Source organism: Phragmites australis, chromosome 22, assembly GCF_958298935.1.
Source record: "Phragmites australis chromosome 22, lpPhrAust1.1, whole genome shotgun sequence".
Classification (NCBI taxonomy): domain Eukaryota; kingdom Viridiplantae; phylum Streptophyta; class Magnoliopsida; order Poales; family Poaceae; genus Phragmites; species Phragmites australis.
Genome location: NC_084942.1, coordinates 3,226,345 through 3,297,399, shown reverse-complemented (window position 1 = coordinate 3,297,399; position 71,055 = coordinate 3,226,345). Strand labels below are relative to the sequence as shown.

General features: G+C 49.0%; 3 protein-coding genes, 1 long non-coding RNA gene and 1 other non-coding gene across 5 annotated transcripts; all 5 read right to left on the bottom strand.

Moving 5' to 3' along the window:
- Positions 1-17,937: 17,937 nt before the first annotated feature.
- LOC133905171 (G-box-binding factor 1-like) lies at positions 17,938-19,430 on the bottom strand. Its single transcript, XM_062346898.1, has 4 exons — positions 18,924-19,430; positions 18,729-18,806; positions 18,505-18,570; positions 17,938-18,424 (listed from the first exon to the last, which is right to left on the bottom strand). Exons 1-4 carry the CDS (start codon positions 19,260-19,262, stop codon positions 18,323-18,325), a joined length of 585 nt encoding a protein of 194 aa, XP_062202882.1. The 5' UTR covers positions 19,263-19,430; the 3' UTR covers positions 17,938-18,322.
- A 5,306-nt stretch (positions 19,431-24,736) lies between these two features.
- On the bottom strand, positions 24,737-25,628 carry LOC133904270 (protein S40-7-like). Its single transcript, XM_062345729.1, has one exon. It carries the CDS (start codon positions 25,462-25,464, stop codon positions 24,961-24,963), a length of 504 nt encoding a protein of 167 aa, XP_062201713.1. The 5' UTR covers positions 25,465-25,628; the 3' UTR covers positions 24,737-24,960.
- A 23,210-nt stretch (positions 25,629-48,838) lies between these two features.
- LOC133905129 (uncharacterized) lies at positions 48,839-50,193 on the bottom strand. Its single transcript, XR_009907569.1, has 2 exons — positions 49,956-50,193; positions 48,839-49,864 (listed from the first exon to the last, which is right to left on the bottom strand). It is a non-coding gene; the product is annotated as an uncharacterized LOC133905129 (long non-coding RNA).
- A 627-nt stretch (positions 50,194-50,820) lies between these two features.
- On the bottom strand, positions 50,821-50,894 carry TRNAE-UUC (transfer RNA glutamic acid (anticodon UUC)). Its single transcript has one exon. It is a non-coding gene; the product is annotated as a tRNA-Glu (tRNA).
- A 1,229-nt stretch (positions 50,895-52,123) lies between these two features.
- LOC133905570 (ribonuclease H2 subunit A) lies at positions 52,124-54,817 on the bottom strand. Its single transcript, XM_062347395.1, has 9 exons — positions 54,684-54,817; positions 54,511-54,600; positions 54,176-54,247; positions 53,494-53,617; positions 53,330-53,417; positions 53,091-53,228; positions 52,877-52,964; positions 52,672-52,792; positions 52,124-52,557 (listed from the first exon to the last, which is right to left on the bottom strand). Exons 2-9 carry the CDS (start codon positions 54,593-54,595, stop codon positions 52,377-52,379), a joined length of 897 nt encoding a protein of 298 aa, XP_062203379.1. The 5' UTR covers positions 54,596-54,600; positions 54,684-54,817; the 3' UTR covers positions 52,124-52,376.
- Positions 54,818-71,055: the final 16,238 nt, after the last annotated feature.

Here is a 71,055-nt window from a genome sequence, read left to right as displayed (position 1 = left end):
AAGGCTTTGAGTGGGGTTCTAACAGCTATTTTCTGATGTTGTACTCACCGGATAATCCGGTGTTAGTACTACTATTGTCACTGGATCATCCGGTGTTAACATCTTTTCTGAGCCATTGGGAAAATTGTTAGTTGGTGGGTTTGAAGCTATAAATACCCCTCCACTCAGTCATTTAAAGGTGTTAGAGTCTAGAGAAATACAAAGACACTTGAGAAGACATCCAAGCCACCAAAGTGCTTAAAGTGATCATCCAAGCCAATTAAGATTTGTGAGTGATTAGTGCTTATAGGCCTAGAGAGAGTGTTGCTAGGTGATTACTGACTAGAGAGTGGATCAAGGGATTATCCTAGTGTCTATCGGGTGGTACGTCGGCACCTTGGAGTCTTAGTGACTTGCCAACACCTTAAGACAAAGTTGCTAAAGATTGTTGACCCTCCGACTTGGTGTAGATTAGTGGCAAGACACATGTATGGAGACAGGGAGACACTTACTGTAACACCCTGTGTTTAGCTTAAGGTATAATTGCAGAATTAGCTCCAAAATAAAAATTTTTAAGGACAACTAAGTATGTGGGAACAGGTGCAGGGATGTGTATGTATACCCGTACATACACACTCATACATGTTGAAGGTGCTAAGTTTAGTAGATGTTCCAAGATTTATCAATGCTAGTTAAAAACATGAGCACTGCATTAGGTTGCTTGGCATGCATCAATGGTTTTACAGTTCTTTGGGTGGGGGTTTGAATTGAATGTCTTTGAATCCAAACTCACTCTTAGATTCTAATCAGCTCCAATTCAAATCCAAGTTCAGGGATTCCAACTATTACCAAAAGCTAGAGGACCAAATTAAGTCAACCTCAATTAAATTGAAGTTGATCTTAATCCAAAGCCATATTGCAAATTCAAGTTCTCCAATTGAAGTTATTCCAATTCAATCCAACCCAATTCGTTTGAATCATACAATTCCAATTCTCAATTCAAATACAATTTGAATTCAAATACAATTGCATTAATACACATCAAAGTTCACAATTCAAAATACATCAGTTCCACAGATCACACCGATCTCTCTCTCATCAAATCTCACCTCTCTCTCTCTCCCCTATGGTCACCGACCAGCCCATCCCGAGCATCAGTCATCCGTGCCCGATCACCTCAATCAACTCACCGGCCACCACCTACTCCCTCTCTCCCCGTTCTCTCATGGCCGGCACCGTCCAACCCAGCCACCCATGCCCCTCCCTGTTTCGCCATGCCGGCCTGTCGGGGTCCCTCCGCCTACAAATGACCCAGCACCCTCGCCGGTGCCCCCCTCTGCTCTCCATCCCCCCCCCCTGCACGACCCCAGCACAAACACCACACACACCAGCATCACAGCCCTCCCCACGCCACGCAGAACCCACACCAACCAAACAACAGCCGGAGCCACCGACCCGCCGTCGCCGTCCTTCACCGGTGAGCCCCTCTTCCATCACCCTCTGCCTCCCGGCGTGATGTCCGTCGCAGAGCTCTCGGCGTGCTGCCCATCGCCGGGCTCCCGGCCGTCGCCCCGTCGCGGAGCTTCCGGGCGCCGGACCGCCGCCGCGCCTCGGGACATGCCGCCTAGCCGCAGGCCCGCCGCCCAGTGGCGTGCCGCTGTGGCCGCCGTCGCCGAGAACCCCGGGCGCCCTTTCTCCTTGCGCTGGCACGACGCCGTGGCTGCCCTGGCCGCCGCCACCGAGGGTCGCTGCCGACCGACTCTCTATCTTCCGCCGGCCAACCGCCGCTCCACGTCGTCTCGCCGAGCTCACTAGACCCGGGCCTCGTCGCCGGCAAGCTCCACCGGTGGATCCCCGCCGTCGGCCATCTCTCTCCCCTCCGGCGCCGGTCTTCTTCTCCCCCTCGTCGGCTCTCCCTCTCCCTCGTTCTCCCCGGCTTTCTCTCTCTCTCTCTGGGAACCAACGCACGGGAAAAGGAGGGAGGACCGGCTCCCTCGTCCTTATCCCCTGGCCAGATTGCCCCTGGGCAGTGGGCCCCTTCCCCGGGTGGATGGCCGGTCCACAGCCCCTGGTCCACGGTGGACCGGCCGGGCGGCTCACCACTGGCCCACAGACCAAGTCTATGGCCTAGGGTCCACGGTGAACCCTCCCTTCACAGCTTCTTCGGTCCACAGAATTGCGAACCAAGTCCACGGAATAGTAGCATTATCTGATTTTTAGGATTTCCCTTCCAACAAATATTCGGAACGCCATAGCTCATCCATTTCAACTCCGATTTCGGCGATTCTTTCGCCGAAATTCATCTAAAATCAAGATCCACACGTCTATCATGTTTTAATGCCTATTAGAGACTATTTGGTTTTTCGTTGGTGTTGTTTGATTCATCACTAATCTAGCACGTTATTGATCGTAGTCGTAATTGCAGAACACCCTGAATTCTGCGCAGGAAGTGTCAAGAGCGAAGGAGATCCGGATTTTAACCAAGACTTCAAGGAAAACTCCGGAGAAGGCAAGTCCTATTTCCTTGATCATATTGAACCTATGTTTTTGAATAATATACATGATCAACTAAAATCGGACTTATTATCGCATGTGCTATATATTGCATTTTCTTTCAAACTACTTGTAGTAGTTAACCCTATCAACACTGCCATGCCATACATGTCATCATCCAGAATACATATCACCCTAGGAATACCTGTTGTTAAATATATTAACGATGGACGACGTCTTGATATCTAGCATGCTTTGGATTGAATACATCTCCTCGGAGATGTCGCTTTTAAAATACGTCTCCTCGGAGATATTGCTTTTAAAACACTTCTCTTCGGAAACAAGATTTACTGTTATCAACATTAACTCATATACCATGATTCCTTTATGGTTGTGAATTCTGTGATTATGGTGAAATCCTTGATGTCGGGTGGGACATGGAAGGTGATGTGTAAAAATGGGTGAAAACTGTTTTGGCGCGGGCAGGTAGAGTGGTCCTCCGGGGAGGATGCTCTTGGGGGCTTGAGTTACATGGTGGTATTCATTGCCCAGGAAGATGCCTAGCCCGGCCGCTTAAGGACCGAGTCTTGCGCCGTCATGCTTAGCCACCCCGTGCAACCATGCGTCCTGTATGGGCAGGACTTGACTTCTCCCTTCACCAGACTGGGTTGGGCATAATACCAGGAGGCTGAGAGCAACGAGCAGTCAAGTGACTATCCTGTCGGCTGTTTGGAGGTTTCAGGTACCGGCTTAGGCTTAAAAAGGGATGCTGGCCTTCGGAACATACAGCTCTGGTCCTTGACGTGCGTCGTGGAAAAGCCCGGCAGGGAAGGTGTTGGAAAGGTCTCGGTATGAATCGCTCCTCCCCTTGCAACGGATGGAGGCTGAGCATATCGCATGGGTAAAGCTGTACAACCTCTGCAGAGTGTAAACCTATTCGAATAGCCGTGTCCACGGTCATGGACATGCGAAGGTATGGTCATGCTTGACTAGACTCAGGGTGCGTGTGTCTTAATGAGTGAGTGTGTAGACTAGATGTCCGTATGATGAAGCTCATGGCTTAACCCGCCAGAAGTTGCGTGATGCTAGAAGTGTACCAAGTGTGAAAAGGGACTGCGGAGTGAGGTGTAGCCCCTCCCAGGACCAAAAGCCCCAGATACAGCTTTCTACTGTTTTGAACCATTTCAACCGTTTTAAGATTAATGGTAGATGAAGCAAAATGTATACCTGCATAAAACTGCTTTACGCTAAAACTAAAGCCGTGAAGCCTGATCCTTGAATTACCCCATATGCATCTATCAACATCTTGAAAGTAGTGTAGGGCTTGCTGAGTACCTTGTGTACTCATTCTTGCTGTCATTCAGATGAACAAATCGATCCTGACTTCGTTGGAGGTGAAGCTGGGGATGAAGAGTAGTTTCGCAAGTCGCATCCGCACCCTTGATGCTTGTGGCTTGGGCTTTTACTTCTGCTGTGTACTTTTGCTGGGCGCTGGGCTAGTTTTGTAAAATTGTAGTGGTTTGTAATCTTTTGTACTCTGTATCCATTATATCTATGTACGAAGTTTGACTGTGATACTACGACTGTTATACTGTGTGTATCAGCTACTTGATCCAGGGACTGATATAGGCGGTACAGGAGATCCCGGTAAGTGGGGTCTTACAGGAGTGGTATCAGAGCCATGCTTGGCTATAGGACGTGACCTTAGGATAGACTTGCCCGCGTTAGCTTATTTTCCAAAAAAAAAACTATTTTAGCAAAACTTTTCCGTACTTACCCTTTTGTCCTATTATCTTTAAAAACTTGTTATACTGGTTCTAAGTTGCTCCTTTTTCCTCGATAGATGGGGGACGAGGACTGGACGACAGTTCGTTGTGAGCAGGTGCGGTACTTCCCCAAGTTGTTGTGGGAAGCCTGCATGCGCCTGGGGTACAACAAGCGCCCCGAGTACACTGGCCGCGAGTACGAGGAGTGTGGCTCCCAGATGTGTGAGGTGTACCTGCAGATGTTCGACTGTTCGAGAGACTCCAGCTTGCAGTAGTGGCGTGTCCACAGCGTAGGCATCTGGTACGCCGACACCTACCAGCTGGCAGCCAGTCAGGCCCTTCAGCACCTTTGTGGGCTCCACGTGCAGGAGGTGTCTCGTGGGCCGATGAGGCACTTACCTGCGAGTGCGGGCCAGTACTCTGCCTGGTGCGCGCGTATGTTAGCAATGGAGGACGCCGGGCGTGGAGACGTTGAGGATGACACCACTGCGGCAGTTACAGCTCAGTACGTCCACGCCCTGGAGCACCTGTACGACGATTACTACCGGCTGTTCGAGGGTGCCCGTCAGAGGGCAGTAGAGTTAGAGATACGGGAGCGAGCTCTCCGTGTCTTGCTGGACGAGGCCAGAGTCCAGGCTGCACATGCAGAGGATCGCGCGAAGAGGTACAACGATGGTTGGCAGAGGGCAGTGAGGGCCCACACCCGGGACCTCAACCGAAGGCACGCCATGAGCGGCTCCCGGACTAGGACTACAGCGAGGAAGAGTACCTACCGTCTACCTGCGAGTCGGACTCAGAACATCTTCATCGCAGGTGTTCCCCTCTTACCGGTTCGCATAGCAGAGGCCATAACAGATGGCCGGGTCGGACCTTTCCCAGTCCCAGCTGCCACTGGAGGTTTAGCACCTGCAGAGCCGATCCAGGACGGAGACATAGAGCTACCAGATGACAACTCTGAGGAGGAGGAGGACCCCAGTGAGCGTGAGTTCATTGGAGACGACGACTTTGACGTGGGCAGGACCACCGACTACGCCACTACCTCGACACCAGCAGGGACTCTCTCACCTGTGGAGTCAGCTGCTGGCAGTACTGCTGATAGGACCCCAGACGACGCCTGAGGACAGCACGTCATAGCCAGTTAGCAGTAGTAGTAGATCCTTTTGTTGCTTTTGTTGTAGATAACCCTGTAGTATGATGCTCTGTGAGCATGCTTTTGACGATGTAGAGCGAGAACTTTTGTACTACTGACCTAGTGGAGATAGTCCTAGGTGTGTTTAATATATGCTGCTGGTGTTCTTGCATGGCGTTGTTCTTCTTACGTCTTTGATTGCGTATGTTAGCAAGGCTGCCTTGCTCCTATCTTGTTTACCCCCATACTTACAACTTATTCTTCGTTCCCGCCTTCCCTCTTATCTTCAGAAAGTAGATGGAATCATCAGGACGGTCCTCTCATCATCGACGACAACACCAGATGATGTCTGTTGATGAAGCCTACGGGATGCGGTCTCACACCGGGAGTACCGTAGGGTCCCGTGAAAGACGCTCTGAGGACCAAGGCAGAAGGAGAGGTAGGGATGCTGACTCTCCTCCCAGTCATGAAGTCCATCGAAGCCACCGTAGCAGTCAAGGGACCCCACTGCCTCTACCACCAGAGAATGATCTAGTGGCAGTAATGGCCAATCAAACTCGCTTACTGGAGGCCATAGTTCAGGCAGGGAACAATAACAGGGGTTACGGACCTCAGAACAAGATGGCGGAGTTCATGAGGATTAGACCCCCGACGTTTGACAGTACCGATGACCCCTTGGAGGCTGATGACTGGCTCAGGGCCATTACTAGAAAGCTCCAAGTCATCAATTGTGAAGGTCGAGATAGGGTGAATCTTGCCGCCCATCAGCTCACAGGATCAGCAGCCGAGTGGTGGGAAAATTATTGCGAAGCACCAGTAGATGCCAACGCCATCACTTGGGAGGAATTCTGCGAGGAGTTCCGGAAGTACCATGTTCCGACAGGGATCATGGAGATGAAGGCTGACGAGTTTCGCGACCTGAAGCAAGGTTCGATGACAGTAAACCAGTACATCAGGAAATTCATCCGCCTTTCCCGATATGCACCAGAAGACATATCCACAGATAAGAAGAAGCAAGATCGTTTCAAAAAGGGACTGCAGCGCAGTCTATATGTTCAGCTCGTGCCTGTCATCTACCCCGACTTTAATACCCTGATGAACAGGACCCTCTTACTAGAAGAAGCTCGTGCACCCATAGAGGAAGAAAGAAAGAGGAAGTTTACTGAACGGAAACCCCAGGGCAGTAGTTTCCAAAAGACCAATTACAACAGGAGACAGAAAATTCAGTATCCGCAGCGGCAGACCATGCAATACCCTACTTCGGGGTCCACATCCCGCGCAGCCGCATCTACTTATCGCAGCTCCAACCCAGGGCAGTCGCAACAGAGCAGTGCTCAAACTCCAGCGGTTACGCAGAAGACATGCTTCATCTGCCACCAGCCGGGCCACTATATGAAAGATTGTCCCAGTGCCAACAGGAACAATGCACCAACCCGTTCAACCCCAACAACAGGAGCAGGACGAGGGGTAAATCGACCAGCTGGACAATCACGGAACCTTGGACAAGGCAGCGTCAACCACATTGACGCACAGGAAACTCAAGAGGCACCGGAAGTAGTACTCGGTGAGTTTCCCGTCAACTCAACCCTTGCAACAGTTTTATTTGATTCGGGAGCTTCACATTCGTTTGTTTCTTCAAAGTTTGCTTCACTGCATAAATTGCATACTGTGATACTTAAGAACCCTAAGCTGGTTCGATCTCCTGCGGGAAATATCCTGTGTCGTCTAGGGTGCCCCCGAGTTAAACTCCATTTAAGTGGGGTAGAGTTTCTAGCAAACCTGGTAATTCTAAATTCAAATGGAATAGATGTTATTCTGGGAATGGATTGGTTAACCAAGCACGAAGGCAATATAGCTTGTGTAAGTAGGAAGGTCACCTTGGTCAATCACAAAGGAGTCAAGGTAGAATTTGAGCCTAGAGGACCCAAGTTTAACCCAATGGCTTGCAACTTGTCTGTCAAGTCCATAGAAGATGTGCCAGTAATATGTGAATATCCTGACGTGTTTCCTGATGAATTACCTGGTATGCCACCGGATCATGAGGTGGAATTCGTGATTGATCTCCTACCAGGAACAGCCCCAATTGCCAAGAGACCTTATAGGATGCCAGTTAATGAATTAGAGTTGCTGAAGGAACAGATTAGAGAGTTGCTAGCAATTGGTTTTATCAGACCTAGCTCTTCACCTTGGGGTTCACCAGTTCTTTTCGTAGAAAAGAAGGATGGAAGTCAGAGGATGTGCGTGGATTACCGCTCTTTGAATGAGGTAACCATCAAGAATAAGTATTCGCTGCCAAGGATTGATGATCTGTTTGATCAGCTCAGAGGAGCAATATACTTCTCGAATATAGATTTGAGATCTGGGTACTATCAAATGAAGATCAGGACAAGTGATATCCCGAAGACCGCCTTTGTGACGAGGTATGGGTTATATGAGTTTACAGTTATGTCGTTTGGACTAACCAATGCCCCGGCATACTTCATGAATCTGATGAATAAGGTATTCATGGATGAACTAGATAACTTCGTAATAGTATTCATTGATGATATTCTGGTCTATTCAAGAAGTGCAGAAGAGCATGCACAACATTTGAGGGTGGTCATGGAAAGGCTAAGAGCGCACCAGCTTTATGCCAAATTCAGCAAGTGTAAATTCTGGCTTCAAGAAGTGGCATTTCTCGGACATGTTCTGACGGCAGAAGGAGTTTCAGTGGATCCTTCCAAGGTTGAGACGGTACTTAACTGGGTTCCGCCCATCAACGTTTCGGAGATCAGAAGCTTTTTGGGAATGGCGGGTTATTACTGCAAGTTCATTGAGGGATTCTCGAAGATAGCCAAGCCAATGACAAAGCTTCTCCAGAAGGACGCCACTTTTGAATGGAATGAAGCATGTGAAGAGAGTTTCCAGGAACTCAAGAAGAGGCTGACTACAACCCCAATACTGAAGTTGCCGGATATCCAGAGGGAATTTGTGGTCTATTGTGATGCTTCACGCCAAGGTCTGGGATGTGTGCTGATGCAAGATGGCAAGGTTGTAGCTTATGCCTCTAGGCAACTAAAGACACATGAAGAGAATTACCCAACTCATGATCTGGAGTTAGCAGCAGTGGTGCATGCGCTTAAGATATGGAGGCATTATCTTCTCGGAAATAAATGCGAGATCTATACTGATCACAAGAGCCTCAAGTATATTTTCACTCAGTCTGAGTTGAATCTGAGGCAGAGAAGATGGTTAGAGCTGATAAAGGATTACAACCTGAGTATCCAATATCACCCAGGCAAGGCTAATGTTGTGGCTGACGCCTTAAGCAGGAAGGTTTACAACCATGACCTACAGGTTCAGGAATTAAGGCCAGAACTTCTGGCAGAAATACAACATCTGAATCTGCACCTAACACAGGGAAAAACTCACACTTTGGTAGTACATCCAACTCTAGAGGATAGAATTCATGAAGCACAGAAAGAAGATGAAGAGATTCTGGAAGTCAAGAAAAATCTAGTGTTGAATAAAGCGCCTGGATTCAGGATAGATCAGCAAGGCACTATTTGGTACAATGATAGGTTATGTGTACCGGATAAGGATGATCTTAGGGAGTTAATCATGGATGAAGCCCACAACTCCCCCTATTCTATTCATCCTGGATGTACCAAGATGTTCACTGATTTGAGAGTCAAGTATTGGTGGACAGGGATGAAGTTTGACATAGCGGGATTCGTTGCTCGATGTGACACCTGTCAAAGGGTCAAGGCAGAGCACCAGAGACCGGCAGGATTGCTACAACCACTACAGGTTCCGACTTGGAAGTGGGATGAAATCGGTATGGATTTCATAGTCGGGTTACCCAGAACTCAGAAGGGTAACGATATTGTGGATCGTCTGACTAAGGTAGCCCACTTTATACCAGTCAAGACAACTTACAGAGGAGACAAGTTGGCAGAATTGTATATTGGTAATATTCTGAGGCTACACGGAGTACCAAGCAGAATTGTTCCTGATAGAGGTCCCCAGTTTACATCAAGATTCTGGAAGAGTCTGCATACTGCTTTGGGAACTAAGCTAGATTTCAGTTCTGCTTACCACCCGCAGACGGATGGTCAGACTGAAAGAGTAAATCAGATCTGAGAAGATCTTCTAAGAGCCTGTGTGATTACTTACGGCAAGGATTGGGAGAAAAGCCTATCATATGCAGAGTTCTCTTACAATAATAGCTATCAAGCTAGTCTGAAAATGTCACCTTTTGAAGCGTTATACGGAAGGAAATGCAGAACACCGCTCCTGTGGTCAGAGGTAGGAGAGCGTTCGCTCTTTGGACCTGCATTAATCAAGGACGCCGAAGAATAGGTTGCCAAAGTCAGGGAGAATCTTAAGGCAGCTCAGAGCAGACAGAAAGGTTACACGGATAACCGAAGAAGGGATTTGACCTTTGAAGTAGGAGACTACGTCTATCTCAAGGTATCCCCGATCAGAGGGACTCGAAGATTTCAAGTCCATGGAAAATTAGCACCAAGATATGTGGGACCTTATGAAATACTTGAGAAGGTTGGGGCAGTGGCCTATAGGTTGGCACTTCCTGCGGGAATGTCAGATATTCATGATGTGTTTCATGTCTCACAGTTGAGGAAATGTCTGAGGGTTCCCGAGGAACAGATTCCTTTGGAAGTTGAGAGCCTGCAGCAGGATCTTTAGTATAAGGAAAGGCCTATTCGGATCTTAGATGTAGCAACACGTCGGACCAGAAGGACAGCTGTCATATTTTGCAGAGTACAATGGAGTAATCATACAAAAGCTGAAGCAACTTGGGAGCGTGAAGAAGATTTGAAGAAGGAATTTCCAGAGCTCTTCAACGAACTTTCCGAATCTCGGGGTCGAGATTCCGTTTAAGTGGGGTAGAACTGTAACACCCTGTGTTTAGCTTAAGGTATAATTGCAGAATTAGCTCCAAAATAAAAATTTTTAAGGACAACTAAGTATATGGGAACAGGTGCAGGGATGTGTATGTATACCCGTACATACACACTCATACATGTTGAAGGTGCTAAGTTTAGTAGATGTTCCAAGATTTATCAATGCTAGTTAAAAACATGAGCACTGCATTAGGTTGCTTGGCATGCATCAATGGTTTTACGGTTCTTTGGGTGGGGGTTTGAATTGAATGTCTTTCAATCCAAACTCACTCTTAGATTCTAATCAGCTCCAATTCAAATCCAAGTTTAGGGATTCCAACTATTACCAAAAGCTAGAGGACCAAATTAAGTCAACCTCAATTAAATTGAAGTTGATCTTAATCCAAAGCCATATTGCAAATTCAAGTTCTCCAATTGAAGTTATTCCAATTCAATCCAACCCAATTCGTTTGAATCATACAATTCCAATTCTCAATTCAAATACAATTTGAATTCAAATACAATTGCATTAATACACATCAAAGTTCACAATTCAAAATACATCAATTCCACAGATCACACCGATCTCTCTCTCATCAAATCTCACCTCTCTCTCTCTCCCCTATGGTCACCGACCAGCCCATCCCGAGCATCAGTCGTCCGTGCCCGATCACCTCAATCAACTCACCGGCCACCACCTACTCCCTCTCTCCCCGCTCTCTCATGGCCGGCACCGTCCAACCCAGCCACCCATGCCCCTCCCTGTTTCGCCATGCCAGCCTGCCGGGGTCCCTCCGCCTACAAAAGACCCAGCACCCTCGCCGGTGCCCCCCTCTCCTCTCCATTCGCCCCCCTGCACAACCCCAGCACAAACACCACACACACCAGCATCACAGCCCTCCCCACGCCACGCAGAACCCACACCAACCAAACAACAGCCGGAGCCACCGACCCGCCGTCGCTGTCCTTCACCGGTGAGCCCCTCTTCCATCACCCTCTGCCTCCCGGCATGATGTACGTCGCCGAGCTCTCGGCGTGCTGCCCGTCGCCGGGCTCCCGACCGCCGCCCCGTCGCGGAGCTTCCGGGCGCCGCCCCACCGCCGTGCCTCGGGACGTGCCGCCCAGCCGCAGGCCCGCCGCCCAGTGGCGTGCCGCTGTGGCCGCCGTCGCTGAGAACCCCGGGCGCCCTTTCTCCTTGCGCTGGCCCGACACCGTGGCTGCCCTGGCCGCCGCCACCGAGGGTCGCCGCCGGCCGACTCTCTCTCTTCCGCCGGCCAACCGCCGCTCCACGTCGTCTCGCCGAGCTCGCTAGACCCGGGCCTCGTCGCCAGCGAGCTCCACTGGTGGATCCCCGCCGTCGGCCATCTCTCTCCCCTCTGGCGCCGGTCTTCTTCTCCCCCTCGCCGGCTCTCCCTCTCCCTCGTTCTCCCCGGCTTTCTCTCTCTCTCTCTGGGAACCAACGCACGGGAAAAGGAGGGAGGACCGGCCCCCTCGTCCTTATCCCCTGGCCGGATTGCCCCTGGGCAGTGGGCCCCTTCCCCGGGTGGGTGGCCGGTCCACAGCCCCTGGTCCACGGTGGACAGGCCGGGCAGCTCACCACCGGCCCACAGACCAAGTCTATGGCCTAAGGTCCACGGTGAACCCTCCCTTCACAGCTTCTTCGGTCCACAGAATTGCGAACCAAGTCCACGGAATAGTAGCATTATCTGATTTTTAGGATTTCCCTTCCAACAAATATTCGGAACGCCATAGCTCATCCATTTCAACTCCGATTTTGGCGATTCTTTCGCCGAAATTCATCTAAAATCAAGATCCATACGTCTATCATGTTTTAATGCCTATTAGAGACTATTTGGTTTTTCGTTGGTGTTGTTTGATTCATCGCTAATCTAGCACGTTATTGATCGTAGTCGTAATTGCAGAACACCCTAAATTCTGCGCAGGAAGTGTCAAGAGCGAAGGAGATCCGGATTTTAACCAAGACTTCGAGGAAAACTCCGGAGAAGGCAAGTCCTATTTCCTTGATCATATTGAACCTATGTTTTCGAATAATATACATGATCAACTAAAATCGGACTTATTATCGCATGTGCTATATATTGCATTTTCTTTCAAACTACTTCTAGTAGTTAACCCTATCAACACTGCCATGCCATACATGTCATCATCCAGAATACATATCACCCTAGGAATACCTGTTGTTAAATATATTAACGATGGACGACGTCTTGATATCTAGCATGCTTAGGATTGAATACATCTCCTCGGAGATGTCGCTTTTAAAATACGTCTCCTCGGAGATATTGCTTTTAAAACACTTCTCTTCCGAAACAAGATTTACTGTTATCAACATTAACTCATATACCATGATTCCTTGATGGTTGTGAATTCCGTGATTATGGTGAAATCCTTGATGTCGAGTGGGACATGGAAGGTGATGTGTAAAAATGGGTGAAAACTGTTTTGGCGCGGGCAGGTAGAGTGGTCCTCCGGGGAGGATGCTCTTGGGGGCTTGAGTTACATGGTGGTATTCATTGCCCAGGAAGATGCCTAGCCCGGCCGCTTAAGGACCGAGTCTTGCGCCGTCATGCTTAGCCACCCCGTGCAACCATGCGTCCTGTATGGGCAGGACTTGACTTCTCCCTTCACCAGACTGGGTTGGGCATAATACCAGGAGGCTGAGAGCAACGAGCAGTCAAGTGACTATCCTGTCGGCTGTTTGAAGGTTTCAGGTACCGGCTTAGGCTTAAAAAGGGATGCTGGCCTTCGGAACATACAGCTCTGGTCCTTGACGTGCGTCGTGGAAAAGCCCGGCAGGGAAGGTGTTGGAAAGGTCTCGGTATGAATCGCTCCTCCCCTTGCAACGGATGGAGGCTGAGCATATCGCATGGGTAAAGGTGTACAACCTCTGCAGAGTGTAAACCTATTCGAATAGCCGTGTCCGCGGTCATGGACATGCGAAGGTATGGTCACGCTTGACTAGACTCAGGGTGCGTGTGTCTTGATGAGTGAGTGTGTAGACTAGATGTCCGTATGATGAAGCTCATGGCTTAACCCGCCAGAAGTTGCGTGATGCTAGAAGTGTACCAAGTGTGAAAAGGGACTGCGGAGTGAGGTGTAGCCCCTCCCAGGACCAAAAGCCCCAGATACAGCTTTCTACTGTTTTGAACCATTTCAACCGTTTTAAGATTAATGGTAGATGAAGCAAAATGTATACCTGCATAAAACTGCTTTACGCTAAAACTAAAGCCGTGAAGCCTTATCCTTGAATTACCCCATATGCATCTATCAACATCTTGAAAGTAGTGTAGGGCTTGCTGAGTACCTTGTGTACTCATTCTTGCTGTCATTCAGATGAATAAACCGATCCTGACTTCATTGGAGGTGAAGCCGGGGATGAAGAGTAGTTTCGCAAGTCGCGTCCGCACCCTTGCTGCTTGTGGCTTGGGCTTTTGCTTCTGCTGTGTACTTTTGCTATCCGCTGGGCCAGTTTTGTAAAATTGTAGTGGTTTGTAATCTTTTGTACTCTGTATCCATTATATCTATGTACGAAGTTTGACTGTGATACTACGACTGTTATACTGTGCGTATCAGCTACTTGATCCGGGGACTGATATTGGCGGTATAGGAGATCCCGGTAAGTGGGGTCTTACACTTACCTTGGTGGCTCAAGCTCTAAGTGAAGACGACGATAAGTGATCGGGAGAGAGGCTAGTGGTGAGACCTTACCTTTTGTGGCTTGGTGGCTAATCCGAGTTGATGCCTTATCTTTGTGACTTGGTAGCTCAAGAGCTATGACCGGAAGAGTCTTCACGACTGAGAGCATATCTTTGGTGGAGCTCCAACATAGATTAGGGATAGCATTCATGGCATCGAGACCACATGATAAAAATCCTTATGCCGAGTTTTCTCTCTCTACCTTATTTATGTTTCCGCATTTACATACTTGTAATTTACCTTCCTAGATAGGTTGCAAGCTCTTTTGAGCGGTAGAGTAGACACACTAGATAAACCTAGAGCATATTTAGATAGAAATTGATATCGATTTATCGTGTGTACTTTTTGGAGCCAAATAGATTTTAAGTATCCTAATTCACTCCCCTTCTTAGAACGTCACTGATCCTCACACGTTTTTTAAAAGGTTTTTTGATAATAGAACAGGGGCAAAACTATTTTTAGTTTGGACCGATGTCCACACCAAGGACGAAGGCGTGGAGGTTGGCTTGGTTAGCGTCAACCCCATTGGCATGTGTCCATGCGACCCTTTGGAGCTGATGTCGTTATCCGGTGACGTGTCGCTCACCTAGAATCTATCATTCACATCAATGCGACTCGAGGACTTAGCCATTTTCAGTGTTTGGATGCTCATAGAGTGTGTGGAGGCTGATGAGCAGGGCTCATGAACCTCTAATCTAGCACCATTAGCATGTGTCTCTCTATTCTAGGCTCTTTGGCATGAGACCCCTAAGTATAAGGTAGAACCAAACTGTGGGTGGGCCATCCCACCTGAACCCTTTCGTTCCTCCTCTATTCGAGGAGAGAAAGGAGAGCAATGACGCCATATCTCCCCTTCAACCCTCCCCTCCCCCTCTCAAATCTAGATTTCTATATTGTTTTGACCATGGTTTGGCTTGGGGATCGGCTAAGGAAGGTATTCTCCTTCATTTCCCCTCTTTTTCCCCCTTCGATTAGTGGCTAGTTAGGTGTGTTTATGGTTAAACCCTAGGAGTAAGAAATTTGATGTGAAGCTCAGTTTTGTGGATTAATTGAGATTAAGGATGTTGTTTAGTACAATGTAGGTGTGCTATGTATTTTAAATAAACTTATTTTGCATTTTATGTTGTTTCTAAAGTTAGGGTCTATTGGATAATTTGATGAAATGTAGCGATGGAATATTTTTAGGGTTTATTGGTAGGCACATACTTATGGATGGTGAGTGCATGTTGTAGTCTAGAGGAAAGAAATGTTGTTATTTTTTAAAATTGCAGTTTACTACTTATGAGCAATTTTTGTTGGACCTGATGTAGAGGTAAAGAATTATCCATGTGCATTATGGTAGGGACATTTTGGAAATGATTGATGGTCATGCTAAGTTTAGCCCGAGTATGAGATTGCAAGGTTGTAGCTTTCAAGAACTATCCGAAGTTTCATGAGTTGGTCCAAAAGTCAAGTAGGTGCTAGGGTGGAGTGAAGAGAGACTGGTTCTTGAATTGCAAGGTTCGTATGATGTGGGCCATGGCTATAATCACAAGATAATAATTGAATTGAAGGGTGAGGTAGAGTGGAAAGCATATGTGGACACAATTAAGGAATCTCAATGGAAGACTCTTGAGTTAGTAGCGGTGAAGGTAGTTACGAGGCATGTCGATGTTGCATTAGATCTCAACCGATCATAACGAGTTGAAGGCCATGATGCATCATGGTGGGGTGATGAGCAAACAAAGGCTGGGTTTGAAGTAGGCACAAGCTAGCCTTTGCTTTGGGAGTGTGGTAGCCAACCTGCAAGATGATAGGTGAATGAAGATGAGGCATTGAGGAGTCACTTTATGTGTGTGGCACAAGAGGGTGTAGGTCGAATGTATGTGTGGATCATGATAGGCATGAAGCTTATGAAGAGGAAGCAAGTTATACAGCAAAGAGGGAGATGGTAAGGGATGATTTTGATATAGCAAGGGTATCTGTTGAATTGGATCCTTATGTATTTGGTGAGATGAAAACGGAAGATGTCTCATAAGATGCTAATTATGCGAAGGACTCCGATTGTGATCACCCCATTGGCAGAATGACTAAGGAGGATTGTCATGCTTTTAAGCTGGTGATTGGTCAACATCTTGTGTATCCGAATTTAGAGACCTTAGTGGAATCAAAGGCGTTGTAGTAGATGGAGATCATACTACAACCTTTGTATCAAATGTTTTCGAGGACCTATTATGCATGAAGGTATTGGATTCCCCATAATGTTTTTTTCTGGAAGATGTGGTTGCAAGAGTATTCCATGAAGCATTAGACCACGCCCAAGGGATTCCCCTTGCGGGTGAAATTCCCGTCGTGAAGGGATTTTCGTTCCCTTCAGCGCTCCAACGGTTTCCCTTCACGGATCCTTTCACGACCGGATTCCCAGGGTCATTCCCTTCAGGACGGGATTCTCTCTCATTTTTCTTCGCAATTCCCTTCGAAGGGAAGCTGTTGAAGATAAGAGAAAATAAAGGGCATAGGAACGGGGAAGTGAATCGGGAAGGGAACGAAATGAAGAGAATATGATTGGGAATGATCTTATGAGCTATATAATGTTGCATATTCCAATTGTAACATGCACTGTAGAGGGTGAGAAGGAACAATGTTTATGGAAGGTCGATGCCTGTAAGACAGCCCGTGACACATGCAAAATCACTAATCAATACTATATACTAACCGCGGCGGGATTCGCGAGCGCCCAGGCCACCTCGCTACTGTAGCTGCAGTAGCAGTGGGTCCCACCATTTTATACATATATATACGTGTATATGTATATGTATACGTATACATATATGTATGTGTATATGTACGTATATGTATATGTACGTGTACACATACATATTATATAATTTTTATTTTCGGAAATTTCTAAAAAAATGTCAAAAAAATTGATAAATCGATTGAAACGATCTAAAATTCCAAAAAAAAACTAAAACTAAAAAAAAAGCACAATTTTTTTTTATGTTCATATTACTGTCGTAGCTATTGTCCACCAATATATTATGTACCTATATATAAATATATATACATACAAATGTACATAAATATATATTTAAATTTATATATTTATATATGTATATTACATACATAAGTTCAGAGAAAACTAACGTACCCCTCCGATAACATATACTAACAGTAGAAAAATCGACACGCTCCTAGGACACTTGCTACTGTAGATCAATATAACAATATAAAAATACGAAGGAAAAAAACTAAAAGTAAAAAAAACATAACTTTTTTAAGGTTCATATTACTGTTGTAGCTACTGTCCATTAATATACTATGTACCTATATCTAAATATATATACATACAAATCTATACAAATATATATTTATATATGTATATTACATATATAAGTCCAGAGAAAATCAACGTCCCCCTCAGATATAAAATATTCAAACGATGAAAAAATCAATACGCTTTCAAACCACTGCTACTATAATTTAACATAATATTTATTTGATACGGACGCACCACTGCTACTATAATTTAACATAATATTTATTTGATACGGATGCAGAAAAACGCACCAACTAGTGTTACCTCGCGCGGTGCTGGCGCGGCGGGGCATAGGCCTAAGGGCCCCGGACGTAAAGGACAAGCACGGCCAACAAGAATCCTGACAGCGGTGGCGCAGAAAGTGGGCACCATGTCCACGGCTGTTCTCACCGGCATCGATACGGCCGTAGCATTCCAAACTGATGTTCCTTTTGGAAGGGAGCCTGAGCTAGCAACGAGAGTTTAGTTCACCACAGTATCCAAACATTTGTAGAAGCGGTTGTGCTATCTCACTGCTCTCTGTGAGTGGCCTGACTACTTCGCATCGTATCGATTAAAGTCGATTTTCCCATCCAATAGGTCGGTTACATTTGGAGATATGTACGCATCAAAATGTGATCATTTTTAAATCGATCATGCTCGAGAAAACGTTCAGTCACCTTGCAAGCAACCTTGGGATTAGTTCCGTTGGTTCGGTCACCTTCTATAGCCTGTATAGATGGCGCCACACAACAAGAACACGGTATGTTAAACATTGCCGCTTTTACAGAATTACAGTACCAAGACAGAGAAGTGATCACAAGTGGACAAAAACCCGGATATATATACACATATATTTAGAGAGAGAGAGAGAGCCATCGTCATCCAGACACATGTCAGGAAGCAGTTCTCGACTTGGCTAGGTGTACGACACTGGCCTAATGAGTAAATGACCCAGTAGAGGGCGGTCATGTGGCTTAGCTTGGACTTCAACAACTGGACGATTTTTTAGGCTTCGGAACATGCTAGGCCTCCGTTTCATTTCTTTCCTTTGTGTTGGCCTAACTGGATGGGTTCCTTAGAATAACGAAAGCGAGCGGTGATGTGCTGCCTGCCGTGCTTTGAGCTGCTTGTTCGTCTCCTTCAGCGACAGATACTCCTTCATCACCATGTCCTTCTCCTGCACCCACACCAGAAAATTTAAGCATGGGTAGGTAATTGGCTGCGCCCAAGAACTGTAGCGCCAGATCTGGCTCTCACCTTTTTCATGGTCTCGTTCTGCGACGACAAGTCTGCAACTTTTCTCTCCAGTTCATCTCGAATCGCCTAGATGAAGGGAAAAAACAGCACAAAAGAATCTTGGATTTTGCCTAAATGAATTAAAGCCCTTCTCTACAGCAATTATGCGTAAATCACATCCAGATCGTATCGTATGATTTGCTACATGCTGACGGGGTGTTATTAGTGGAGCATGTTGAGATCACCTGACGCCGGAGGATGGTCTGGCGCGCGGACTCCCGGTTGGCGAGCACCCGACACAGCCGCTTCGCCTCCTTCTCTGCCTGAAATCGCACGCACAGCCGCCAGGCACCGGCAGTGAATAAACAACTAGCTAGCCAGCACAAGACCCTGCGGCGAGGAGGCCAACGGCAAGCCGACACTCGAGCTAGTTTAGTTACCTCGGTGAGCATGTGCCGGGGCCTGGGGCCGTAGGTGCCCGGCGCGGCGGCCTGTGGTGGTGGGCGGCCGGAGCTGGAGCTGCTGGAGCAGGAGGACGAGTGGATGCCCGCCATGCCCAGCTCGAGGCTCAGCCTCGTGTTCTCCATCTCCTCGTCGGTCATCTGCTCGGCACCGGCTGTACGTAGTTGCACCGCCGGCTGCGCCTGCTTGGCCGCAGGCCCGAGCCCGACACCGGCCATATCGGCCAGAGCCAGGGCCGCGCCCAGCTCGACGTCGACCGTGATGCCTCGCCGGCATTGCCGCTGGTCTTCGTCGCCGCTGTGCTGATCGTCGGACATAGTAGCAATCTTAGCATCTGAAGGTCGCAACGCGAGCGGTGAAGGGCGGCGGGGTGGGTGCCAGTCGGGTGCGGCGGGGCTCGCGCTCAGATATACCTCCGCGGCTCCTGGCCCGTGCCGCGCCGCCACGAATCGGCGCCACAGGATGTGAGCGGAGCAGGCACACGTGGAGGGCGAGGACACGTGGGGAGGCTCCCCGTGCCCGCATGCAGGGAGCAGGAGCGGCAGCAGGCCCCGCGTGGACGGGCCGGCGCGGGCCGTTGCGGCGGTGGTGTGGGCCTGGACCCGCGTGGGCGCCGCCCATGGGTCAGCGGCCAGCGGAGCTGCCGCGTGTGGACCGGGCGGGTGGAGCCCGGGAGTGAAGCGCCTAGAAGACCACGCTCGATCGGTTCGGTTGACGACGATGCGGTGCGGACTGCGCGAGGTCGGCGGTCGCCGGGTGGGGGATCGATCCAACCGCTCTAGTTTCGGTACGGTGGAATCCCACTACGTTGGCTGAGAGGTCTTGGCGGAGTTTCAAAGCATGTTTCTTGTACATCCACATTCGAATTCATATTTCTCATAGGCACACACTCTAAACATCTGATGTACGACGCATCCATCCCATAAAATCGCAAGACGATAACACTCTGAAAATGGAAAGAAATTCATCTGTTCAGGTTATCACGTTCTTGCATATTCATAGATATTCCTGTGCATCATCACAGAAATTGATCTAGGAGTGTTAGTTAAGCTTCTTAGACTGTGGCGGATAATCAAGCAATAGTCTAAGAAGTTATGGTAAACGTCACCCCATGAGGCAGGCTCCTATGGTGGCCCACTCCCACTACCGGAGAAAAGATTTTAGACAGATGGTTTAGAAATCTCATTCGAGATGTTTTTTTACCATATGTGAAAAAGAGATAGTTATACAAACGATTTTTAAATTATCTATAAAAAAAATTATATAGACGGTCGTGATTAGAGCCGTTTGTATTATAAGAATATCATAGATAGCTCAAAACTTCGAGCTATCTACGAACTAGGAACAGTACAGATGGCTCTCATTTTGAGCCGTCTGTGAATATGGTACAATACATACGGCTCTAATTTTGATTCATTTGTGAACTAGGAATAGTGCAGACGGCTCCTATTTCGAGCCGTTTGTATATTTATTTATACAATACTGAATTTATATACTACTGAATGTAAACTGACAACAAATCATCCACTAGATCATACACACAACAGATCAAACATATCAACAACAGATTTATCATTTTCATTCAAACTCCATACACAGATCATACACACAGCATATCAAACATATCAACAACAGATTTGTCATTTTCATTCAAACTTCATACACAGATCATACACAGCAGATCAAACATCTTCGTTCAATATCACAAAAATTTCTACCGCATTCACCCAGAAAATCATGTTAGTAGGAGATCATAGATCGTTACCGCTCGATGCACAGTGCAGTGGAAGAAGAGTTGAGGTAAACCAATACAACGTCGTGCACGTCAAACTCCTCGAGCAGCTTCTCGATCGAATCTGCGATCAGACCCGCGCAGGTGATCACGCTCCCCGACCAACTCTGAGCAGGTGGTCGTGCTCCTCGACCAACTCCCAATCAAGTCTATCGTGTCCTCGACCAGTTTTGAGTGGTTATGCCGTGTTGTCCGACCAGATCTGAGTGGTCGCATTGTGCTCCGCGATCAGACGAGCAGGTATATCGACCAATTCGTCACGACCGGCGATCAGTCACATACACGTCGCGATCAACTCGCTGAGAAGATCAGCACCACAATAGCAGCAAAGCCTCTACGGTATCCACACGTACTGGACAGAAACACCGAGCGCCGATGTGCTAGCACCGCACGTGCGGCTAGGGTTTTAGGAGATCATGTCAAAGGCTACAGCTAGGGTTTCAGAGTGGCTCGACGTTAGCATGCCCTACCCACGTCTCTCCTTATATAGAGCTCGCCGATGAGCTCCCACGTTGGAAGCCCTTTAAGACTCTAACTTCTAATGAATCACAATCCAATCAAAACCCATATACGAATCCAATTCGCGTATTTTGTTCCAACCCATTAAGTGTGTGACCCGTTAGGTTCATGTACAAATGGCTACGACTCAGAAACTCTTTCCAAACCGAAATCAATAACGGTCCCTAGCAGTACATGTTGACTCACGAGTATAAGATCATATTAACTGAACCTTAATATACGCATGCACCGATCCTTTCGCCTCACGATACCAGTCAAACTCAAGATGAGATATGTGCCACCCTTGTGATAGCTCGACCATTCACTCGATATAGTAAATTCATCATGACTAACTCTTTAATCATATTGGTATGATCATGCACTTTTTTTGATCCAACTACCTTGAGGAGCCTAGAGATAAGCCTCCTGTTATCAAGGAAAGGCAAATTCCATCTTAATTACTCACACCCCACGACATGTTTCATGACAAGTCCGAAAACTATCTTTATGACTACCCAGTAACGGAATAGCGTTTGGTAACCTCAAAATATGTTACTACACATTCTGGAAATCAATAACGATCTCATATCTAAGAATCCTACAGGTACACCATTTGAAATAACAACTGATGGCACATCATAAATAACAATCACATCAATATCTCAAGGTTGATCTATCTAACATCATGTTCTCTAACATAAATGTGCACATTATTGCCTTGATATCTCTATTCCTATAATCTATGAAACATTATCATCAATTAATATATGTACTGGTCTTATGTACCATCACAATAATATACGACCACGACTAAGAATAACATCATAAAATAAATAAATAAAATTATAAACAAATCACATACTTATCAATCAATATAAACTATAGTTATTTTTAAAATAAAATATTATTCGATAATACATAAATATATACGTGTGATATAAAATTGACTCTAAAACATATCAGCTTCAGTCACAGGATTGCATCCATCGACAAACTGTAACATCTTAGGAAAATATCCTTACAGCAGCACAAGATGACGATACGTTTCGAACACCTCAGCACTGGACCACACTCTAACGAATAACAATAGACCAATACCACCAAACAGAAAGATTCGATGACAAACACACACGGTAGCACATGATCACATGACAGTCTGGGCCAACAAAAGTACAGCATTTTAAGGAACTCCTCCATTTTGCTTTTGAATCGCATTCATTCCGAAATTAATTTCTTCATAATCATGCTGTACATGTGTACAACCTTTCAATATAACCACCATGTTCATACCTGATCATCACCAATGTGAGTACAGTTCACAGCAACAGTAATCACTTTGACCATCATTTTTGCTATCATATACTACCAAGTTCATAGTAAAATGGAACTTCACTAAGAAAGAAATACAAGGAAAAAACTGCAAAACTGAGCAACAATGTGTACACATAGCACATGCATAATATGCACTGATCAGAATTGCAACCCACCGAGGTATGGTCATGAAGCAACATATCTATTTCAGATATTCCCACACATGACAATCATATCCTCACATATTGAAACAAAAAAAAAATCTAAAATAAACTAAGCAGTTGGAGATCTATGGGATGGTATGAGCAAACCATTTCATTGGGCAGTGGTCCCCCACAGTTCCATCACAGTAGTGCAATATACAGGAGTTTCTTAAATTCTGTGATGAACTAATGATCACTGATGAAAGCATCCGAGGCTATTATTCTGTACCAAAGAGATGAGCTGGACTGATTCAAATTAAAATTGCGAGCTGGACATCACATATGCTCATCAAATAATTTGTGGTCGTCATCAGCAGTAGAGAATGGAAGATACATTGCATATTCAGAGTAGTTGATTGCATAATGTAGAGCCCACAGGGCAAATAAATTGATAGCATAGTTGCATGATTGAATCAAATAAAAGGAGATCAGCGGACTAAATCTTGAAAGGGATATCGAATGGTTAAACATAAAGACAGTGTCACTTTCAGGTCGGCATCACTTCTATTAACAACCAAAGTATGAACCTAACATTGCAGTAAAATAATGCATCTAAATGGTGAGTCGCTTTTTGGAAAACTGTTCCCATGATCATGATATCTCAGAACTGAAAAGTGTTATCAAGTATATTCATAAAAGAACATTAAATGGAGCCCACTCCAAAGAGATTTAAATCTTCGGTGGAGCATCCATGATAGTAAGTGTAAAATGGCCTTATGAACAAGTTATTGATTTAAATCTTCGATAATTGATTCTTATGCAAAATGGGCTTATTTTTGTATTCACAAAAGATGGCCATTTTATTTTACCAAATTTCAACAGCATGACTTTGTCATGTTGCTGGAATAGTCTTCTGCTACAGTTGCAGCCAGAAACATAAGAGACTATTCAAGAGCCTCAACACAAGTCAATCACACAACACTCAATTATTTGTTGGTGGAAATATGCCGTTAAAAGGAAACTAACAAACTGTATTGTACTCACTAGTGAGAATTCTTAACGCAAAGCAACCATTTGTTAATGTACTATCATCACTAAATGGCGTCAGGTTTTTAAATGAACCAAGCAAACTGTATTGTACTCATTAGTGAGAATTCTTAACGCAAAGCAACTTTTTGGTAATGTACTATCATCACTAAATGGTGTCAGGTTTTGAAATGAACCAAGGCAAACAACTTTATGCCAGAAGATAAATAGCGAATTCATGTTAGCTGTATCTTGATTGAGATAATCCAAGGGCTTTGCACACTTGAAACACTGGCTGAATCAATCACTTGATTTAAATTACTGGACCATTTCATTAGTAGCACTATGGCAGTGCGATGGTCATCCTTGTACCTGAATAGAAAAGTTGAGGGCAATGGAATGCTGGGGGGAAATTGGGGGATGAACGTGTTCATAATCAGATAAACTTTTGCAACAAACGATTCTTCCAATATCAGCATGATCTTTTTGACCTTCCACCAACTATTGCTCAGAAAGACCAACAAGGAATCTAATTTTACACCTTTTGAGATGAGTGATATGACTACATAGAGTGCATATTCACGTTATTGAGCTAAATTTTCAATATCAAAAGCTAGAAATGGAAACAAGCTATGGAAACAGACCTAACTTTCATTACATAAGGTTATCAGAAAAAAGAACTAACACAATCCTTAGAAAAAAACAAATACACATAATCTTGAATTCTTAGTCCCTCAATGGTAACAATCAAAATTCAACAATTTCAAACACTAATGGTCACTATCTCAGCATGAGACCTAACAACCAACGACTTAATCTTGCATTTTTGACACCCATTGTCTGCATGAATCGTTCCAAGAAGCTCCCAATTCAGGGATTAATACCAAATAGCCAAACATAAGCATAGAACTGGACATAATTTATAAGAAACTACATCTCTTAGACTACCCAACCACTAATTCCTTCCCCTTATGGCACCTAAACTAAAAGATTTGCTCCTCAAGACACACAGCATACGAACTGAACAAATGCAAGGGCCGAAATTTCCATTTATATGTGATGGAACAACACCGTTATTACGTCGTGTTACACTCCTCGCCCACTCACCTCCTGTCTTTTCATCTCCTTATCCTCAGGGAAATAAATCAAAATAGCCGGACCGGGAACACATCGGGAAACAGAATTGCGAAGAACAAAATTGGCCAAAACTTCATCGCGAAAGCGACGTGACGACTCGCCTGCGCCTCAGTCGAGGAAGCCTGTGCGGCGCAGGACGGCGTTGCGGACGCGGCGGAGGTCGCGGCCCTTGAGCGTCCTCCCGGCGCCCTCCAGCACCGAGCTGTGCGCGGCCGCGCGGCGTGCGACGATCTCATGCGGCGGGGCCATGGCCTCCCCGACGTCCTCCCCGCCGCCCGCGCCGGCCTGGGCCCACCTCCCCCTCCGAACCGCCGCCACGGGCTCCGACGGTATCCTCACCGGCGCTGACCTCGCCATCGCGGACGCGGTCAGCGCGGCGGTCTCCGGGACGGGGCGCGCGGCGGATCGGGCGGCGCCGGCGGGGCCCGCGCGCTTCTTCTTCTTCTTGCCCTCCTCTTCCGGTAGAGCAGCGAGGAGGCCATGGCCGAGCGTGGACGAGGCAGCGGCTGGCCAGAGGACGTCGAACTCGAGGAAGTCGCCGTCGGCGGCCGCAGCGGCAGCGGCGTGCGCCGGGACGGGGAGGGGTGGACGTGAGAGCAGAAGGCGATCCATTCTGTCTTCTCCGGGGATCACCAGTACGGCGGATCTCCGGCGATGTGGCGGCGCTCCGGCATGAGAGGTGCGCGAACGAGGACACGATACCGGCGACGGGAGGCGGGCGCGGTGGAGAGAGTGCTTATAGAAGGGGGAAGTTGTTTTCCCTTTTTGCAATTTGGTCCTTTGGGAATCTTCTTATTGTACTGCGGTTGTTTCGGCCAAACTACGTGGGCTTTTTGATGCAAAAAAGAAATGGTATGATTTGTTCAAGTTCATGGGCTCAAATCATCCGGACCACGTGTTGCCACCATGCAAATTTCCATTTACCAATTGGCGCACATCGTTACGGCCCACTTCGACCCGCGCCCAATCGGGTACCCAACCTAATACACCCATAGGCAAGAAATTATCCAAACCTAGACCCGTTAAGTATGATACATGTAGGTATCTTAATTCACGGGTCGAATTGATATCCCTAATTAGTGGATATCGTACGGCCTACTCCGAAAACATATTGTGGAAAATACGCTGATGCACGTCGTCCGAGGCTACTAACAAATATGGTCATTAAAAAAAGTAACAAATATGGCTGACAGGAAAGCTCAATGCCCTTGAACCGAACTTGAATAGTGTGGTTTTAAGACTTGACTTACTCATTTCTAATTTTCCTCCATATGCTTCCTTCCTTAGTTATGAGCTAAGCTCGAGCGTACTCAAGCTTTCCCTCAAATGTTATATAGAATATTATATTGAAGTGTCATTATTGAGCTTCTTGAGCCGAGCTCGAGCCTACTCAAGCTTTGGCTTGGCTGGGCTCTAAGCTGGAAGGAAACTCAGGTTCGACTCGTGGTTGTCTCGAGTCTATACTAAACTTGAATCTAGGCAGGAGGGATTGGTTGAGGTGCTTATTTAGAGTATGTTTGATTGAGTGTATATATCTTAATTAGGTTTATGGGATGTAACATCTTAGTGTCTGGTTGTATGTATCTTTTTTGGAACCTGACTTACAGGATGTAAAATCATTGTAAAACATATTTTAATTGTGTTTTTTTTAGTTAGGCTTGTGAGGTACATGACTGCCTCAGCTAATAATAATATTACCGTATAATTAGTAAGTATTAATTTATATTAGTATATTTCAAATTACATTAAGACTTAATATGATAAATTAAGTAATATAGAGTGTATTTATACAAAATAAATATCATATTAACATTTGCTTTTTTATTTCAGTATCTGTCAGTGTATTCAGAACCAGAGGTCCCTAAGTCCCGAGACCAGGTCGGCCATCCGCCACATGTCACCACCCTGCAAGGTAAGAAGAAGCTAAGTCCCGGGAGAAGGTGCTCGGGGCCGCCGCCTCTGGTTCCCGAGCACCCTAGTTCCCCGATGATCCGCAGAGCCCAAATACCAAGAAGGACCGAAGGTTCGCGCAAGATCATTCGACGACCCGAAGGGTCCCGTCGTCAGGGTGTCATCCAGTCAAAGGCCCAATGCCGCATTTAATAGGCACGCGCGGCCTGACATCCTGACATCCTGACATTCTCAGCTGCCCACACCCCAGTGTCAGACCCTGCCATGAACTGGCAGGGGGGGGCGTGGGTCCATTAAATGCACGGGTCCCGTCCCGTTTCATCCGGGTGCCTCGGGATAACGTCGCCAGAATCGAAGCTTTTCGCCTGCCACCCTGCCATGGCGGAAGAACAAGACAGGGTGGGCGCACCGGACACCTCTGAGGCTGTCCGGCGGGCCCCCTTTATGGCGCCCGAGGGCTTCCACAGTGGCGGGTGGTCGAATGCGCGCCGCATTTCTCCACCGCCCCTGTCACTTCGTCAAGACGAAATGATTACGCCTTTCTCCGTGGCATCTTGGCATTCGCATCCCCTCTTTCCCATTCAGGATATGTTGAGGTCGGCGCGCCTATAAAAGGAAAGGATGGAGAACACTAAAGGAGGATCCCCGACGAACCAGACCGAAGAGAGACCGGAAGTGTGTGAAGAAGAGGACGCAGACGCTTGAACCAGCTCAAGCCAAGCTAGAACACGAGAGCCTCAAGCTCTTTGTAAACGGCTCTCCCCTTGGAACCAGATACATCCTTGAAGAATTCCCTTCAAGGATAAATATAGCGCTTACACAGAAGTAGGGTGTTACGCCTCCGTGCGGCCCGAACCTGTATAAACCCCGGTGCACCCATTTTTCTCGCATTAGGGCGATCATCTCCCACCAGCCATCGCATTTGTTTCCGTTCCCGCTTATTTCCCAAACAAGCTTTTCCAAGATCATCCCCCCGGCCGAATCTCTAAAAAGGGGTCTCTCGGGATCCCTGCGACAGGAGTTCACCCTCCGACAGCTGGCGCGCCAGGTAGGGGGGAATATCCCTGGATTGTTTGTTTCACTTTTTTCCCACAGGAAAAGATGGCCGGTGGGCACCGTCTCCAGCGTTCCGGCTCCACTTCCAGTGACGGAGCGCTGCCCGACGCCCGAGAGAGCCCCGTCGCTGCTGCGTACCAGCGGCAGCCGCCATCCACGTGCGCGGTTTTTCCCGCTCAAGGGGATCAAGGCGCTGGGCCCATCAGGGCCGCCGCCGCCGCTGCCGACGTACTTTCCGACCCCCGCCAGGTGGTCGGGACCTCGGCCGCTAGGTCCGCCTCTGGACCACGTCGGGTGCCGCCTCGGCGCAGGCTCGCTTTCAGCGAGGCCAGCCCAGGGAGCGCGCTGCTTGCAGCACATGCTCTCCTCAGGCACCCGCCCGTTCAGGCCACGCCAAACACTCCGGAAGGCCGGTGGATACAAGATGTCGTCGCTTTGGTCGGCACTGCTCGTCGCCAGGTGCAGGCCGGGAGTCCTCGCGCCACTTCTCAGCATGGTACCGCCAGAGCCGGCTCCTCAACGGGCAACACCCGCACGGGCCGAGGGGTCTCCAGGCGGAGCGCCGTCCCCCTGGTCGTGTCTGAAGCCCGGGACCTTCGTTTACACCTTGATGAGCGGAGGGGCCACGAGAATGCCCGAGTTACTCTCGAACGTCAGCGGGAGACCCGGCAGGGGGTTGGGGCAGAGGACCAGGCTTCCTCTCTCCCGGCCCGCAGCCACCGGGGATCCCCGACTCGCCGCTTCTCGCCACCGAGGACCCCCGCTCGCGCTGCGGGGTACGGCACCGGTTGCCGTGCCTTCACCACCGAGCTCCGCCGGGTTAGGTGGCCTTCCAAGTTCCGCCCCGAGCTGCCAGAGAAGTACGACGGGTCCATCGACCCCGTCGAGTTCCTCCAGATCTACACGACGGCCGTCCAAGTGGCCGGAGGCAGCGAAAAGGTGATGGTAAACTATTTTCATGTTGCCTTGAGGGGTTCCGCCCGCTCTTGGCTTATGAACTTACCCCCAGGGTCTATCGGCTCCTGGGATGACATGTGCCACCAGTTCGTGGCCAACTTTCAGGGCACGTTTACGCGTCCCGGTTTGGAGTGCGACCTCCACGCCGTCCAACAGCAGGAAGGGGAGACGCTACGGCGATTTATACAGTGTTTCAGCCAGGTTCGCAACACTATTCCGCGAGTGGCCCCCCATGCTGTTATTGTTGCTTTCCGGCAGGGCGTCCGTGATGAGCGGATGCTCGAGAAGCTAGGTACGCACGAGATCAAGACCACTGCGGAACTCTTCGCACTGGCCGATAAGTGCGCCAAGGCTGCGGAGGCCAGGGCATGGCATGCTCCTCGCCCCGCTTCCGACCAGCCAAGTTCTTCCCGCTCTGATAAGCGGGAAAAGAAAAAGAGAAGGAAGCGCGAGGCCGCTCCCGTTGAGCCAGCCCAAGTCCCCGCTCACAGGGTGCCGCAAGAGCCCGATCACCGGCAAGAGCGTCGGTCGGGTGTCGATCGGCGCCCCGTCAGGGCCTCTGCTCGGGCTCCTCCTCGGGCCTCTGTGCCCGCGAGGGCCCTGGCACCGGCTAGGGCGCCAGCTCCAGCAAGAGCCCCGGCCCTTGGCCGAGCTCCTGTTCCAGCAAGGGCCCCCGCTCCCGCGGGGCCCGAGCCAGGAAAATGGTGTCCCATACACCTGACCAGATGGCACGACCTCACGGAGTGTCGTACGGTCAAAGGACTCGTGGAGCAGCGCCAGAGGGAGCGCGACGAGTCCCGCGGAGGAGGCGATACCGAGGTCGTCCCCAACAACGCCGAGCTCGGCTTCCAGGAGCCCGAGCATGCGGTCGCCTTCATCGACGGGGGCGCTTACACACCCTGCTCGCGCCGTGGCATCAAGGTCATGTGGCGCGAGGTGTGCTCGGCAACCCCGAGCGAGGAGGCCACAAGACCCCTGAGGTGGTCGGATGCTCCGATCACGTTCAGCATGGCTGATCACCCCGCCAGTACTGCAGCCGTGGGACGGCTACCTCTGGTAGTGTCTCCCACTATCTGCAATGTTAAGGTCGGCAGAGTGCTGATCGACGGTGGCGCCGGCCTCAACCTCCTTTCCAAAGAGGCTTTTGAGAAGCTGCAAGTATCTTCCCGACGCCTAAAGCCGTCACTCCCCTTCTATGGAGTAACCCCCGGGCACTCCCTGCCCCTCGGGCAGGTTGAGTTGCCTGTCACGTTCGGGAGCCGGGACAACTTCCGCACGGAGTGCGTCCTCTTCGATGTCGCGGAGCTCCCTCTCCCCTACAACGCCATCCTCGGGCGTCCGGCGCTTGCCAAGTTTATGATGGCCGTGTATTATGCATACCTTACGGTTAAGATGCCCGGCCCCACAGGCTCTATCTCCGTGATCGCCGACTCCGGCGGCGCCGTCTCCTGCGCTGAACAATCATACATGGCTCTGGTCTCAGCGCAGGCCGAGGTTGATGGCTCTACAGGGGGCCCGGGACCCTCTTCATCCAGACCCCGACTCGCCGCCGACACCTCTGTTCCAACGAAGGAGGTCGAGGTGGGCGAAGACGCTACCCAGGTTGTCCGTATCGGCAGTGACCTGGGCAGCAAATAGGAAAGCGCGCTCGTCGCCTTCCTCCGGGCTAACGTAGACGTGTTTGCCTGGCAACCGTCCGACATGCCCGGGATCCCTAGGGAGGTGATCGAGCATCATTTGACCGTGCGTCCGGACGCCCGCCCAGTGAAGCAGAAGGTCCGGCGGCAGGCGCCAGAGCGCCAGGAGTTTATCCGCGAGCAGGTCCGCAAGCTCCTCGACGCCGGATTCATCCGAGAAGTCCTCCACCCCGACTGGCTAGCAAACCCAGTCATCGTCTCGAAGGCCAACGGCAAGCTTCGCATGTGCGTGGACTACACCAACCTTAACAAGGCTTGTCCTAAAGATCCCTTCCCCTTACCTCGCATTGATCAAATTATAGATTCAACTGCGGGATGTGATCTTTTATGCTTCCTAGATGCAAACTCTGGGTATCACCAGATTCGCATGGCCATAGGGGACGAGGAAAAAACTGCTTTTACCACCCCGGTGGGGACTTATTGCTACATGTCAATGCCTTTCGGCCTGCGCAACGCTGGATCATCCTTCCAGCGCGCTATTCGTATCACTCTTAACTCGCAGGTTGGCCGCAACGTCGAGGCTTACATCGACGATCTCGTGGTCAAAACCCGAGACCGCGCCACCCTGCTCGAGGACCTTGCCGAGACTTTCAACAGTCTCCGCTCTACCCGCCTCAAGCTCAACCCGGAGAAATGTGTCTTCGGGGTGCCGGCGGGCAAGCTCCTTGGTTTCTTGGTCTCTGGCCGAGGGATCGAGGTCAATCCAGAGAAGATCCGGGCCATCGAGCAGATGCGACCCCCGGTTCGACTCAAGGAAGTCCAGCGCCTCGCCGGCTGCATGGCAGCCCTCGGGCGCTTCATCTCCAAGCTCGGGGAGCGAGGGCTCCCCCTCTTTAAGCTTCTGAAGAAATCCGGTCGTTTTGACTAGACGCCGGAGGCCGAGCAGGCCTTCCGCGACTTAAAGAAGTACCTTACTTCGCCACCCGTATTGGTGGCTCCCTTCCAAGGTGAGCCCTTACTACTTTATGTTTCGGCCACTCCACAGGTCGTGAGCATAGTGCTGGTGGTGGAGCGCGACGAATGTTCGGGGCCGGGTGCTGGGTCCCAGCTCCCAGAGGCCCCCGACCACTCACTTGTCCTCATGGCTCCCCCTGGGTAAGGGGTCGAACCCGAGCACACTGCTCTTCCCAGCCAAGGAATCGAGCCCGAGTACCCGGCCAGCCCCGACCATACCGCCGACCCTGGGGGCTGTGGCAGCCCCCCGGGTGGGGCCACCATCCGGGCCCGCCTGGTACAGCAACCGGTATACTTCATCAGCGAAGTCCTCCGGGAGGCCAAGACAAGGTATCCCCAGGCGCAGAAGCTACTCTATGCCGTGCTCGTCGCCTCCCGGAAGCTGCGCCACTACTTCCAGGCGCACAAGATCTCGGTGGTTACCACTTATCCACTGGGACCCATTCTCCGGAACCAGGAGGGCACCGGGCGCGTTGTCAAATGGGTGGTCGAGCTGGCGGAGTTCGACCTACACTTCGTCTGTCGCCAGGCAATCAAAAGCCAGGCACTCTCCGACTTCTTGGCAGAATGGACGCCCGTCCCCTGCGTCGTCCCAGAAGAAATCTCTACCTATCCCGGGCACGACGCGCCCGGGTACTGGGTCATGCACTTCGACGGTTTCCTCTCGCTTAAAGGCGCAGGGGCCGGAGTGGTTCTCACCTCCCCAACAGGTGAAGAGCTCCGGTACGTCGTACAGTTGCAGTTCCGCGCATCCAACAACATGGCGGAGTATGAAGGTCTCATCGCCGGCCTCCGGGCTGCGGTGGGGCTCGGGATTCGTCGCCTCCTGGTCAAGGGGGACTCCCAACTGGTCGTCAACCAGGTATCCAAGGAGTACCATTGCACGGATCCCCAAATGGCGGCGTACGTGGCTGCAGTCAGGAAGCTTAAGAGACGCTTCGACGGCCTCGAATTGCGGTATATCCCTCGCCGCGACAATGCTTCGGCCGACGAGCTCTCTCGCCTGGCCTCCTCACGTGCGCGCGTCCCTGCCGGAGTCTTTGAAGAAAGACTCGTACGGCCTTCCGTCCTGCCTGCCGAACAGGATGAAGGGGAAACCTCGAACTCAATTCAGGGGACCCCGGCGGTGCCCTCAGTGGGAAGCCCCGTCAGGGCGCCGCCGTCCGACGAGTGCGCTGTGCTCGCCGAATGTTCTCAAGATGCCTCGTGGATGTCTGACATCCGAGGGTACTTGAAAGAAAAGTTCCTACCCAGGGATGAGGCGTCTGCCGAAAGGGTTGCTCGGCAGTCCAAACGCTATGCCATAGTAGATGGGGATCTCTACCGACGTAGCGCGGGAGGTGTCCTCCTGAAATGCATCTCTCGGGCAGAAGGCGGCGATCTTCTCGCTGAGGTCCACGAGGGCGAGTGCGGTGGCCATTCATCGTTCCGCACGCTGGTCGGGAAAGCCTTCCAGCAAGGTTTCTACTGGCCTACAGCTCTCCAGGATGCTTCCGAGCTGGTTCGGCGCTGCAGGGCGTGCCAGTTCCATGCAAAGCAGATTCACCAGCCAGCTCAGGCTCTCCATACCATTCCCCTGTCATGGCCTTTCGCGGTCTGGGGTTTGGACATTCTGGGTCTATTCCTCCGAGCAGTCGGGGGCTATGCATACCTATATGTCACTATCGACAAATTCACCAAGTGGCCGGAGGCGGTCCTAGTCATCAAGGTGACCAAAAACACGGCGCTCCAGTTTATCCGCGGCATCACTAGCCGCTTTGGCGTCCCCAATCGGATCATCACCGACAACGGCACCCAGTTCACTAGTGCCTTGTTCGGGGACTATTGCGAAGATCTCGGCATCAAGCTTTGCTTCGCTTCCGTCGCTCATCCTCGGAGTAACGGGCAGGTCGAGCGCGCCAACGCGGAGATACTGAAGGGCCTCAAAACCCGGACCTATAACATGCTCGCTAAGCACGGGAAGGGATGGGTAGACGAGCTGCCAGCCGTGCTGTGGGCCAATCGGACTACGCCAAGCCGCGCCACCGGGGAGACTCCTTTCTTCCTCGTCTACGGCGCCGAAGCAGTCCTCCCCTCCGAGCTCACTCTGGGCTCCCCTCGAGTGCATGCATACTCCGAGGGTGAGCAGGAGCATCAAAGGCGCGACGACGTGGACTACCTGGAAGAGCGCCGGCGGCGTGCTGCTGTCCGGGCGGCTCGGTACCAGCAGAGTCTGCGGCGTTATCATCTGCGCCATGTCCGGGCCCGGTCTCTCGAGGTGGGGGACCTAGTTCTCCGACGCATCCAGTCGCGCGAAGGAATGAATAAGTTGTCCCCTGTGTGGGAAGGTCCCTTCACCGTGATCGCGGTCCCCCGGGCAGGTTCTTTCAGGTTGGCGACGGAGGAAGGACAGCCACTCCCGAATCCGTGGAACATCGAGCATCTCCGACGCTTCTACCCGTAGATGGTCGTGCTCGCGGCTCAGGTCAGCAAGGCCGGGGGCTTCTCCCCGCCCGAGCAGTCTGAAGGCTTCGCCCCGTGGGGTAAGTCGCTGTCGCCCAAACCTTGTAAATATTGCACATTAAGTATTTCAATAAGCAATCGCTATGTCAAAATACTTTTTCTGGATTCCGTATGTTTAATCTGTCTGGTGAGGAGCTCGGTTGTGCGAGAAAAAGTTCGCTCTCTCTTTTTCCCCGCTGACAAAAGAATCCCGATCGGTATGCATGCGAGCAGTCGCCGCTGACTTACGTCCGCCATGGTAGGCTATGGTGTTCGGTGTCGTGACAGGCTCCCGGGCACTACCGAGTTTCGGGGTGCTCCGGGTAATCCCATCGCTCGAGCTGCTCGAGTAGTCCGGAGCTCGGGCCCCCGGAGCGGGCTGTCGGTGCTCGGTCTGGTCTGTCATACCCGGGCGCCACCAAACCATAGGACCTCTGGGTTATGCCTCTGCCCGCTCTTGTCCGCCGGTTTGGGTGTTCGAGAGGTCTCGGGTCGAAAACAAGAGTAGTCTATAACAAGTACCGCACTGGCAGAGCGCGCTAGACAAAGAAATCCTATTTTCTCTTTTAAAGCCACAGGTTGGCGATCACAAGCAGCTCGGCCGCGAGGGCTTCAATGCCCCGGTCTTTGGTCGGCCCCAAGGGTCCTCGGGTGGTCCTACCACTTAGGCGTGGGTGGTCGAGATCACCCGACCCTAGGAGCCTCGTGCACCTCCAGGCGCTCGGGCGCCCCGTAAAAAGAATTAAGTTCCCGACACCTGAACTCGGAAGCACATCCCTCCTGGATCGATGGGCCGGAAGGCCGACAGCTGTCCGGTGAGTGGTTATATTCAGACAAATCTACCTTCAGTAAATTTATGTTCCCGAGTCATTCTCGGGGGCTCTCGCGCTTTAATCTGTTCGGTGAGGTGGTTTCCTCGCACGCAAAAACCCTGCCGCGTGTCTACTTTTTCCCAGAACGACAGAGCGGTTTGCAGAAAAGAGTAGCGTGCTTGCGATAATGTCTGACCGAAGCCCTTCGTGGTGGTCGTGGTGTTCGGTCCGCTTTTAAGGACCCCGAGCACTACCGAGTCCTCGGGTGCCCTGGGTAATCCTATCGCTCGAGCTACTCGGGTAGTCCGGAGCTCAGGTCTCGGGGGCGGGCTGTCAGTGCTCGGTCTAGCCCGTTTTAAGCCCGGGCACCACCGGACCGCGAGGACTCTTGGTCACATTCTCGCCCGCACGCGTCTCCCTTCTACTAACTGAGTGGTCGGAAAGTGAAAAAGTGTTCATTAGGCATGGCGTGTTTCGAGCGGGATCGATCTATCTCCCGGACAAGGGAGTCTGTGTCTTCATTTCTTAACCTAGGCAATGCGGACTCGCGAGAGCTCAAGGGCTGGCTGCGCCAGCGTCAGCGATCGGAACAACTTCGTTTCTCGGGGATGGGAAGGTGGGGAACGGCCCGACTGAGTACTCCCCGGGACTTCCAGGCAGAATACCAGAAGAAACATTAAACACACAGAGAAATTGGAGTTGCGAGCCCAAGGAGAAGCTGCCATTATATCCACAAGACATATACAAGGCGTTTTCTAAGGGTTCACTCCTAATATTTACATCCATTGAGACGGCAAAAGAAAGACAAAGGCTACAAAAGATCTAGTCGGCGGCGGAGGCGTCGGCTGAATCCTCTGAGTCGTCCCCGGGGGCTGGCGGCGGCGGCACCTCTCGCCTAAAGCCGGCCGCTACCACGGAGGCGGTACTCCGGACCGCTGCCCGGGCGGCCTCTCCCTCAGCCTCGACCACTCCCTCCCGCGCCGGCTCCAGTGGGAAGTTCGGGTCCCTGCTTCGGTAGCAGGCCAGGACGTGCTCGGCCACGGCACGTGCTCGGCCACGGCACGTGCCAAGCCACGTCCCTCCCGGGCGGCAAGTTCCTGGACTGCCCAAGGCAGGGTCTCGAGGCGCTCGCAGACCTGCTGCAGCCCCAACACTTGTCGTGCGGGGCCGTCGCCCTTCTTGTCGTCGACAAGCCGTCCGAGACCACCCTTCTCCACGGCCCGTCGCATCCGTCGGAGTATGTCCTCCAGCATATGCTCGCGGTTGACCCGCGAAACAAAGGCGGTCTCGAGCTTCTCCTTGGCGGCCCGCAGCTGTGCCTCGAGTCCCTGGTCCCCGGCCGGACCGGAAGAACCGCCAGCCGCGGTGGGGGCGGTAGCCTGCTTCGTCTTGGCCACCATCTCGGACAAGGCGCGTTCGCGCTCGGCCAGTTCCGCCTCGTGCTTCGCATTCCCCTCCGCCTCGTGCTTCGCATTCCCCTCCGCCTCGTGCTTCGCATTCCCCTCCGCCGCAGCAGCAGCTTCGCCCTCTCGGTGACTCAGTTCGCCTTCTCGGCGACTCAGCTCATTCTCCCGCCGGGCCAACACATCCTCCTGCTGGGCCACCGAATCCTCCCGGGCACCGAGATCCGACGCCGATAGCTCATTGTCCACTTCCCGGATGGAGACGTCCTCCTCCCAGCGCTTGAATTCTTCTCTGATCTTCCGGAGGTCGTCTTCCTAGCGCTGGAGGTCGGCGCGCGTCTTTTCGGCCGCGCCCTCCCGGCGGGCCAGCTCGGCTTGCCGCTCCTCCGCAGCCTGCTCCCGGGCTGCAACTGCCACCTCCCTCTCCTGCGCCTGCCCCATCCTGGCAAGGGCCTCGGCAGCTTGCTGCCTCGACGCCTCGGCCAAGCGGGCGGCGTCTTCTCGTTCCCGCGCGGCTTCTACCCGCGCGGTCTTCAGAGTTTCTCGTTCCCGCGCGGCTTTCGCGCGGATGTCTTCGAGGAGCTTCTGCTCCCGCGCGGCTGCCGCACGGGCCTCCTCCTGGGCGCCTGCCAGCTGCGCCTTCTCCAGTGCCAGGCGGGCGCGCTCGGCCTCGAGCTCCCCCTCCTTGGTGTTCACCACTGCGCCCAGCCGCCCAACCGCTACTTGGACGCCTTCAATGGTGGCCAGGAAAGGATCGGCGGGCTGACCGGGCACCGGTGGGGCCCAGGCTTCTCCGCAGAGTGCCTCCAGGGGGGCCGAGCTCTCCGCAGGGCCTTGCACCGCCATCCGCCCCGGGCTCTGCCTGCCCGGGGTAGGCTCCGCCGGAGCCAAGGTCTCGGACGGCGGCCGCATTCCCGCATCGGCGGCCCTGTCCACCGGCCCCGGCAGAACATCCGCCTCCACCGTTATCCGCCCCGGGCTCTCCGCGCCCGGGGTAGGTTCCGCCGGCGCCCTTCTCTTGGCCGCCGCCTCTGCCTCTCTCCCAGAGGCCGCCACGTCAATTGGCGCCTCCGCCATTCCTGTGCCGGCCTCCGTCGGCGCAGCGGGCGGGCTCGGCTCTGGCCCCGGCGCCTGTTCTCTCTCCGTCGCAGCAGCGCCTGCGGCCGGCCTATGGGAGACAAGTGAAAATTGTCAAAACTTAGTTCGGGCCGGAAATGCCCATGGAAAAGCAAGAAAGAAGACTCACCGATACCGCTATTTCGCCGCTGGGAGCCTGATGTCCGGGTCCGGCGCCGTCGGTCCGGACCCCTCCCGCCGCCTCTTCCGCTGGGGGCTCCGCTGAGCCGCTGCGCGGGCCACGGGCGCCGTCGTGCGGGCCTCGGGTGCCGCCGCACGGGTCTCGGTCTCCGCCGTGCGGGTTGCGGGCGCCGATGCAGGCCCCATCCGCACCAGGCGCGGCTCCAGCACCGGAAATGCCGCCGCTGCCGTCGGCGACGGCGGAGAGTTCGGCACTAGGATCAAGGCCCGGGGACGCTTTCCCCGGTCTCCCGGCGCCAACTCCTCAACAACTTCAGTGGCGCCCTCCTCTCTGGCACGGCGGCTGCCGCCTGCGGCGACCCCTTCGCCAGCCTGCGCCGAACTGCCAGCAACCTCATCGCCAAGTAGTTCCTCCAGCCCGGGGAGTTCGGAGGCCTCAGGACTCCGGCTTCTTGGCCGGTCCACGGGCCCCTGGGCATCGAACTCCGGCAGCCCCGCCATAATGGCCACCCGGTTGGGGTTGGCACAGAGGGCCATCTCCGGCCACGGGAGCTCCGTCCGGCTCATGTCCTCCGTTCCGGTGATCACTCGGGTCATCCCCCGCAGCTCCGCCTGCCCCAGATCCCAGCTCGAGCCAATCTGGGTCCTGGTGATGTCCTCCGGCCCGGTGTAGAACCAGCTTGGCCGGGCCCGCTCTTGCAAGGGCGCCAACCGACGGCGCAGAAAGTCCACAACCACCATGATTGAGGTCAGCCCGCCCTCGCGCAGTTCCAGGATGCGCTCCAGCACCGGCTTCAGTCTCGCATCTTCTGGTGGCGGCGCCTCCCACGTCGATCGCCGAGGTTCCGCCGCCTTCTCTGGCAATTCGAGGCGCTCGTGGGGGTCGATGTCGATGAAGAACCAGTCCCGTCGCCATTCCTCCCACTTGCTGCGCATCACCTGGGGAATATAATGGTCCCCCAGGCCTTCCCGGAGCCGAAGGTTGCAGCACCCCGCGACGTCCGCCGTGGAGTGCCCCCTCTTCTTCCCCACCGGCCGAAGGACGAAGAAGTGGCGAAGCAGCGTCGCCGACGGCATCACCCCCACGAACATTTCGCAGAGATGCGCGAAGACCGCCAACGCCACGACGGAGTTGGGGCTTAGGTGCACCATTTGAATGCCGTACGTCTCCAGCACTTGCAGAAAGAAGGCGGAGAACGGCGGCACTAGCCCCGTCGCCACGAAAGAGGTGAAGAGGACGGTCCGCCCAGGGACGGTCGTCGCTGGTGTCAGAGTCGCCGGCCTCACCACCACGGCACCTTCCTGACCCTCCGGTACAAGCAGCTTCCTAATCTTATCTGCCGCCTCCTCGTTCCTCAGACGAGACTCCGGCAAGATGCTGTCCGAAGTCTTGTCCCGGCGACCTCCTCCAACCCTCGTCATCTCGTCAGGATGGAGGGTGTTTTTGGTGGTGAAGAGAGAGAGAAGGGAGAACGCTCCGATCGCCTGGGAGTTTCCTGAGGGCTTCGGAGCACAAAGAAGGCAGGAGCGCAAGTGCAAGAGAGCGTAAAAAGGGGAACGGACCGATCCATTCCCCCTTTTATATCTCAAAATTCAAAAACTGCCGCCCGAACGGTTCGCTCGGCGAAGCGTCGCCTCGATCGACGCCACTGCCAGGCGAATCTCCCGCCGATCGCGCGATGTCAGCGGCTGCCAGGCGTATTTTCCTCGATCTGCGCAGCGACCGCGCGTGCCGCCCGTATGGTCATCATACCCTTCGGAAGTTGTGTGGACACGCGTCCACTCATTTTCCCGTTGGGGCGTACTTGAGGTCTAGGTCCGCAAGGGCCACCTCTCGAAAGCTTGCCACATGGCATCCGCGCCAGCCTCGGCCTCGGTCGCGATGAAGGGCCCATTCGCAGTCTCCGTCCCATCGGCTACCAACGGGCCCGGGGGCTACTGTCGGTGTATTCAGAACCAGGGGTCCCTAAGTCCCGAGACCAGGCCCCGAGGACTCGGTTCCCCGAAGGTTCGCGCAAGATCATTCGACGACCCGAAGGGTCCCGTCGTCAGGGTGTCATCCAGTCAAAGGCCCAATGCCGCATTTAATAGGCACGCGCGGCCTAACATCCTGACATCCTGACATTCTCAGCTGCCCACGCCCCAGTGTCAGACCCTGCCATGAACTGGCAGGGGGGGGCGTGTGTCGGTGTATTTAGAACCAGGGGTCCCTAAGTCCCGAGGCCAGACCGGCCGTCCACCACATATCACCACCCTGCAAGATAGGTAGAAGCAGAGTCCCGGGAGAGAGCGCTCGGGGCTGCACGTGGCAGCCCCCGAGGACTCGGTACCCCGAAGGTCCCGCTGAAGTACTCAGGAGAGGGTGCTCGGGGCTGCACGTGGCAGCCCCCGAGGACTCGGTGCCCCGAAGGTCCCTCCAAGGTACTCGGGAGAGGGTGCTCGGGGCTGCACGTGGCAGCCCCCGAGGACTCGGTGCCCCGAAGGTCCCTCCAAGGTGCTCGGGAGAGAGTGCTCGGGGCTGCACGTGGCAGCCCCCGAGGACTCGGTGCCCCGAAGGTCCCGCTGAAGTACTCGGGAGAGGGTGCTCGAGGCTGCACATGGCAGCCCCCGAGGACTCGGTGCCCCGAAGGTCCCACCGAAGTACTCGGGAGAGGGTGCTCGGGGCTGCACGTGGCAGCCCCCGAGGACTCGGTGCCCCGAAGGTCCCACCGAAGAGCTCGGGAGAGAGTGCGCGGGGCTGCACGTGGCAGCCCCCGAGGACTCGGTGCCCCGAAGGTCCCACCGAAGAGCTCGGGAGAAAGTGCTCGGGGCTGCACGTGGCAGCCCCCGAGGACTCGGTGCCCCGAAGGTCCCTCCAAGGTGCTCGGGAGAGAATGCTCGGGGCTGCACGTGGCAGCCCCCGAGGACTCGGTCCCCAGAAGGTTCGCGCAAGATCGTTCAAAGACTCAAAGGGCCCCGTCGTCAGGGTGTCATCCAGTCAAAGGCCCGATGCCGCATTTAATAGGCGCGCGTGGCCTGACATTCTGACATCCTGACATTCTCGGCTGCCCACGCCCCAGTGTCAGACCCTGCCATGCACTGGCAGGGGGGCGTGGGTCCATTAAATGCACGGGTCCCGTCCCGTTTTCGCCTGCGCGCCTCGGGATAACGTCGCCAGAATCGAAGCGCTCGGCCTGCCACCCTGCCCTGGCAGGAGAACAAGACAGGGTGGGCGCACCGGGCACCTCTGAGGCTGTCCGGTGGGCCCTTTTCAGAGCACCCCGAAGCTTCCGCAGCGGCTGGTGGTCGAATGCACGCCGCCTTCCTCCACCGCCCCTGTCACTTCGCCAAAATGAAATGATTACGCCTTTCTCCGTGGCACCTGGGCATTCGCGTCCCCTCTTTCCCATTCAGGATATGTCGAGGTCGGCGCATCTATAAAAGGAAAGGATGGGGGACACCAAGAAGAAAAAAAAAAGGGTCAGTCGAAGAACAAGAAAACAACAGCCCCCGATCGCAAGACGATCAAGAGACCAGCTAGCTAGAACATAAGAGCCTCCAGCTCTTTGTAAACAGTTCTCCTTTGAGAACCAGATATATCCTTGAAGGATCCCCTTCAAGGATAGATATAACACTCATACAGGAGTAGGGTGTTACGCCCCCGCGCGGCCCGAACCTGTCCAAAAACCCGGTGTACCCGCAAGCCAGCGCATTTACTTCCGTTCCCGCTTATTTCCCGTACAAGCTTTTCTAGGATCATCCCCCCGGCCGAATCTCTAAAGAGGGGTCTCTCGGGATCCCTGCGACAGGAGGTCACTCTCCGACAGCGTGGGTCCATTAAATGCACGGGTCCCGTCCCGTTTCATCCGGGTGCCTCGGGATAACGTCGCCAGAATCGAAGCGCTCCGCCTGCCACCCTGCCATGGCGGAAGAACAAGACAGGGTGGGCGCACCGGACACCTCTGAGGCTGTCCGGCGGGCCCACTTTATGGCGCCCGAGGGCTTCCACAGTGGCGGGTGGTCGAATGCGCGCCGCATTTCTCCACCGCCCCTGTCACTTCGTCAAGACGAAATGATTACGCCTTTCTCCATGGCATCTTGGCATTCGCATCCCCTCTTTCCCATTCAGGATATGTTGAGGTCGGCGCGCCTATAAAAGAAAAGGATGGAGAACACTAAAGGAGGATCCCCGACGAACCAGACCGAAGAGAGACTGGAAGTGTGTGAAGAAGAGGACGCAGACGCTTGAACCAGCTCAAGCCAAGCTAGAACACGAGAGCCTCAAGCTCTTTGTAAACGGCTCTCCCCTTGGAACCAGATACATCCTTGAAGAATTCCCTTCAAGGATAAATATAGCGCTTACACAGGAGTAGGGTGTTACGCCTCCGTGCGGCCCGAACCTGTATAAACCCCGGTGCACCCATTTTTCTCGCATTAGGGCGATCATCTCCCACCAGCCATCGCATTTGTTTCCGTTCCCGCTTATTTCCCAAACAAGCTTTTCCAGGATCATCCCCCCGGCCGAATCTCTAAAAAGGGGTCTCTCGGGATCCCTGTGACAGGAGTTCACCCTCCGACAGTATCATACAATATATTAGGATTGTTCGTTCGATTTTTTCGGTTTGGGAAGTGCGGTATATCGGTAAATACGGTATTATTTGTTCGGTTAATACGGTATTTCTTTAATGTACGGTTCGGTTTCGGTTAATATTAATTTATTTCGGTGCGATTTTGGTTAATACCATATTTACCAAACTTAACACAAACTCAAGTTAGTCTAACTTTTATTTATTACCCGTAGTAAGAAAAGGTGGCCTCAATCAAACACGAGAGAGACATCTAATCGTGTTTGGTACTAAATAGAAGAAGTCTTGATCAATTAGAGAAGTTTTATTTTTTTGTCTTTTTCATGGAGCCGAGGAACTCAACATAACTATATAAAATGATTAAAGTTTCTTCCAATAGCACACAATGACTCTTTATCCAAGTGATTAAGGTGTGTGTCCACTAACCTAGTTTGCTCATCAGGGTTCGAATCTCCCCGATGTCATATATTTTTCTTCATTTCGGTTGAATCAGTTTATTCGGTTAATAATCGGTTTTTACCCAAAAAAACGAACCTACAAAACCACATAATTCTAAAAATCGAACCGAACACCGAAAACCGGTCAAATCGAGTTGACCGGTATGGTTCGGTTTGTTCGGTTCGGTTTTTCGGTACGGTACTAGAAATGCAATCATACAATATATACTTATACGAACAATCAAACATAATTTTTTCTCAGCTAGAATATACATATATAACCAATCAAACAAATTGATATTACATGTACTCAATCTGACTAAGATACAGACCAGCCAACCAAAAGCTCCCTTACAAACGGACACAGATCCTGGAGAGGCGCACGGCTAAGTGTGCATTTAACTGCTGTTGCGATGGTTTCGTGAACCACGTTTCGGCGGGCCGCCGAGTTCGAGCCTCCAAGGTTCCAACACAGGATTTCTGTGTTAGGACCCATCATCCAAACATCGCAAGGAAACTCAGGTGCCCTGACAAGGCAATCTCTTGGAAATGTAGCATTTGCCGATTGTTTGCTACTGCATGGAGATGGAGATTTGTTTTGGGCCGAAGTTGTTGGCCATTAGTTCTTGGTTCAGAACCGTACGTTGTAGTAATTGGTCGAAGTTGCTGGTCATGGGGCGGTACGAGAGATTAAAATTTTGTTAAATTTCGATGATATTTTACAAATTTTGAAACAGAATAAAATATCTAATTTCGATTTTTTTTCTACTGATATGTGGGACTCACACAGCATAGGATGACAAATAATCGAAATTTTGATAAAATTTCACAAATTTCAGTGAAATTTCATGAATTTCAGTTTTTTCGTCGATAAATGAAAAAATGTAAAACAAAATTGAAATCCTGGGCGGTGTGGCAGTTCCGAAACGCAACATGGAGCATCGCAGAAGACACCAAGACTTCATCATCAGTCTTGAAACTCAGGAGCACATTGCTTGTATCAGCGGCCAGCAGTGTCGATTGTAAACTTGCCAGCTGAATACGTAGGCACATACATTGGTTTCCCACAGAGAAGAAACGCAATGTAGATGACCACTTGTTATCACAACGGAATCGAGCGTCTAAATAAATGGGACTTGAATTTACTGAAGAACGAAATCGGAAATGGTTAGGCAGGCAATCCAGTTTTTATCCAGAGATTGGTTCTGCTTAACCATTACTGAGAAAGGCGAAAAAAAAGAACACAAACATAGTCATGCAAAGAAAGCATCTGATCCGGGACATCCGTCCTAAAGAGGTAGACATGATATCACCATTCGTCAGGAGGATCATGAGTTCCGTGAGCACATGCCCAGTTCTGAAACTATCGATTCTGAAAGATCAGGTATGGAATTGAATTGCAGGACTTTTCAAAAGGAGCAGAGAGGTAGGCAAGCTTTTCACTGGAATCTCCTTCGCAGAAGTTGGGACAAATTCAACCAACACTCAACACGGATGAGAATACTCGCATTCGCATATGGATCAACCAAGAAGTACATAATACTCCTACTGAGCAACTTCTCGTGACAACGCTTGCTAACTGGAGAGGGAATCTTAACCAACTCAAATGCATCACTCTGTGCAGCTATGCAACGGGCACCATGAACGATGGCATGGGAAGCATGCTCGGCTCCGGCGGCGAGGCGATGAAGCCCGGTCCAGCGTAGAATGCCTGCTCCTGCGGCTTGTCCAGCTCCATGTCGTTGCTTCCAGTACTGCTGATGCAATCGTCGTCGAGCTCCTCGACCTGCAGTGACCGAGGCTTCTTGTGGGCGTCCCAGCGCTCGGCGGAAGAGGACCCGCGGCTGATCGCCCGCTTGTTGCTGTCCCACCTCTCGCTCGACGACGCCCGGCTGGTCGGGCTGTTGCTGCTCGACGAGGAGGATGTCACGCTCGTCTTCTTGTTGCTGTCCCACCTCTCGCACGAGGACGCGCGCCTGGGACTGCTCTTGATGCTGTCCAAGGAATGCTGGCTTGAGCCTGAAGACGCTGGGCTGGCCGGCTTGATCTTGTGCGCGTCCCACCTCTCGTCTGAGTCGGCACGACAGGGCTTGGAGGGCGACTTGTTAGACCTCTCCACGGCGTCGGCGCTGCCGGGCTTGGACGGTGACTTGATCGCGTTCTTGCACGCGTCCCACCTCTCCGCGGCGTCGGCGCGGCTGGGCTTGGGCGGTGACTTTGGGAGGATGACGAAGCACGGCGGCGTCGGGAGCAGAGGCATCACCTTCCACTGGGGCGGGGTTGGGAGCAGCGCCGGAAGAGCTGCGTGTGCCATGGCAAGGTGCACGCGCGCAACCGGTATCGCCATGGACCGAAGAAGACACACCAGAAGCGCCCGCAAGTGAGCAGAGAAGACGAACCAAAGAGATCACAAGGTGTTGGAGTGAGTTGGGATCGGGCGTAGGAGCTTCACATAAATAGGGACGCGAATCCGCAAGCGTGCATGAATGCATAGCGTGAATTGGAGTCGGAATCGGAATCGGAATTCCGAGCGAGTGCGACGTGCGTGTGCCGCGATCGCGTTGGCGCTGTTTTTCTCCGACGCAGATTCGGATTCGAATTCGGTGCTCTGTCCCGCTGCTCCTGCTCGGATTCACCGCACTAGATCAAGTCTCTCCACCCTGACTCCCTCTCCCGGCGGAGATGGCGGCGGTCGCGGCCATGGCCACGGGCGTGCCGGAATGGGCCACCAAGCAGCCCTGCCTCATGGGGATCGACACGGCTGCCCGCGGCCCGATTCTTGGTAATCTATTCTTGACTGGAATTTTTCATTTTTCCGGAAATATTGTGCATTGAATTTGTTATTTTTTTTTAAAAAAAGTCTATTTTATGTTTTTATACATTCTTAGTGTGATTTATATTTTTTAATCCCATCTTTAAAGCTGGATTAACACGTCCTGCAACTCCCAAAACCATCTAAATTTATTCACCCTTAGCAGAAAACATCGTTTACCATATTTTACCTACGTGGCACACCATTTGCCCACGCCCGCGTTGGTCATTTGATATCATTGCTTCTACGTCATCTTCCCCGTTCCAAACCGTAGCCGCATCGCCGCCGTCGCTCGCTCTGGTCTTCTCCCAACTTCAAACTCTAGTGTGTCGCTGCTGATGGCGGTTAGGATTCGGGTTTTGAGGTTAGGGTTGTTGGGAGCTCCTCTCCCCGGTGGATTTCAAGGGAAGAGTCGGGGTGAGGGAGACAAAGCAATAGCCCGTTGAATACGGGTTAGCTTGGCGGAAGTGATGACATGGTTGAAGGTTCACCGGAGAGGAGGAAGAAATAGCTCAGGTCGTCGGACGCAAGGAAGAAGGCGCCGGTCATATCTAAGCCATGGAGGCTGACAACATTGATCATATTTGGGCTTTGGTGGGCTAACTGATCTCAACTTCGGATCGGTTGACCACCGTATAGGATGCCTCACCATATCAAGATCAAAGCACACAAATAAAGACCATAGTCGCACACACGAATTCTCTCACCACCTCATTATGTCCTTCAACTCCCCAACAACAGAGCCGCCTCTTCTTGTCTCCAGCTATCACCCCATCAAGCGTCAGCCACCACCTCTCCCAAGAACATGACTACACTTTCACGCGGTAATTTTCATCATCTCCCCATCTTGTTCTTCTTGTGGCCATTTTATCCTTCCTTTGTTGCTATATTGAAGATCCAAAAAAAATCTTGCTGCACGGGTTATTCAATAGCATGTATGCTTTAGGGATTGTGATGTTAAATCTGACGAAATTTGTTTCATCTAAGCATGCATGGGCTCTGAATTCCGGAATTAAACACGGAAGGCAAACATTTCTATTTCTAAGCAAACGACGTTGCTGGTCACATGGAAAGAAATTTTGGAATTTTAAAAAAATTAGGCCCTACCGATAGAACCGATTTTTGGTGATTTTCGGATTTTCTCGGTCCGAAAAAAATCAAACACGTTTAAAAAGGTGTCCGGGAAAAATCCAAATTTTTCGAAAAAAATTGCAAAAAACCGAAATTTTAGCGATATTGACTTTACCGGTCGTGGCCGATAGAACCAATTTTCGCGGATTTTCGGCCGAAATTTTTTTCCATGCTGGTCATCCCTGACAGTCGCGGGCGGCGGGAATACAACGCCTCTCTGCAGCTATGTGAGCCTCGGCGACGGGATTTGCCCGCTGCCTGTGACGTCCGGCAATGCATTTTCCCGGCGTGCCGAGACCTCTGCTTGGCCAACTACTGCCGTTTGCAAGACATCAAAAGGAAAAGAGCTACAGCTTCAGTCTCCACCAGATAATACACATTCAAACTTTACCTTAGGAATAAGAAATGCAAGGGACACAACACCTGTGAATGCATGTAAAGGTAAATTGAGTAACAGACCAATCTTTTAGTTTCTTACTCAGCACTACTGTAAAGGATCATAGCCCTACTATCAACTAATAATGTTCACCTATTTCTTTAACTTTTCTTCACCCATGTAGCCAACTGATGAATGCAAAAACTGAGAGAGGCTCTCTCTCTATTTGTTAATAAAAATCTTGCATCTATCACTCTCTCTATTTGTTAATAAAAATCTTGCATCTATCAACTAGGATATCTTAAACGATTAACCAAAATGAAAAGATTACATTCATACAATTTTGCCAAGTAGTCAAACAGAGGAAAGGGTTTTGAGCGAAATCTCTTCACCTTTGGAATGTCCTGTTGAATGCAAAAAGACTATTAGTAACATCAAAACTCGACAACAAGAATACTACGGATGTAGAGTAAATGGTCTTACAAGAAAAAGTTTTTCCCATATGTGTGGTTCAACATTGATCATGCACTCATTCCCATAGCCACTAGAAATCTAGGTCGAGGGACGCGGGTTGACACATGACAAAATTGAAGAACGAAGGGGGTATACTTTCTTGGGATGACAATCTACGACGTGGTACGTGACCCCAAGTAATCCAAGTCGATGACCCTAGGACGAAGAATGGATCGCGGCATCGACCCCAACTCTTGTGACTATGGATAGAACTAAGCAGGTAGGAAAGGCAAAGTATAGCTAGATAAAAACAACAAATCCAAAACTCAGCAGCAAGGACATGAACAATGCTTCCAATTGGCGAGCAAAAGAGTTGACTACAATCAGTATTGCCACAACCAATCTCGATTCGCCTTCTCCCTACTGCTGCTAACATATCATAGACCTTGTGCACCCCTGCCGCTGCCACTCCTCAACTTGTCTCCTCCACCTCCTCTTCCTCTAAACCCGAGCTGAGAGGAGTAAGGAATGGTATGGCGCGCGTGAAGGGCGACGTGAATACTACGCATGACAGGCGATAATGCAGGGGCTAGGTTAGCTTGATCCTCCATCCTCCCTTCCCCTCCTCTCCAGGCGGCATCCTGAGGGTGTCTCGGCGGTGTCCCGAAGTCGATCCCAACCCTCGATTGGGTCATTCAAACTAGGGTCGTGGATCACGATATCGACCCTGAATCATGTGACTATGGTCATTCGAGCACATACCACTTTGCTTCCTGGCATCACAAATTGACTTGTAGTTTCCTTTTAGCTCCTTCTCTTTTTCTTGTATATGTTGTTTTGTAAATTCAGATGATGGAAATTTTTCATTGAACTTCTTGACAATGATTTTCCATCCTTCAATTACTCAGTCATTTTGGTCACTGAACTTTTCATGATTGTTCTTATGAAGTACATTTTTATGATTGTTCTCATGAAGCACATGAAGCTCTTGAGCCTTCTCCTTTACTCATGGCTACACTTAAAGGGGAAAAAACATTTAGATGTATAAGATTGAAGCAATATATATATATATATATATATATATATATATATATATTTACTTCCGGGAGTATATAATGCCACCCTATTGGGTATCCACTACTGCCAGTACTACCTATCTAAACGGGTGACGGACGTGCATGCGATGGTTTTGTTTGGCGTGGGCCCTTTTGATACGTCCAACAACCACTACCGCATGCATATACCGTATATACGCGCATAATAAAGTAGTATGCTTAAAAAATGCATTAATTTATGTCTACGGCAGCGTGTATATTGCTCGAGAAAGCATAGGAGCATGATAAAAAGAGTATTTTGCAATTTTAAAATAAAATAAAGGAGTATGTACTACATAAGCTGCAGTAATTTTAACTTATAAAACAAATGAGGATATACTACACGATCAACGATCAAGGGGTATTTATCTCTCATATAGCATATACTTCTTGTGACAAGAATAGTAGTATATATATCTCACAAAGTAGTATTATACTCCTTTTAATAGTCGTATATACTTCTCAGATGAGTATATACTACTCTTTTTTAGAAAGGAGTACGCATATACTTCTTTTTTCCAGAAAGGAGTATGTATATATTTCCTTTTTCCAGAAAGGAGTATATACTTCATTTTCTGATAGAGTATGTGTATATACTTCTTAAAACAATAGCAGTTCATATTTCTCACAAAGTAGTATTACACTTTTTCCAGTGGTAGTATATACTTCCAGCATTGCCCCAAAAAAAGTAGAAATCAAAGCTGAAATACTAGGGCTTCCGGATTTGAACTAATACAAGTTACAAAAGCTGTAAGCTCCACAAGTACTACTATATACAAATGCGCCATGGGAGTAGCATAAAAAATGTGTAAAAAATTGAACATCTACATGCATTTGCGGGCACACATAGCAGCCATAGTCCCCCTGATTAGATGCATCAACACCCTGATCTGCTGGCAGTCTAATCCTCGCTCCAGACATACCCTTTTGTGTGCCTGCAAATGCAGTATTGATTCGATGTAGGTACTCCTGGAAGTATAATCGTTGCTCTATACATACCCTTCTGTGAAACAAAGTAGCCCACAATGAAAAATTAAAGCAAGAACTCCAAACTCCTGTTACTGTTATCTAGTTTAATCTACTGGATACTCAATCAGATACATTAGGAAGACAACTCAACTGATCTGATTTGGAACAAAATTGCTAGAATAAACATATGGACTATGCTACTAAAAATAGTTAATATAAGCGCGGAGCAGAAAGAGAACGAATTGAATGGAGCAAATCTCACTAACCAGATCTGTTAAAAGCATCATGAAATTGTAAAAATCATCAGTTGCTCACCAAATCCTCGTGCTTAAAGGGCTGCATCAACGCTCTTCTTCTAGGTGCAGATTCATATTAAATTGACATGGAACTCTGATAAACACAAAAGGGGGGTGGGGGGGGGGGTGAGCACAACGAATATTGCAATGCTTTTTGCTCCTGTTCGGGATCGCAAGGTCCTGTACCCACAAGATCTTGAAGAAAAAATCGATTTTCATCTGCAAGAAGGGTGAGCAATAGATAATAGACAACCCTGCATCGTAGTTGAACTGATTCCAATCGGCTAGAGCTAGGAAGGCCCTGTGCGGTAGTCGATCTGACGCTTCCTCTGACCAGCCGGTGTCGTGCTCCTGCAACCAGCGACGGCAGCCGAACGCTTGCCCGGTAATCAGCTCATCTAATTCGTGGATAGAGGTACCAGGGAATGAAATGACCTTTAACCTGGCACTTGTGGTTTGGTCGCCAGACGAGAGGAGCTCGGCTGTGCAGCCGTGACGCCATGGCGCTGCTACCGCTGGTGCAGTGGGAACCATTAGAATGATGCGGATGTAGGGGCGCAGGTCACGCTGGTGCCTTGGGAGCTCCCGCCATCACCACCAGAATGCGTCATCGATGGAGCAACGCCGGTGACGCCGCTCTGGATAGACATCGATTGGGGATCTCCACAATTAGATGGAAGTCATTTTTATCCAATAATTATTTTGCTAAATAAAACGGATCCGCAGCTTTAACCCGGTCCTGGGGACCCCACGTAGACATTATCCCATAGAATCTCATATCATCGTGTGATCTGGTCTGTTTTATCTATCTATCGGTGCATTGCCATTAGATGTTCGGTACGTGCAACTGTCACTACGTTTTGGAGGACACACATTCTGTTTCAAAACGAAAAATGCAGGAGTACTGCTTGTTCTTTTAAAACTGGAGCGTCAAAATGGTAAGATTTTCCTCTTGTAGATATTAATCGGCTGTTGTGTATTTACTAGATCCTTCTCTTCCAAAACAAAAAACATTGTCAGACGATCAAAACGAAATGACCATAGAAGAACTTGAGGTCTGCATAAGCTCACTCCAAAGCAACATTGTCAGTAGATGCTCCTTTTTTTCACCTCAAAAATAAAAGTAGATGCTCTTTCTAGCCAAATTGATGCTATGGAGGATCCAATACAATATTGGCAATACATGTTCAGTACGTACAAGCGTAACCTTGCAATGTGTTCAGTACGTCCCGGCTCCTGACTCTCAAGTCAACCTGCAAATTGCAGTATGGAGAACAAAAACAAATAAAAGAAGAGGTAAAAAAAAGTTCCATTGCCGGGATTTGAACCCGGGTCGTCTGGGTGAAAGCCAGATATCCTAACCGGACTAGACGACAATGGATTTGATGGTTTGATGGTTCACCTTTCTTGTTGTACTTTCTATAATCACAAAAGAGTGCCATTTCAAATTGCATGCAGTTAACAGATTTAAATTTTGGCTATCAATATCTCTTTAATTTTACGATTGAACTTTTAAAATAGTATAGCTAGATTTTTCTTAAAAATTAGTTTCATAATACTACATTTTTGCTATATTTTACATATATTTCATAAGTAATTTATGATCAAGTAGTATTTTGGTGACGGCGTCAATACCTAAGAGTGTAAATTAATTAACATAAAAGTATCCATCGACTATTTTAGTTCAACTAATAATACTATTTGTCTCAAATTGAACAATTTATTTAGAAAACTATGTGTTATTAGTTGAACTAAGGAGAGTTGGTAGATATACTTAGGTTAATTAATTTCACCCCATCTATGTCCAAAATAATATTTTTTTATAACCAGAGGGAGTATTAAATTTTCCAGGATAGCAGCTAGGGGCATGTTCGGTTGTAATTTACTCTTCTTTTTGCTTAGAATACTAATCAGAAAGGTGTACTGTAACTCACCTTAGAACTACACTATCTGTCGAAGCAGGCGTGTTTTGTTCAGTTGCTTACAAATAAGAAGACAAACACTTGTACAGCGTTGTCACTTCAGCGAAGTTTAACCGTCGACTTCCTCCTACTTTGCGAATTACGCTGCATTTCCATTGAACATAAGTGTTCCAAATTCGAACCAGGATATACAGAGGTCACCGGTAAACATGATCTATCGGATATACCGAATAAAATTTAAACAAATTTAAATAAAATACCAATAACACATGCTATTTTTTTCTACGGGTCCACAGGTAGACCCGGTAAACTAGATATATCGGATATACCGGACTGAATTTTTTCCCTAAGTCTAGGTCAAGCAAAATTTCTGGAAAAAATATCACTAACAAGTAACAACTACCATGAGCAAGTTTGAAACCGGTGATTCTTCGACGGTGCGCTTAAGTAACACTCCAACCCAAGAATTGCGAAAATGTCCTGAAGTTCTTTGTAAGAGAACAACTAGATTGGAGCACTGCCATATTAATATTAAAACACAAAGAAGTTTTTCTGATCATATGAATGTTCATAGGCGTCCTGCAGAGACCAACAGCAGTAGCAAAGAAGCAACTTGCAGTAGCATCCCGCAATAGATGCATCATACACATCAAGTAAAGAGGTAGCAATGGGCAAGAACATTTCCATCTTCCATCCGTTCCAATCGTCCTAATTCCCATCTCAGCAAAGCTCAATCCACGTTTTGTATCAGTTTCTTACAATACAAGACACACACTTGTACATCATTGCCACTTCAGCAAAGTTCAATCTACCTCCAGTTAATTTGGGAAGGTTCCTTTTCACTGAACTTGAAAGTGTTCCAATCGGAAATTCAAATCAGGCCTCAAAAGCATAGTTTTCTACTAGGAAAATAGAATTACCAACTAACAAGCTAGCACACATCACTGAAACCTTCTGACCAGCTCAAGCTTGCGAGCCTGGAAGAACTTGCAACGGCCTTTTCCACTTGATTCGATCTCCTCAGTCTTCCTTTTAAAACCTGTAAAGCCTAGGCTTGAAAGCTTCACTTGTCGCTTGGCACTTCCATTGCCAGTTGCATCTTCATCAAGTTCATCGGACTCCCTTCATGTGATACCATATGGCACAAATCATAGCAGCGGTCACAATCACATTTTGCCATTACCAAAGCACAACAACATAATTTTGTTCAAGGAAAAATAGAGTACAGAAACACACCAAGTAACTTCAACTGCATCCTTGAAGAAGGGTGTGCAAGTTCCCCAGCTAAAACGAACCAAAGTTGGGAAACCAAATACTGGATGTTTGTGATCTTCTAACCATTGTTTAGTGCCAGGATCTGATCCATTAATTAGGACGGTCTTTAATAAAACAGTCATCTGACTACATATTGACAAAATCCCCATGGTGAGGAATCAGTTACCTCCTGGATAACCTGATCCGGTGTTCATGTGCATATTCAGAGCAGTTTCATCAAACACCCAGTTCCGCAAGGCTCTATCCCTCGTGACCTGCAATTGCACATCAAGACTTTACAACTACATAAGCGGCTGAATTTCAGATATGTGAATGCTGACTCTACGAGTCGGTCCCATTCTTTATATACAAAAGCAATCATAGATGAAAAATTCATATACCTTTGCGACTATACTTGCTCCACTAACAACTGGGTAAAGGCTGTCAGCTTTCTTGGCAACCACAAATTTGATGCCAGGAAACTTTTCTGTCAGTTTGATCCTATACTTTTCAGGATCGCCCACCGTATCTATATAGACCTTTGCAAGGAGGGATGTAATTATTCAAACAATTTTGTGAATAATTTTAGAAGGTTAATTGCATAAGAAGTCCCTCTTTATTCAAGAACAAATGCTCTTACCTCTGCCAGTAGGACCCCCATGTCAAGAACCTTTCTGACAAGACCCATTGCAGAGTTATGAGATATTTCATTCAGATTAACTTTCGACCTGAAACCAAATAGACTACTAATCATGACAAAAGGGTTCAGATTTGCAGTTTATTAGGTACAAAAGCCAGATATACCTTTTTAACATTTTAGCAGATAGTTCCTTTGGGCATATGACATCCACTTCCCACCCAATAGAGCTATTGGCCTTCAGACTTTCAAACAGCTCTTCCCTTTCTTCCTCCTTCAATGTCTTAGAATCTGTTCAAGAAGAGAAGAACAGTAAGAAATAAAGTGCATGGAGGCACTTGCAACATAAAAGAATGGAGACGGAGAAGAGAGGAGAAAATTTGGCAAACAAGGGAAATCAGAAAAGGATAGCAGCATCTAATCAGGTTCTATCAAGAATAGTGGGTTAGATGTCCGTACCCTATACGTTTGTTTGTTCACCACAAGTCCCAGAGTTCATAAACATATGCATAAGCTCTTTCAAAAATATGCTTGTTTCTATCTTGCAAATCAGCCAAAGTGCTTAGTAGTACCCAAATCCACATGACTGGATATCGCAAAAAGAACAAGTTTGAAAGTTAGTCTTGTAATTTTTTTGCGTTTCAACTTCCAAGGAACCCCTTTTTAACCTCTCCACTACAGGTTCACAGAATCAAACTGTATCTTCTTGAAATTAAAATTATATTTATACGTCTCAGGATTTAGGAACTTGAACTACTTCATGAGTCTAGTGAAATGTGCATTGCAACTAGCACAAAGGTGGAGTGAAGTAGATTAAAACAAGTACAAGAAGAAGATATGAGCAGAGACCTGCGAATTTGAGGGTGGCAAGAGTGTCATGGTAGGAACGCGCGCAGTACATGCAGCCATACACCATTGGACCTGCAGGAGCAATAATAGGGAGTGATTTTTAGCAAGATTCCATCTAAAACTTGTGCTCAAGACCTGCAAACCCTAGTCCTGCTCATGACATTTTGGAGGGGAATGCGTTCAAACCGACTATAATTTCAAGCAACATTGCATATTTCTGTGCGTGTTCACCATAATTCACTTTAGCTTACTGCAGATTTGTAAAACCCAAAAATAACAAACGAGAAAAAAGACATCTCAGGAATGCGGAGTTTGAGAGAGAGAAGGGTGGTTACCAAGGACAGGGCCGCGGCCAGCCTCGTCGATTCCCATGAGGCAGGGCTCATTGGTGGCCCACTCCGGCGCCGCCGCCGCCGCCATCTCCACTGCGCAGGGTAGGGCAAGAGAGGGAGAGCCTTGAGTGGGGTGAATCTTCAAAACTCAAACATACTTCAGAGTATTCCAGCACCTGAAAAGTAAGCTGATGGGAGAGGCGGAGACGGTCGGCTTCCGGCGGCGAGGCGACGATGCTGCGCAGCTCTGGGCTGGCCGTCGGCGGCGTCCGGCGAGGGCCCGATCGTGGAGGGTTTTGTTGCAGGGTGTGGCTGTAGCAACTAGGGTGTCAACGAGCCCGAGCTAGGTAGCTAGGCTCGATCTCAATACAAACTCGAGCCGAGCTGGAGCGAGCCTGGTTTGGCCTTCGTAACCGGCTCGAGCTCGGCTCGGTCAAAGCTCGTCACAATCACACATATCTCAGATCTCAGTTGCTAAAACAAGAAAAAATATTATTTGATCTCAGTTCCAAAAGCAAGAATGCACACATGCTATTGAATAACCCATACATCAAGAATTTTTTTGGATCTTCAATATAGCAGCAAAGGAAGGATTAAACGGCCACCAGAAGAATAAGATGGGGAGATGAGAAAAATTGTTGTGTCAAAGTGTAGTCATGTTCTTGGGAGAGGACACGGCCGATACTTGATGGGATGATAGCCGGAGACGAAAAGAGGTGGCTCTATTGTTGGGGAGTCCAAGGACAGAATGAGGTGGTGGGAGAATTCGTGTGTGGCTAAGATCTTTATTTGTGTGGCTTTGGTCTCGATGTGGTCCAAAGGCGTCCTATGTCACAGCCATCCGATCCGAAGTTGAGGTCGGTCAGCCCTAAATATGACCGACGTTGTCAGCCACCAGGGCCTAGATTTGACCAATGCCTTCTTCTTCCTTGCGTCCGGCAACCCGAGTTATTTCTTTCTCCTCTCCGCGAACCTTCAACCACGCCATGGCCCCTGCCCTACCCTCCTCCTCTGTCTTCAGCAGCTCTAGCCACCAGATTCGTGACCATTGGCCTTGCCATGCTAACCCATATTCGACGAGCTATTGCTTTGTCTCCCCAACCCCGACCCTTCCCACCACCAGTCCTCTGCCACTGCGGCCGACAACACTCCCGCCGCCTCGCCCGCAGCCTGTCACCATCACCTGACCGGCCTTCCCTCGAAATCCACTAGGGAGAGGAGCTCCCGACAACCCCTAACCCTAAAACCTGAATCCTAACCGCCATCGGTAGTAGCACGTTAGGGTTTGGAGTCAGGGGGACGCCGGTGAAGGGAATCAAGGACATCCTAAGAGAGGGGATGAATTAGGACACTTAAAACTATTGGCTCCAAAACTTTCATAAGATAAGCCTATCTCAATTTCCATCTAAATATACTCTAGGTTTATCTAGTGTGTCTACTCTACCGCTTAAGAGAATTGCAGGGTAAATTGCAAGTAAGTAAATACGAAAATGTAAATAAGGTAGAGAGGCAAACTCAGCACGAGAGATTTTTATCCCGTGGTATCGGTGGCGTTGGAGCTCCACAAAGGATATACTCCCGGTTGCTAAGTCTCTTCCGGTCATGACTCTTGAGATACCAAGTCACCAAGACAAGGCCTCAAACACGATGATTCACCAAGGTAAGGTCTCACCACTAATCTCTCTTTCGGTTACTTGTACGTCGTCTTCACTTCGGAGCTTTAGTCACAGAGATAAGGGCCTCCGCGTCCCCGCACAATCCTCTTGCCGCTGCTCCACATCAAGTCAGAGGGTCAACAAGTTATCGGCGAGTCACAAAGACTCAAAGACGCTAGCGTACTTCTTGTTACACTTTTGGATCACTCCTTGATCCACACTCTAGGTTGCAGCACCTAACAACTTTTCTCTCTATACCTATAAGCGCTAATCACTCACTAATGGTGTGCTTAATCGCTTTGGATGAACACTTTATGCTCTTGGATGGCTTGTATGTCTTCTTAGGTGTACAAGGGTTTCTCTGAACTCCAACAGCTCCAAATGAACGAGTGAAGGAGTATTTATAGCCTCAATCCCGCGGACTAGCCGTTATCCCAACAGCTCACATATTCTGTGAACACCGGATGATCCGACGTTAACAGAGGTACAAGCACCGGACCATCCAGTGTGTACATTCTCAGAAATTAGTCATTAGAACTCCACTCAGGGTTCTTCTGATCACCGGATACTCTGCTGTATACATCCTCTTCATCACCGGACTATCTGGTGAGTTATCCTGAGCCAGACCGCACCAAACTTCTTCTCTACATAAAATACTCCGGTGTGTACTTTCTTCATCATCGGACCTTCCAGTGTGTAGAACTTCTTCTTTTCTGAGTTTTTCACACACTCTGTTAAATGCTCCGGTGAAGCCTTCGGTGTGCACTACTTTATCACCGGACTATCCAGTGAGTAGATCTTCGATCTTCTACGCTTGGATTCTTCTCTGCAAGAATTAGTCTGATGTACATCTCTTCTGATCGCTGGACCTTCCCGTGAGTGCAATTCACTATGACTTCTTCTGACAGAATTGCTCTGGCATGTACATTCTTTATCACCGGATCATCCGGTGAGGCAAACTTCCTCTGGACATAATGCTCTGGTGAGTGCAATTCTTCCAGCGCCAGACATTTCTGTGAGAACAATTTCTCGGGGATTTTTTCCAATTCAATTAAACTTTGTCCCTGCTGCAGTGACTTCTTTATGTATTACATCCATGACACATACTAACATATATTCTTGACAAACATGTTAGTCTCATTGTTTATATTGTTATTAATCACCAAAATCACAATTATAGTCTAATAAGGTCATTTTTGCTACAGCCGGAGCGAGCGTTGGCGACGATGTGGCTAGAGTTTGGACCGGGGAAGATGACGTAGAGGCAACGAGATCGGATGACCGATGCGGATGCGCGCTAATGGTGTGCCACGTAGGTAAAATATGGTAAAAGATGTTTTTTTAAGGGTGAATAATTTTAGATGGTTTTGGGAGTTGCAAGACGTGTTAATCCAGCTTTAAAGATGGGATTAAAAATATAAATCATACTAAGAATATATAAAACAGAAAATGGACTTTTTCTTAAAAAACAACAAATTCAATGCACAATAGTTTCCGGGAAAAATGAAAAATTCCAGTCAAGAATGGATTACAAGAACCAGGCCGCGGGCAGCCTTGTCGATCCCCATGAGGCAGTGCTGCTTGGTGGCCCACTCCGGCACGCCCGTGGCCATGGCCGCGACCGCCACCATCTCCGCCGGGAGAGGGAGTCAGGGTGGAGAGACTTGATCCTGTGCGGTGAATCCGAGCAGGAGCGGCATGACAGAGCACCGAATTCGAATCCGAGTCTGCGTCGGAGAAAAACGGCGCCAACGCGATCGCGGCACGCGCACGTCGCACTCGCTCGGAATTCCGATTCCGACTCCAATTCACGCTATGCATTCATGCACGCTTGCGGATTCGCGTCCCTATTTATGTCAAGTTCCTACGCCCGATCCCATCTCACTCCAACACCTTGTGATCTCTTTGCTTCGTCTCCTCTGCTCACTTGCGGCGCTTCTGTTGTATCTCCTTCGGTCCATGGCGATACCGGTTGAGCGCGTGCACCTTGCCATGGCACACGCAGCTCTTGCGGCGCTGCTCCCAACCCCGCCCCAGTGGAAGATGATGCCTCTGCTCCCGACGCCGCCGTGCGTCGTCATCTTCCCAAAGTCGCCGCCCAAGCCCAGCCGCGCCGACGCCGCGGAGAGGTGGGACGCGTGCAAGAACGCGATCAAGTCACCGTCCAAGCCCGGCCGCGCCGACGCCGTGGAGATGTCTAACATGTCGCCCTCCAAGCCGTGCCGTGCCGACTCAGACGAGAGGTGGGACGCGCACAAGATCAAGCCGACCAGCCCAGCGTCTTCAGGCTCAAGCCAGCGTTCCTTGAACAGCATCAAGAGCAGTCCCAGGCGCGCGTCCTCGTGCGAGAGGTGGGACAGCAACAAGAAGACGAGCGTGACATCCTCCTCGTCGAGCAGCAACAGCCCGACCAGCCGGGCGTCGTCGAGCGAGAGGTGGGACAGCAACAAGCGGGCGATCAGCCGCGGGTCCTCTTCCGCCGAGCGCTGGGACGCCCACAAGAAGCCTCGGTCACTGCAGGCCGACGAGAGCAGTACTGGAAACAACGACATGGAGTTGGACAAGCCGCAGGAGCAGGCATTCTTCGCTGGACCGGGCTTCATCGCCTCGCCGGAGCCGATCATGCTTCCCATGCCATCGTTCATGGTGCGCGTTGCATAGCTGCACGGAGTGATGCATTTGGGTTGGTTAAGATTCACTCTTGAGTTAGCAAGCGCTGTCACGTGGTGATGGGCCAATGGTGTTTGTGGTCTGCGTGTTATGAGCAACTAGCAGACTCGAAAAGTTGCTCAGTAGGAGTATTATGTACTTCTTGGTTGAATTTGTCCCCACTTCTGAGGCGAACGAGCACGGTGCTCTCTGCTCCTTTTGTATGGCGTTTGTTTAGCCAGTTTCGCGGGTAAAACTGCTCCTTTTTTAATGGAAATTAAAATTTCAGGTAGGGTTTTGCCCCTGGTTGAGTTCTCAAAAAAGGAAAAAAAAACAAAGCTTGCATACTCAGATGGAAACATGAACATAAGTGTATCTGTAAAACAATTCACTATGACAGAGTTCAGATAATTACAAGCAGGAACTAGCTCTGTATGCTCAGAACTCACAAGTCCTGCAATTCAATTCCATACCTGATCTTTCAGAATTGGTAGTTTCAGAACTGGACATGTGCTCACGGAACTCATGATCCCCCTGATGAATGGTGATCCCATGTCAACCTCTTTAGGACGGATGTCACGGATCAGATGCTTTCTTTGCATGACTATGTATGTGTTCTTTTTTTTCGCCTTTCTCAGTAATGGTTAAGCAGAATCAATCTCTGGATAAAAACTGGATTGCCTGCCTAACCATTTCCGATTTCCTTGTTCAGTTAACTCAAGTCCCTTTTTTTAGATGCTCGATTCAGTTGTGATAACAAGTGGTCATCCATATTGCGTTTCTTCTCTGTTCGAAACCAATGTATGAACCTACGTATTCAGCTAGTAAGATTACAATCGACACGAGCGGTAGTGGAAGCTATCTTGATAGTGAAAGAGGAGATGCAGACTAAGGTCGTTGTGCTACTATGGATGTGGTGGAAGGAAAGAAATAGGGTAAGAGAAGGTGAAAGGAAAAGGCAAGCTGCTGATTTGGTGGATGGCTTCGAGATGTTTGCAACAGAGATAAACAAGGTCTTTGCACATGTATCTCCTAAACCAGTGAATAGTTAAAGAAGCTGATTGAAGCCAGCGCCAGGAGAATTGAAACTCAGCTGTGATGGTGCTTTCAATCAAGGAACCAAAAGCTGGTGGATGGGGTTTTGTTATCGGAGAAAGTGATGGCGATGTTCAGTGTGCCGGAAGAGGCAGGCTTATCTACTAACCCTGCTCAAGCTGAGGTGATGGCGACTATTTGTGGTCTTAATACCGCGATTGAGTCGGGGATAGGAAATATTATGGAGACCGATGCCTTGATGGTTAAACAACGGTGCTTTTATCAGCTCTTGATTGTTCATTGTTATGGCCCCCGTGCTGCTGTCCTCCTCGCCTCGGTGCCTTTCTCTTCCGCTCGCTCTTGCTTTCGAGAGAGGTTTATGGTTCAAGTCCCGCCGCCGGTAGCCACGGACAAGGCCGTCGTCCTCCTCACTAAGAGTAAATGTGTTAGAATATATAGGCTCGATCTATTATATTTGTGTAATTCCAAATAAATTTAAAGGTCCAACCATATGAAGGTGGGTATGTATCTTTTAGTCCCATTTTACTAGTAGAGGTGGAGGAAGATCAACTTAAAAGAGTTTATCTCCTTCCTATAATTAGCATGTGTGGATGAGAGGACTAGAAGAACATACGTGCACACTCGCTCGCCTCGTCGGGAGGGGGCGTGGGCGCTCAACACCTGTGTGAATGGTCCGCTAAAATCGGGTCCAGTTGCTTGCGTAGGTACGATTTCCTTTTTTAGCATCTAGGCTCCTAGGTAAGTGGTAAGTGTTTCGGTGATTAATGATAACCGTATCATTGTGACTAACAAATTTGTTTTGAAGGGTATAAAAATTTTTAGTTTACAATGATAATTGGGTATTCTTGGTCCCTAAGTTGATTATATGGACGATCAAAGGAGATGCGCATCAAGATTAAGGATCTTCTAGTTCTAAGTGTCACAAATAAGATGAGGTGTTGGAACCGTGGTCCCGAACAAAGAAGGCCTTCACTCTAAGGGAAAGCCGAAGGCTCCCGGGTGTGACACGTGTTAAGGGTGAATAATCTTGATTTCTCTGTCACTTCAGGTACAGTACGACCCTATTTATAGCCTGTACCTAACCACTCCATACTAGGATTTACAGTTTCACCCTCTCAACTGCCACATTCTCGGCATATTCGGGGGCATTATGGTACAATCAAGTACATTTGCATAATTACAACTGTGCCCTGAGCGGCTAAGTGGGCCTCGATGTCCATTTGTGTGTCTTCGGCTAGTCTCATGACTGCGCTGCGGGTCTCTCTCCGGCTTCCAACCGAAGGTTCGCCATGATCTTCGCTCCTGCTCTCCGAGCCGTGGGTCGACCATCGGCCTCCGACCGAAGGCACGTAAGAGCCTTTGGCCGCTCCGGCGAGCGGAGTCGCTGGTCAACCTTCAGCTTTCGACCGAAGGCCTGTCGTAGCCTTCGCCTACACAGGCGGCGGAGGTCGCGGACCCACCTTCGGGCTCCGGCCGAAGGTTTGCCATGGCCTTCACCTACACGGACGAGGGAGGTTGCAGGCCAACCTTCGGGCTTCGATCGAAGGTCCGCCATGGCCTTTGCCTACATTTCCTGAAACACAACTGCAACACCCATCAGTGCTCAGCCACCGGTAGACTTCGACTAGCCATACGAAGGGGGGCGGGAGATCATTCCCAACAGTAGCCCCATACGGGTAAGGTTCATCTTCGAGGGGCCGAGCCTGTAAATTGGAAGATGTATCTCAACATCGTCCCCTTTGGCCCGTCAAAGGCCGGCGGAGGCCAGGTTGAATTTTTGCAGATTCCCCCATCATGTTGCACTTTAGAAACATACCTTTCGCTATCCGATGGATATGTCTACTTCGGCTGTGTCGAGGGCGTCGAAGGCCACCACGTGGTCGTTTACCACTAATTATTGGTGTAGACTGGATGCCCCACTTGCCATCAGTTTTCTTTACCCTTTGGATGCCCCACCAATCGTAGCCCAACCCTCTTCGTGTCCACCATAGACACGACCAGGTAGCCATCGATCAAAGTAATACGCAGATACACCCACCAACAATACAAGAATCAAGATAAAAAGAAAAGTCAAGAAGTTATCTTAATGCATTAAGCAGCTTTCTTGCTAATACTTACGTCAGTCAACCGTAAGTCCATCTCTAAGAGGGTGATGGGCTACCTGGTGCTGTGGACAGTACCATAAGCACATGTTTTGCTGGCACATGACGCGGAAAGCTCTGTCAAGGCATGGTAATCTGAAATCATCTTCTAGAAGATTCCCTGCAAACTCCATATTCTTGGCAAGAAAGAAATAGCATTGTGGGAAAAAGAGTGTTGGAATCGTGATCGCAACACAGTGAACAATACTCCTAACAGTGAGTGTAATAATTATTCCCTTCTTTTTATTATATCCGTCAGGTGCGGGTATTTATAGCCATACCTAAACTACCCCAATCATCATTACATTTGTGCCCCTTATCCATAGGAATATTTCTTTTAACACTAAAGAATATCCCAAGATATCCGTGGGGTATTACTATAATTGTACACTTATGGTGCCCTACACTATCTAACCCCGACACGTGTCCTAAAGAGGCCCACATCGGGTCCTCCTTTGGGGTTACCGGCAAGTTCCCTCTAGTCATCTTTTGGCCGGATTCTGGTTAACCCGCAGGTTCTTTCTCGGAAGGACCTTCGCTCTCTTATTAAAGGTCCTTGCGTCGCCTCCTTTCATCCTCAAGGCTTCGTTGTACCCTTCATCCTCTGGGCTTTGTCACACCCCCGCGTCCTTCGGTCCTTGCATCCGGGCTTTGCCCCTTGGGCTTCGCTACCGTTTCCGTCCTTCGATATTCTTTTCTTCATGTGCTCCCTTCGGGATCATCACTTGTACCCTTGGACTTCTAGTCCTTCGATGTACATCCTTGGGCCTAACCCCTATAGAGCATAAGGGAAACATCTCTGTCTTGACATTAGCCTTGCTACTTTGCCTTTGGGGTTATCTGTTATAGCCGAAGTCAACGATCGAGGGCCAACGTAGTACCATTCCCCCAATAGTGGCCCCTTCGTGGTTTTGATCCTAACTTTGAGGGGCCAAATCCAAGAATCTTTAGATAGTGGGGTGGTACCTTTCTCTCAATCCCCCCCCCCTTTGGCTAGCCAAAGTCAACCCCCAAAACAGCAAAGTTAACTTGTATTTTAGAAGAAAAAGATATATATATATATATATATATATATTAAATCGTAATATGACCTTCCATCATCATGCGGTAAGAACAAAATGCATCCTTGGAAGGAAAATACTATCTATTCAGTTATCAATGGATAGTTCCAAAATATGCCCTTTGCGTGACCTATACAAGATAGCTATGCATGACATATATACTAAACTACCACCCCCTTCTCGCGAGGTGTCATACTTGAGGCTTGGCATGAACCAAGTGCTCGGTGCCCATTGAGATGCTGCGGGAACAACCTTGACGATGGTTGGGATGTTCACTGCGATGTCCCATCTCCACATGTAGTACTCAACTCCAACGTGGTGGTCGTGCTAGCCAAGGAAGTGGATGCGGTCCTTGCGAAGGTCTACGAAGACTTTATCTCATGGGAGCACATACCATGTGTCATCCCAATTCTGTAGGATGATCTTGTTGTGGAGCTCCGAGGCTTGGTGCCAGCCTACATGCGTTGTGAAGTTCCAGTACCCGTCGTTAAGTATGTAATGGTCTACGAAGCTATACGGTTCTCACAAAGGCAGGACCCATCCAGTGTTCTCGGGAGGTGGAACTAACAGGTTGTCATAGAGAAGGAGGAGCACATGGCCCCCGGCTTGAATGATGTGCGTGGCCTCTCCTTCTTCGGGCCATATCTTCGCCCAGAAATCCTTTGTTGGTTCGGAGACCCAACCATCTATGCTATGAACTCGCCACCATGATGCTTCCACGAAGTGTTCTCCCGTCTTGAGGTAGCAGTTGCGGCATGCGTAGATGATGATGATGGTGCTTGGCTCAACTTCCGCCTTTAGGCACACAAAGAAACCCTTCGGCTACTTGCTTTGAGCCCACTCTGGGAGTCGTGGTAGCACGAAGGTTGCCCCCATCAACGGGTTTGTGACCTCCGTGGAGTCATCGTGGTGGTAAAATCCGACGATGACTACTGGATAACTACCATATCTGGGCACCCCAGGGTTTCCCGCAATTCTCAAGACATATCTCTATCTCCGGGAAAGAGATTCCTAAATGAAAGGAAACTACCTGTAAGAATTCAAGGTATCCCGTAAACAGGGAGGTTTATCTCCAAAAACGGGAAGGAAGACTCTAGAGGACATACACTACCCTATATATATGGAGCGTGGTGGACAAGTTACAAGCCATTACAAGTGAGAACAAGTCGAACTCGAGGTCAAGTATATCCCAAGAAAGGATAATTGCCTCGCCGATAGTCTTGCCCGCTTAACACCCTCACAATCTCCAGGACAAACCGGGCTTTTTATAGAGAAACTTTCAAAGCCGTCTGTGAAGTCATCAGATAACATAGCCGAAGGAGTGGTGGCCTATGAGACCTATAACTAGCTCGAGGACTTGCCAAGGATCGACGCTCCAAAAGGAGTTGCGGGGGAACTCATGGCTCAGCTCAAAAGCGAAGTTTCATGGATGGACAAAATCCGCAAGCACCTTCAAGATCGAGTTGTGACTGAAGATGATGCAGTAACCGAGCAAATTTTCCTTTGATCTAGGATGTATTCCTTGGTGGATGGCGCTCTCTATCAAAGTGGTGCTCACGGAGTACTCGTGAAATGCATCTCTCAGAAGTAGGATAGAGAACTACTCGAAGAAATCTATGGAGGGGTGTGTGGAGCTCATGCTTCCTTCCGAACCCTGGTCAAGAATGCATTTAGACAAGATTTCTATTGACCTACGACTCTCCATGATGTGAGCAAGTTGGTTAAAAAATGTATCAACTATCAATTTTATAGCAGACGTGTACATCAACCCGCTCAAGTCCTACAAACGATCCATTTGTCGTTGCCATTCGTGAATTGGGGACTGTATATTCTGGGGCCCTTCCCGGTAGCACCCGGAGGCTTCAAGTTACTATTCATCACAATTGACACCTTCACTAAGTGGATTGAAACTGAACCAGTCAATAAAATCACCTCAGCAGCCACCAATTTTATTATGATATGGTGTTTGAGTTTATTTATATTCCAATGCAGTGTGGCAGCTTATGACTGTGACTTTGTAATAATGAGTGAGTATGGGCATCTTATAATACAAAGGCTAAGGTAATTTTATTCCATTATGTAAAAAACAAGAAAAGCATAACAATAACAGTTAGTATTAGAAATTAAGGAACCAAGCCATATTTGATCCGGACAATCAGACATGTGCATGCAATGCTCATTGGGAATGAAATGCAACGAAAAAAAAACTTAGTAGTGTAGTTTGTATGGCTTTCAAAGGCTCCGAGCTATGCGTGAAACCATTTTCGCCATGCGTGAAACCATTTTTGCCTGGACAGCATCAACAACTAAGTCTTACTTAGGTGGTTAGTGGAGGTGGTTGTACCCCTAGCTATAAGGGATCAAATCATAGGTTTACTTCTTGTGTGTCTCACCAATGTGAAATTTTCTTCAAACGGTAGCTGACGTTCTTGTCGACAGCGAGATGCTTATGATGACTCCATCAATCTCTAATCTTTACATCTCTAGTCTTTAATAGCCACTGTGTGAGTGAGTGCATGTAGTGCTATGTACGTGCGTCTGCAAGTTGTACTGGTGTTTAAAAAAAAGAGCAATTCCGAGCTAGCGCCAGCCTAACTATTTTCGATTTCATTGTTTAATTAACTCCAGTGTCCCTTTTTTTTGAAGATACTTGATTCAGTTGTAATAACAAGTTGGCATACATATCGCGTTTCTTCCATGTGTGAAACCAAAATATATAGCAATTTTCTTACGTGTAAATTGACAAATTTAGTCCAGTTTGTGCGCTAGCACTCCAGCCATGTAAACTCTGGAGCGGCTCAGCATTGTTTAGCACAGTTAAGCACACCAGCTTGCATAAATTTGTTCATGGACATTTTTGCCCCACAGCGCCATAGTGGCGCCGATACATTTCCACCGTGCGGATTTGACCCAGGATGGCCGCGATGGTTGCATCGGCAGGGTGCCAACCTGCCGCAGCATCCTTGTCAAGGTGTGGATGCACACAGATCAGAACAAGATCAGCTTCCTCGGCCGGCCAGAGTTCTTCATCGCGTTGGGCCTCGTCGCTGTGGCATAGAGCTGGCGTCTGTGTCGCTCAACCTCGTCCGGCTACGATAGGGGACGTTGCCAACGCTGTGCGGGCGCATGTGCGCATCCATGGTGGTGGCAGCAGGGGAGGTTCCGCTGTGGATATGCCGAATGCCTACAGCGAAAGCATCGCGCTCGCTACGCGGGGATGTGCCCACGTCCGTAGGGCTCTAGCTTCTTCCACGGCATTGGTGTGGAATTGGAGGTCTGCAGCCAGCTTTTCAAAACCGGTTGGAGTACGAAAATCGAGATCCGGCGGTAACTGAAAAATTACGGTTATCGTGATAATCATTCGAAATTCGGCGAGAATTTTCTGAAAATTCACTCGGTTAAATTTGAAATTCGGCGAGAATTCGGACCGAATCGACCGAACGGTAACCGTTCGGTTTGCACCGGTTATCGAGCGGTTTCGCCGATTTATCGAGCGCATTTTTCGTATTATCGGTAACCGCTCGGTTTTGTCGGTAACCGTTCGGTTTTAGCGATTTATCGAGCAGTTTTCTCGAATTTCAATGATGTTCCAAAAAAAACCAAAAATATGGCTCAACTTTGTAAAATTAATAACTAATTCATCTGAGCTTCAAATCAAGTGAAATAATTTTTTTTGTTTTCCTTGTGATATGATCTACATGATAAAAGTATTTATACTCATAAAAAAGTTGAATATTTTCTGTGAGAAAATGTATTTGCTAAACCAAGTTAAATGCATAGTTTACTCTCTGCTAATCCAAAAATCATGAAACTAATTTTTTTAGTCTTCTTACATGATGTTATGTCTTTTAAAAATATATTAACTCATTAAATAGTTATTGTAACATACATGATTGTATGAATGTGTTGCAACAATGTTTAATTCATAACTAACCCATCACACCTCCAAAATTAGTGAAGCCACTTTTATTAGTTTACTTATACTATTCTTTATGTAGGAAAAATAATGGTAGACATGAAAAAGTTAATTACAGTGTTGTTTCTTAACATATTCACTTTATGCTTCTGAACTTTGTAAAAATTATGGAGAAATTAATAAAAATCTAACTGAAGTGAAACCAATTTTAAAGATCCTCTTAAGATATACACTACATAATAAAAATATGTGTTTGCATGTTAAGATTTTCCTTAACATGAGTTAATAAATGAGCTGCACGCTTCAAGTTTTTTTTTTCAAACTTCCTCCTTATAGAATATGATGCAAATGATATTATTTTTGAAAACAAATTTCACATAAGTTCTTAGAATTGTCTCTAGTTTGTTTTAGGATTTTTTTTGATTTTTTTGATTTTTTTTATTTTTTTGAATTTTTTGAATTCAAATTCGGTAACCGATCGGTTTATATTATCGGATCGGAGCGGTAAGGTCAGTTACCGCGAATTTTGAGCAATAACCGATAAATTTGTTAACCCTAGTCTGCAGTGACAACCAAAGCCCTTTGTGGTCTTTTTTTGTAATCCGTGTAGCGAGAGCATCGCGACCGGTGCATGCGGAGGAGATCCACCTTTGGATGGGTCCATTGGAGGCCATTTGGCAAGTTTTCGAATATTTGTTTCATCGTGGAGTGAAAGCGCCACGCTCGGTGCACGAGCACCTCCACACGGTCGAACGACAGTGCCCCCAGTTCGTTAGAGCATGATTGAAGTGAAGATACTCGACTGAAACTTAGGAGTTGGCCAATTAGGTGGTTGGTTGGTTGGTCATGCTAAGCAGTCACCTCACTACGTGAAAAACAGATAAATGAGACACTACATAAGTGACGGATCTGACGGTTCATAACCCGTCATCGATGACTCGTCATCAATAACGTGTTCGGGATGACGGGTGTGAGACCCGTCACCTATGACGATTATCACTCGCCACTGAAGACATTTTTTTCACGTAGTGCTCGTCACCATTTGATGGCAGCAGTTGGCTATGCGCAGCTTTGAAAGGGCTAGTTTCTAACCTTTCGATGGAGGCTAGGATGGTTTTGGATGTTTGAGAGCTGCTTTATATGCCTTTATTGTTCGCCTCCTATTTACAGGACACTGGAGTTTGGGGAGTCTTCGAGATCCTTTCAATCTGTGGTGTAAGACAACAGGTGCTGGTATTTCTACCCCTATGTGGGTCTTGGAAATAGCAGCAAATTAATAGACAATTCTTTATTTTGGAGGATAGATTGATTTTGAGTTGTATGTATGGGGTTTGAGAGTCGGTGTTTCTTCGTGCACACCAAATTTTAGTCTTTTCTCGTTTGTTTTTTTCTTTTTGTCCTTTTTCTTATGTAATAGTTGAGTACATCAAGCTGGGTACAAAATACAGAACACTATTTCACCTCAAAATAAAGCTTCCTTTACTAAAAAATTCACATTTCATACAGACCAACAGAGCAAAGATACATTTTATGATGATCGAGAAGGCGTAGTCAGTAAGGCCAACTCTAGCATTGGAGTTATCCAGTGCTTCAGTACCCCCGCAAAGTACTGTACCACGGGAAATCATCTTCGGCAGATACCTCACCTGGCACTACAGTGCGGCACAGTACTGCTACAGTGTTGCGGAGAGAGTATGGGTCCGTATTTTTACAGGGTAGCAGTACTGTTTATAGAGGCTGACAGCGGAATCAGAGAGAGAAAAAGAGTAGTAGAAGGTAGCAAATAGGGTAACTGTTGGAGATGAAAAAATAAGAGATGCTGTAATAGTGATAGGGGATGTTGTAATAGTGTTTTTGAAGATGAAAATTTAAAATAGCTGCTGGAGATGACCTAAAGAGCTACTTCAAATGTAGTCTAGCTCAAAGCCAAGCCAACATGTCTGCTTTATGATGGGCTAGCTAATTAGTAGAATTGTAGATGAATTATAAAATGTCTGAAATGTCCTTGTCGAAATGATTCACCAGTCGCATTTGTGTCCTAACTATTGCTTACCATTAATATTTTTTTATTTTTCTCCAGTTTAGCTTTATTTCTCATATTTTTTCAACATTTCTCATTGATATCAATGCTCACCGTTCAAAGCATATTTCTTATACATCCACATCAAAACTCATATTTCTCATTGGCACAGACTCTGAACATCCGATGTACGCATCCATCGCTTAAAATCACAAGACGATAACACTCTGAAAATGGAAAGAAATTGATCTATTAAAGCTATCAACTTCTTGCATATTCATAGAAATTCCTGTATACCATCACATAAATTGATCTATTAAGCTTCTTAGACTGTGGCAGATAATCAAATACTAGTCTCCGCTTCGTCTGCTCGATCTGCTCACTTGTTCTCCTTCTGGTGTGCGTCTCCCTCGACCTCGATCGATGGCGACACCAGTCGTGCGCGCAGGTATATTTTGCCAACGCGCTTCTTCCGGCGCCGCTCCCGACCCCGCGGAAGAGCAAGATGCTGCCGCTGCTCCCGACGCCGTGCGTCCTCATCCTCCCCAAGTCACCCCAGAAGCCCATCAGTGATCAGCCGCGCCGACGCCGAGGAGAGGTGGGACACGCACAAGAAGCCGGCCAGCCCAGTGTCCTTGGCAGGCTAGCTAGTGTTCCCCGGCAGCAAGAACAGCAGCCCCGGGCACGCGTCATCATGCGAGGGGTGGGGTAGCAACAAGAAGAGCATGGCATCCTCCTCGTCGAGCAGAACCAGCCCGGGGAGCAGCAACAGCAGCAGCCGCGCCGATTCCGAGGGGAGGTGGGACGCGCACAAGAAACCAGTGTGCCCAGCACCGTCGTCGTCATCGAAAAGCAGCAACAGCTTGACCAGCCAGGCGTCATCATCGAGCGAGAGATGGGACCGCAGCAAGCGCCCCAATAGCCGCGCGTCGTCGGCCGAGCGCTGGGACACCCACAAAAAGCCTTGCCCACTACAGGCCAAGGTGCTCGACGACAGCGAGAGCAGTACTGGAAGCAACGACATGGAGTTGGACAAGCCGCAGCCACCACGGGCACTCTACGCTGGACTGGGCTTCATCGCCTCGCCGGAGCCGAGCATGCTCCCCATGCCAGCGTTCATGGTTCGCGCCCATTGCATAGTTGCTCAGGTATGACATACTCAGGTATTGAGTTAGCAAGCATTGTTACGTAGTCATGCATACAGTTGATGGTGTTAAACTTTGATTTTTTTTAGCAGTATTTAGTGTGGATGTTTGATTTTGTTGGACTTTCATGTCTTGTAAGCCGAAACTGTGGATGGATTGATCTGTGTAAGTGCTCTCTTCATTGATTTTGGTTATAAAACTTGAGCGAATAAGATTCCAATTTTAAGTGCTTGACTACTGAAATAGGAACATGCGCACAAGTGTATCTGCAAAGCAACTAACGCAAAGCTTACAATGACATGAGTTTACTGTGTTTACAAGAACCCAAGTTAAAATATGCTTTGTTTTATATACGATGAGTGATTAATAAGATTGATGATTTGGTTTGATAATTTTAAGATTATATGAGTATGTCTATATATTGTAATTATTATTATGACTAGCGAAAGTTGTAGAGAAAATAGAGATGGCATCTTTGTCTCTGAGTTCAGAAAATTTTGCCTTATTAGATAGTTCGGCGCTCAGAAAATTGAACACACCAGATGGTCCGGCGTTCAGAAGATTTCACGTCAGAGGGTTTTGACTCAGAAGAGAAGATTCATTGCAATGCTGGATAGTCCGACAATGGTCAGCAGTGCACGCCGGGCTAATTCTTCCAGAGAAGGTTGCAAGGTGTGTCTGGTGTGATTTTATGCGCCAGATGGTCCGGCGATGATCTGTAGTGAACGTTGGACTATTTGTTTCAGAGAAAGAACTTTTGTACACGCCGGATAGGCCGATGTGTACACTAGATGTTTCACCGGAGCATTTATTTCAAAGAGGTTGCAAAATGGCTTCTGGTGAAGTTGCACTCGCTGGATGGTCTGGTCATAAGTAGTTTGAACACCGAAGGCTTCGTCGGATAA

Excerpts from the sequence above, each read along its gene's own strand:
- LOC133905171 (XM_062346898.1), bottom strand. The coding sequence starts at position 19,262 with ATGTCCGACGATCAGCACAGCGGCGACGAAGACCAGCGGCAATGCCGG. Across the intron at positions 18,571-18,728 it reads AGACCATCCTCCGGCGTCAG|GCGATTCGAGATGAACTGGA; the intron begins GTGATCTCAACA and ends CCCTTCATCTAG. Across the intron at positions 18,425-18,504 it reads AGAACGAGACCATGAAAAAG|GAGAAGGACATGGTGATGAA; the intron begins GTGAGAGCCAGA and ends GTGTGGGTGCAG.
- LOC133904270 (XM_062345729.1), bottom strand. The coding sequence starts at position 25,464 with ATGGATCGCCTTCTGCTCTCACGTCCACCCCTCCCCGTCCCGGCGCAC.
- LOC133905570 (XM_062347395.1), bottom strand. The coding sequence starts at position 54,595 with ATGGCGGCGGCGGCGGCGCCGGAGTGGGCCACCAATGAGCCCTGCCTC. Across the intron at positions 54,248-54,510 it reads TGGCCGCGGCCCTGTCCTTG|GTCCAATGGTGTATGGCTGC; the intron begins GTAACCACCCTT and ends TTGCTCCTGCAG. Across the intron at positions 52,965-53,090 it reads GAGCAAGTATAGTCGCAAAG|GTCACGAGGGATAGAGCCTT; the intron begins GTATATGAATTT and ends GTGCAATTGCAG.